Source organism: Trichosurus vulpecula, chromosome 1 (assembly GCF_011100635.1).
Source record: "Trichosurus vulpecula isolate mTriVul1 chromosome 1, mTriVul1.pri, whole genome shotgun sequence".
Classification (NCBI taxonomy): domain Eukaryota; kingdom Metazoa; phylum Chordata; class Mammalia; order Diprotodontia; family Phalangeridae; genus Trichosurus; species Trichosurus vulpecula.
The window spans coordinates 518,133,074-518,205,162 of record NC_050573.1 but is presented as its reverse complement, the minus strand read 5'-3'; the positions used below and the strand labels follow the sequence as shown (position 1 = coordinate 518,205,162).

At 37.4% G+C, this 72,089-nt stretch overlaps 1 protein-coding gene across 1 annotated transcript; it reads left to right on the top strand.

Moving 5' to 3' along the window:
- Positions 1–24,205: 24,205 nt before the first annotated feature.
- Positions 24,206–68,969, top strand: CARNMT1 (carnosine N-methyltransferase 1). The gene is made up of 8 exons (XM_036741027.1): positions 24,206–24,801; positions 31,584–31,779; positions 32,675–32,838; positions 49,820–49,960; positions 51,667–51,845; positions 58,996–59,109; positions 65,502–65,605; positions 66,348–68,969. Exons 1-8 carry the CDS (start codon positions 24,443–24,445, stop codon positions 66,447–66,449), a joined length of 1,359 nt encoding a protein of 452 aa, XP_036596922.1. The 5' UTR covers positions 24,206–24,442; the 3' UTR covers positions 66,450–68,969.
- Positions 68,970–72,089: the final 3,120 nt, after the last annotated feature.

The following is a 72,089-nucleotide window of genomic DNA, read 5'->3' as shown; positions in this document are numbered from 1 at the left end:
CTTGTAATTTTTATTCAGTTCTCTATATATTTGAGAAATGATACCTTTATCAGAGAAACTTATTATAAAATATTCCCCAGTTTCTTGCTTTCCTTCTAATCTTGGCCACATTGCTTTTGTTCATGCAAAATCTTTTTAATTCAATGCAATTGAAAGTATCCGTTTTACATGCTATGATGCTATCTCTGGTTTGGTCATAAATTCTTCTCTTATCCATAGATCTAACAGGTAAATTATTCCCTGCTCTCCTAATTTGCTTAAGATATCACCCTTTATGGTTAAATCATGTACCCATTTTGAACCTTATCTTGTTATATGGTGGGAGATGTTGATCTATACCTAGTTTCTACCAAACTGCTTTCCAGGTTTCCCAGCATTTTTTGTCAAAGAGGGAATTCTTGTCCCACAGCTTGGATCTTTGCATTTCTCAAACTCTAGATTACTATGGTCATTTACTACTGTGTATTGTGTACCTAATCTATTCCACTGATCCACTATTCTATTCCTTATCCAGTACCCGAATGTTTTAATGATTACCACTTTGTAATATAGTTTGAGATCTGGTACTGCTATGCCACTTTCCTTCACATTTTTTTATTAATTCTCTTAATATTTTTGAGTTTTTGTTGTTCTAAATGAATTTTATTGTGGTTTTTGGTAGTTTGGTAGTTTGATTGGGTATTGTACAGAATATGTACATTAATTTCAGTAGGATTGTTATTTTATTGACAGCCTATTTATGAGCAATTAATACTTTTTCAATTGTTTACATCTGACTTTATTTCTGTGAAAAGTGTTTTATTATTGTGTTCCTATAGTTCCTGGGTTTGTCATGGCAGGGAAACTCCCAATTGGTTTATATTGTCTACAGTTATTTTAAATGGAATTTCTCTTTCTATCTTTTGCTCTTGGACTTTGTTGGTGATATATAAAAATGCTGGTGATTTATGAGGGTTTATCATATATCCTGCAACTTTGCTAAAGTTGTTTAATTATTTCAACTAGCTTGTTTAGTTGATTCTTCTCTAAGTATACCATCATATTATCTGCAAAGAATGATAGTTTTCTTTCCTCATTACCTGCTCTAATTACATTGATTGTTTTTCTTCTTATTGCTACAGCTAACATTTGTAGTACAGTATTGAATAATAGTAGTGCTAATGGGCATCCATCCTTGACCCCAATCTTCTTGGGAAGGCTTTTAGCTTATCTCCATTACAGGTAATGCTTGATGGTGGTTTTAGATAGATACTATTTATCATTTTAAGGAAAGCTCCATTTATTCCTATGCCATCTAGAGTTTTTAACAGGAATGAGCATTATACTTTGTCAAATGCTTTTTCTGCATCTATTGAGATAATCACATGATTTTTGTTGGCTTTGTTATTGATTTGGTCAATTATGTTGATGGTCTTCCTAACATTGAACCAGTCCTGCATTCCTGGCATAAATTCCACTTGTTCATCATGTGTGTTCTTTCTGATATATGGCTGTAATCTCCTTAGAATTTGATTTAAACTTTTTGCCTCATATCATTAAGGAAATTGATCTTTAGTTTTCTTTCTCTGTTTTTGTTCTTCTTGGTTTGGCTATTAGCACTATATATATGTCATAAAAAGAATTTGGTAGGATTCCATCTTTGCCTCATTTTAGAAATAGTTTATATAGTATTGTAATTAATTATTTTCTTAATGTTGAATAGAATTCAATTTTAAATCCATATAGTCCTGTGTTTTTTTTTTCCTTAGGGAGTTATTTATGGCTTGTTCAATTTCTTTTTCCAAGATAAGGTTATTTAAGAGTTTTATTTACTCTTCTGTTAATCTGGTCACTTTATGTTTTGAAAATACTCATCCATTGCTATATTTATTGGCACAGCATTGGGCAAAATGGTTCCTAATAATTGGTGTAATTTCTTCTTTATTGCTGGTGAATCCACCCTTTTCATTTTTGATACTGGTAATTTGGTTTTCTTCTTTCTTTTCTAACCAAATTAACCAATATTTTATCTATTTTTTTCATAGAACTAACTACTAGTTTTATTTATTAGTTCAATGGTCTTACTACTTTCAGTTTTATTAATCTCTCCTTTGATTTTCAGGATTTTCAATTTGGTGTTTCATTGGGGATTTTTAATTTGTTCTTCTAGTTTTTTAGTAGCATTCCCAGATCATCGATCTGTTCTTTCTCTATTGTATTGATTTGAGCACTGAGATATATAAATTTTCCCTGCATCCCACAAGTTTTGGTATGTTGTCTCATTGTTGCAATTCTCTTTAGTGAAATTATTGATTGTTTCTTTGATTTGTTCTTTGGCCAACTCATTCTTTAAGACTAGATTATTTTGTTTTCAATTTTTTTCTTAAAGGTATTTTTTTCAGTTACATGTAAAGATAATTTTCAACATTCATTTTTGTAAGATTTTGAGTTTCAAATTTTTCTCCCTTCCCACCTTCCCTTCCCCTTCCCCAAAACAGCAAGCAATCTGATATAGGTTATACATATACAATCATGTTAAACATATTTCCACAATTCATTTTTTGAAAGAAGAATCAGAACAAAAGGGGAAAACCATGAGAAATAAAAAACAGTAAAAGGGAAAATAATATGCTTCCCTCTGCAGTCAGAATCAATAGTTCTTTCTCTGGATGTGGACAGCATTTCCCATCATGAGTCTTTTGGAATTATCTTGGATCATTGCATTGCTGAGAAGAGCTAAATCTATCATACTTTATCATCACACAGTATTGCTGTTAGTGTGTACAATGTTCTCCTGGTTCTGCTCACTTCACTCTGCATCAGTTCATGTAAGTCTTTCCAAGTTTTTCTGAAATTCTCACACTCATATTTCTCATAGAACAATAATATTCCATTACATTCATATACCACAACTTGTTCAGCCATTCCCCAACTCATGAGATCCCCTCAATTTCCAATTCTTTGCCACCACAAAAAGAACCGCTACAAATATTGTTGTACATGTAGGTCCTTTTCCAGTTTTTTGTGATCTCTTTGGGATACAGACATAGAAGTCATATTATTGGATCAAAGGGTATATACAATTTTGTAGCCCTTTGAGCATAGTTCCAAATTGTTCTTCAGAATGGTTGGATCAGGTCAGAACTCCACCAGCAATGCATTAGTATTCCAGTTTTTCCTACATCTCCAACATTTAGCATTTTCCTTTTTTGTCATATTAGCCAATCTGATAGATGTTATGTGGTACCTCAGAGCTGTTTTAATTTGCATTTCTCTTATCAGTAGTGATTTAGAGTGTTTTTTCATATGACTATAGATAGCTTCAATTTTTTTTCTAAAAACTGCCTATTCGTAACTTTTGACCATGTATCAATTGGGGTATGACTTGTATTCTTTTAAGTTTGACTCAGTTCTCTATATATTTGAGAAAGGAGGCCTTTACCAGAGACATTTGCTATAAAGAGTGTTTCCCAGCTTTCTGCTTTCCTTCTAATCTTGGTTGCATTGGTTTTGTTTGTGCAAAATCTTTTTAATTTAGTGAAATCAAAATTGTCCATTTTGCATTTCACAATGTTCTCTGTTTCTTGGTCATAAATTCTTCCCTTCTCTATAGATCTGACAGGTAAACTATTCCTTGCTTTCCTAATTTGGATATGGTTTTGTTCTTTATGTCTAAATCATGTACCCATTTTGACCTTAACTTGGCATAGGGTATGAGATGTTGATCTATGCCTAGTTTCTGCCATACTATTTTCCAATTTTCCCAGCAATTTTTACCAAATAGTGAGTTCTCATCCCAGAAGTTGGATTCTAATTAATTTTTAATTGATGTTTCCATGGCCCTTTATTGCATGTAATTTTTATTATATTGTGATCTGAAAAGTATGCATTTAATATTTCTGCCTTTCTGCAGAAGTATGGTTGTGAGATTTATAATAACTTAATCACATGGTCAATTTTTGTCTAAGTGTCATGTAATATTGAGTAAAAAGTATATTCTTTTCTATTTCTGCTCAATTTTTTCCAGATTTCTATTATATCTAACTGTAACAACAATGTTGCTAGCAGCTGCTGTGGGGGTGTAAGGCCAATAATGCCAGCACACAGAAGGCTTCCAGCACAGGTTCTTAGATGTGCTTTTCTAAGGAAAGCAACTTTAAGGGGTTAACAATCTTACTTTAATTAAACATACATATACCATTCACTTAGTTCATTGGGAAAAGGCAACACCCTGAACTTCAGAGAGAACACAAACAGAAATTACAAACATACATTATATAAGCAGAGCAAATAACACAAATCAGTCCATCCATAGCAATACAGTTACCAGAGATGGACCAACATCTGGGTTTTTCCAAAGCCAGGGGCTCTTAACAACGGCTGCCCAGAGTCTCGGCTAGTCAAATCACAAGACACTCTTCCAGTGAGTAAGAGCCCCAAAACAAAATGCTGTCCTCTGAATTTATATACCCTTCTTAGGGCCCAAAGGCTTCACAACTAATCAGCAAAAGGGTGTGGGCCTGGGGCTTAGCACCTAGCAAGACTTAATCAAAGGTACTTGATTACTTTAGCATTCTAAAAGAGAAAACAGTAAAAAAGTCCCACCTTCATTAATATTATACTAACTTTTCTAAAATTCTATACATCTCCTTAACTTCTTCCTTGGCTATTTTTTTGGTTAGACATATCTAGTCGTCAGAGGGAAAAGTTGAGGCTCTCCCATTAGTATAGTTTTATAATCTTTTTTCTCCTGCAACTCATTTAACTTTTCCTTTAAGAATTTGGGTGCTATACCATTTGATGCATATATGTTTATTACTGATATTACTTCATTGTCTATGGTACCCTTTAGCAAAATGAAGTTCCTTGATTATCTCTTTTTTTATTATCTCTTTTAATTAGATCCATTTTTGCTTTTGCTTTCTCTGACATTATGATTACTTTAGTGAAAGAATAATAAATTCTGTTCCAGCCCCTTACTTTTAACACTGTGACTGTCTCTCTTTCAAGTGGGTTTCCAGTAAACAAAATATTGGAGAATTGTGGTTTTTAACACACTCTGCTACCCACTTATATTTTATGGGTGATCTCATCCCATTCACATTCACAGTTATGATTTCTTTGTATTTCCTCCATCCAGTTTTCTCCTTGTCCATCCTTCTCTCTCTCTCCTTTCAACCTGTCCCTTCTCAAAGGCATTTTGCTTCTGCCCACCATTTCCCCCAAACTCTCAACCCTCATCTTTCTCTTATCTTCTTCCCTTCTTACTTCCCCATAAAATAAGAAAGATTTCTATATGAAACTGAGTGTGTATGTTATTTCCTCTCTTAGCCATTTCTAATGAGACTGAGTTTCAGTTGTTTTCCACTCTACCCAATCTTCCCTTCCACTTTATAAGCTTTCTTGTGCCTCAGTTATGTGAGAATTAATACCATTCTACCTCTCCCTTCCACTTTCCACCCAGTAAATCCCTCTTTATCACTCCTTAATTTTATTTTCTTAGGTAAAAACCCATCATAGTCAACTAACACCCACCCATACCCTCTGTCTATATATACTTGTTCTAATAGCCCTAATAATGATAAAAAAAATTTAAGAGTTGCAAGTATCAGCTTCCCATGTAGGAATGTAAACAGTTTAAACCTTAATGAAATCCTTATGATTTCTTTTTCCTGTTACCTTTTTATGCTTCTCTTGACTCTTGTATTTGAAAGTCGAACTTTCTATTTAGCTCTGGTCTTTTCATCAGGAATGCTTGAAAGTCCTCTATTTCATTAAATATCCATTTTCCTCCAGAAGGATTATACTCAGTTTTGTTGGGTAGGTTATTCTTGGTTGTAATCCTAATTCCTTCTCTAAGTAATCCCCCCTCCCAGGCCACTTGAGATCATCTTCTATTGGTTGCCCATTTAATATCCCTTTGGGTCTGAATGGAAGCACAAAGCAGTATTCCTCCAGGGACTACCCCTACCTCAAAAAAAAATTTCTGAAATCCTGAGTCAAGGTAACCTGGAGGTTCAACTGGAGATGACAAAGACATTTGCTTTTAAATTTAGTGAACATGGATCTAAAAATGCTAGGGACTCAGCTGATCCTAAAGAATGAGTTGGTTAATGAGCAAATCAAATCAAAGAACAAAGCCTGTGAAGACTATAAGTTTAGGGTAAGAAAACAAAAGAAATAGACTTAGCCTTTGAGAGATTTGAAAGGAAATAAAGAAAAAGTTGCATTTAGAGTCCTTCAGAAAATCAGTCTCCATAAGACAGATTTTTTTTTTAGTGGTGCAATTGCTATTGGTTCTAATTAATCAAAATTGTTTTAAGAAAAGCAGATACTTGAAATCTAGAAATTGTTATGCTACAAATCAAAGGATACTTCTAAAGCAAATCATTGTTAACTATCTGACAATGAAGTAAATTTTATTATAGATCATAAAGGATAACAAGAAAAAGTAATTGTGCAGGTTGGAGATTGGAATGCAGGAATGCCTCTGATGAAGTTAATGAGGACTGACGCTTCTTACCAACTCTGAGACTGCCTGTAGGCTAAATTTAAATGAAGGAATGCCAGAAGCTCTGGAATAGTATTTGATGACAGCATTCGATGATATTTGACCTTCCTCCTAAATCCATACAATGGTTTGTTTGAAAGGAGAGGGAAGAGGAGCTATGTAGCATAGTAATTTGGCTTTGGGGGCTTCTATTCCAATATGTCTTTTTCTACATGTCTTTATGTTCCTGTGTTCTATTGGCCCTGGGAATTCTTGGTTGGTAGGTCATACTGAAAGCTGCATGAAGTCTTAAGAATATTATAAGTTTTATATGAAGATAAACTTGATAATTCTGGGTCACAAAGTTGGTATCTTTAAAAATACCTTCAGAGTTCTTCTTTATTTTCACAGTTGCCAGTGACAGAAGTTAAACGGTCTCCCTTAGACTTGTACTGCTTCCTGAATTACTTATTTCTGTTAAAAGAACCACCATTATCCCAAGCATACATATTAAAAAATGTTGGTGAGGAGGGCGCAGGCAAGATGGCAGCTGGAAAGCAGGGACTAGCGTGAGCTCCCCACCAAGTCCCTCCAAAAACCTATAAAAAAGTGGCTCTGAACCAATTCTAGAACTGCAGAACCCACAAAATAGCAGAGGAAAGCAGGGCTCCAGCCTGGATGTTTGCTGGGTGAAGTCTTTCGCACACAGAGCTGGGAGCAGAGCAGAGCCCAATGTGGACCCTGCAGACCAACCAGACCGGGAGCCGGGTGGAGTGGGCCCTAGTGCCCTGAATCAGTGAGCTGTGGCAGTTGCCAGACTTCTCAACCCACAAACACTAAAGACAACAGAGAAGGTTAGTGGGAAAAGCTGCTGGGGACAGGGCGATAGAGTTCACGGTTCAGCCACTGGGGACAGCGGAGGTGAGGCAGCTACAGAACTATAGCTGCAGTTGCTTCTGGCCCCAGGCCCACCTGGTGGGAGGAATTAAGTGACGGATCAGAGCAGGAGTGCAGATCCTGTTGAAGATCTAAGTCCAGTCTGGGCTGGGAGTTCCTGGGGAAGAAGGAGTGCTGGTGTGGCAGAGCTGGCTGTGTAGAAATAGTTCTGAAAACAACAATGCAACCCATCAAGATTGGGACAAAGTACTCTTTACTCTACAAGGAGTCATACCCCGCTGAATAACTCAAGGGTCAAGTAAGTTGGCTGGGAACATGGCCAGGCAGCGAAAACACACCCAGATTTAGTCTCAAACTTTGGAATTTTTCTTTGGTGACAAAGAAGACCAAAACATACAGCCAGAAGAAGTCAACAAAGTCAAAGAGCCTACAACAAAAGCCTCCTAGAAAAACATGAACTGGTCTCAGGCCATGGAAGAGCTCAAAAAGGATTTGGAAAAGCAAGTTAGAGAAGTAGAGGAAAAATTGGGAAGAGAAATGAGAGTGATGTGAGAGACCCAAAAAAATACTGAAAAATATACTGAAGAAAACAACACCTTAAAAAAATAGACTAACTCAAATGGCAAAAGAGCTCCAAAAAGCCAATGAGGAGAAGAATGCCTTGAAAGGCAGAATTAACCAAATGGAAAAGGAGGTCCAAAAGACCACTGTAGAAAATACTACCTTAAAAATTAGATTGGAGCAAGTGGAAGCTAGTGACTTGATGAGAAATCAAGATATTATAAAACAGAACCAAAGGAATGAAAAAGTGGAAGACAATGTAGAATATCTCATTGGAAAAACCACTGACGTAGAAAATAGATCCAGAAGAGATAATTTAAAAATTATTGGACTACCTGAAAGCCATGATCAAAAAAAGAGCCTAGATATCATCTTTCAAGAAATTATCAAGGAGAACTGCCCTGATATTCTAGAGCCACAGGGCAAAACAGAAATTGAAAGAATCCATCGATCGCCTCCTCAAATAGATCCCAAAAAGAAATCTCCTAGGAATATTGTGGCCAAATTCCAGAGCTCCCAGATCAAGGAGAAAATACTGCAAGCAGCCAGAAAGAAACAATTTGAGTATTGTGGAAACATAATCAGAATAACCTAAGATCTAGCAGCTTCTACATTGAGAGATCGAAGGGTTTGGAATACGATATTCTGGAGGTCAATGGAGCTAGGATTAAAACCAAGAATCACCTACCCAGCAAAACTGAGTATCATGCTCCAAGGCAAAATAGGGATTTTCAATAAAATAGAGGACTTTCAAGCTTTCTCAGTGAAAAGACCAGAGCTGAATAGAAAATTTGACTTTCAAACACAAGAATCAAGAGAAGCATGAAAGGTAATCAAGAAACAGAAATCATAAGGGACTTACTAAAGTTGAACTGTTTTGTTTACATTCCTACATGGAAAGATGATGTGTATGATTCATGAGACCTCAGTATTATGGTAGCTGAAGGGAATATGCATATATATATATATATATATATATATATATATATAGATGTGTATGTATATACATGTATATGTGTGTGTGTATGTATGTATATATGTATGTGTATATATATATATATATAGAGAGAGAGAGGGCACAGGGTGAGTTGAAGATGAAGGGATGATATCTAAAAGAAATAAAATCAAATTAAGGGATGAGAGAGGAATATATTGTGAGAGGGAGAAAGGGAGAGATAGAATGGGGTAAATTATCTCACATAAAAGTGGCAAGAAAAAGCAGTTCTGTAGGAAGAGAAGAGAAGGCAGATGAGGGGGAATGAGTGAATCTTGCTCTCATCAGATTTGACCTGAGGAGGGAATACCATACACACTCAATTGGGCATCTTACCCCACAGGAAAGAAGGAGGAAGAAGATAAAAAAGGGGGGCTGATAGAAGGGAGGGCAGATGGGGGAGGAGGTAATAAAAAACAAACACTTTTGAAAAGGGACAGGGTCAAGGGAGAAAACTGGATAAAGGGTGATAGGTTAGGAAGGAGCAAAATATAGTTAGTCTTTCACAACATGAGTATTGTGGAAGGGTTATACATAATGATACGCATGTGGCCTATGTTGAATTGCTTGACCTCTTAGGGAGGGTGGGTGGGAAGGGAAGAGGGGAGAGAATTTGGAACTCAGAGTTTTAAAAACAGATGTTCAAAAACAAAAAAAAAAGTTTTTGCATGCAACTAGAAAATAAGATATACAGGCAATGGGGCATAGAAATTTATCTTGCAATACAAGAAAGGAAGGGAAAAGGGGATGGGAGGGGAGTAGGGTGACAGAAGGGAGGGCTACCTGGGGAACAGGGCAACCAGAATATATGCCATCTTGGAATGGGGGGGAGGGTAGAAATGGGGAGAAAATTTGTAATTCAAACTCTTGTGAAAATCAATGCTGAAAACTAAATATATTAAATAAATTAAATTAAAAAAATGTTGGTGAAATACCTGATTCCTTTGTCTTCTCAATATAACATATCTAATCAGTTCCTCATGTCCAATCAATGCTATCTCTGCCCATTTCCCTACCTATAACATCACACTAAATATGATAAAAAGACATTTAATGAGGATAAACATAAAAGTTTATCTAGAATTCAAAAATGACCCAGCATGGCTAGATAAATGTTCACATGATAAAAACTGGCAGTTTTAGTGGATTACAAGCTCAATATGAGATAATAATGTGATAAAACAGCCAAAAAAGTTATAACATTGGACTGCATTGAGAGATAAAGTATCTAAAAAAATCAAGGTATATACTCTTCTACTCTTTACTGGTTTGGCTACATCTGAGGTGTTTTGTTCCATTCTAAACATGATATTTTTAAATATCATTTAATTTAAATTTAATTTAGTTTAATATCATTTAAACATCAATTTCAGACTCTAAAAATCTGGAAAGTGTCTAGAGGAGGACAATCAAATCAAGGTAAGATGTCAAATCATGATATATGAAGATTAGTAGAAGGAAAAGAGGGTTTTTTGCCTGACGAATATTAAACTCAGCAGGAATATGATGGTTTTCTTCCGCTGTTTGAAGGACCTTCAAAGGGAAGGGGATTAGACTTCTCTTTGCTTGGCAAGGAAAAATGAGTAGAGATTACAAAGAGGAAAATTTAGGACTGATATGAGGAAAAGCTTCCTAACAATTAGAGTTGACCCAAAATAGAATGGGCTGCCCCCAGAGGTCATACATTCCCTAATAGGGAAGGTCTTCAAAGCAAAGGTTGAATGATTCTTAGTCAGAAATCTTGGGGATTCTCATGGATTTTTGTTCATGTATCACTTGGATAGTATAGACTTTGAGGTGGGTTCAAACTCTGAGATTCTATGATTCTGAGAATATCTCCTAACCATTCCTATTTTTGTCATGCCAGATTTGGTTTTTATTGTCTCTTGTCTAGACTACTGGAATAGCTTCCTAATATCTCTTCACCTCCATTTTTCTTCTGTTTTTTTTTCATACTCTTTATTCTAGTCTTTCTGCTTTCATAAAATATTTTATTTTCTAATCACATATAAAAATCATTTCTTAATATTGATTTTCTTAAATTTTCAGTTCTAAATTCTCTCCCTCCCTCCCTTGGCCATGCAAAACATATTTCTGCAAAAGACAGCACGGACCATTAAAACCAAAAAAACAAGAAAAAGGAAGTTAAAAAAGTATACTTCCATCTGTATTCAAACTACATCAGTTTTTTCTCTAAAGGCAGATAGAATTTTTCATCATCACTCTTTTCAGATTGTCTCAGATCAGTACTGCTGAGAACAGCTAATCTTTCATAGTCGATTATCATATACAATGTTGCTCGTATTGTGTATAACGTTCTCCTGTTTCTGTTCACTTCACTTTTCCTCAGTTCATGTAAGTCTTTCCAGGTTTTTCTGAAAGCGTCCTGTTTTTCTTTGCTGAGAGCACAATAGTATTCCATGACAATCATATACTACCAACTAATGGGCATTCCCTTACTGTCCAATTCTTTGCTACCACAAAAAGAACTACTATAAATATTTTTGTACAGATAGGTCCTTTTCCTGTTTTCTTTTCTAATCCTTTAAGGATTACAGACATAGTAGTGACATTGCTGTTTCAAAGGGTATGCACAGCTTTATAGCCCTTTGGGCATAGTTCCAAATTGTTCTGCAGAATGGTTGAACTCTTTTCACAACTTTACCAGCATTACATTAGTATCTCAATTTCATCACATCCCCTCCAACATCCTATTTGGTCATCTTAGCCAATCTGATAGGTGTGAGGGGGTACCTCAGATTTGTTTTAATTTGCTTCTTTCTAATCAATAGTTTTTTTAAGAGCATTTTTATATGACTATAGATATATTTGATTTCTTCTTCTGAAAATTGCCCATTTTCTTTGACCATTTTTCTTTGACCATTTTTCAATTGAGGAATGACTCATAGTCTTGAAATTTTGATTTGGTTCTCTGAGTATTTGAGAAATGAGGCCTTTACCAGAGAAACTTACTGTAAAATGTTCCTCAGTTTCCTGCTTTCCTCCTAATCTTGGCCACATTGCTTTGTTTGGCAAAACCTTTATAATTTAAAGCAATCAAAATTTTATGTTCTGTAATGCTCTCTATCTCTCATTTGGTCATAAATTCTTCCCTTATCCATAGATCTGACAGGTAAACTATTCCCTGCTTCCCTAATTTGCTTAGGGTATCACCCTTTATGGCTAAATCCTGTACCCATTTTGACCTTATCTTGGTATATGGTGGGAGATGTTGATCTGTGCCTAGTTTCTACCAAACTGCTTTCCATCTTTACCAGCAATTTTTACCAAAGAGTGAGTTTTTGTCCCTCCAACTCAGATCTTTACATTTCTCAAACACTAGGTTACTATGGTCATTTACTACTGTGTATTGTATACCTAATCTATTCCATTTATCCACCATTCTATTTCTTAGCCAATACCAGATTGTTTTGATGATTACCACTTTGTAACACAGTTTGAGATCTGGTACTGCTAGGCCACCTTCCTTGACATTTTTTTCATTGATTCTCTTAATATTTTTGAGTCTTTGTTCTTCCAGATGAATTTTGTTGTGGTTTTTTTCTGACTCTGTACAATATTTTTTTGGCTTGATTGGTATGGTGCTGAATAAGTAAATTTCAGTAGAATTGTCATTTTTATTATATTGGCTTAGCCTACTCATGAGCAATTAATATTTCACATTTTTTCATTAATTCTCTTAATATTTTTGAGTTTTTGTTCTTCCAGATGAATTTTGTCATGTTTTTTTTCTAACTCTGTACAATATTTTTTGGTAGCTTAATTGGTATGGCGCTGAATAAGTAAATTTCAGTAGAATTGTAATTTTTATCATATTGGCTTAGCCTACTCATGAACAATTAATAGTTTTCAATTGTTTAGATCTGACTTTATTTCTGTGAAAAGTGTTTTATAATTGTGTTCCTATAGTTCCTGGGTTTGTCATGGCTGGGAGACTCCCAAGTAGTTTATATTGTCTACAATTATTTTAAGTGAAATTTCTCTATCTTCTACTGTTGGACTTTGTTGGTAATATATAAAAATACTGGTGATTTATGTGCATTTATTTTATATCTTGCAACTTTGCTAAAATTGTTTAATTATTTTGACTAACTTGTTTAATTGATTCTTTTCTAAGTATACCATCATATCATCTGCAAAGAGTGATAATTTTCTTTCCTCATTGCCTATTCTAATTACATTGATTGTTTTTCTTCTCTTATTGCTAAAGCTAGCATTTGTGGTATAATATTGAATAATAGTGGTGATAATGGCATCCTTCTTCACCCTTGATTTTATTGGGAAGTTGTCTAGCTTATCCCCATTATAGATAATGCTCAATGATGATTTTAGATAGATATCACTTATCCTTTTGAGGAAAGCTCCATTTACACTGGTGCTTTTGACTTTTAAAAACAAGAATTAGTGCTGTATTTTGTCAAAGGCTTTTTCTACATCTATTCAGATAATCATATGACTTTTTGTTGTTGATGTAGCCAATTATGTTGATAGTCTTCCTAATATGGAACCAGCCCTGTATTCTTGCTATAAATCTCATTTGGTCATAGTTTATGATCTTCCTGATATATTGATGTAATCTCCCTCTTAGTGTCCGATTTAAGATTTTTGCATCAATATCACTAGGGAAATTGGTGTTTAGTTTTCTTTCTCTCTTTTTTGCTCCACCTAGTTTAGCTATCAGCACCATATTTGTGTCATAAAAGGAATTTGACAGGACATCATCTTTGCCTCTTTTTACGAATAGTTTATACAGTATTGGAATTAATTGTTCTTTTGATGTTGAATGGAATTCACTTTTGAATTCATCTAGTTCTGGGTTTGTTTGTTTGTTTGTTTTCCTTAGGGAGTTCATTTATGGCTTGCTCAATTTCTTTTTCTGAAATAAGGTGATTTAAGAATTCAATTTCCTCTTCTGTTAATCTGGGCAATTTATCATTTTGGAAACATATATTTATTGTTAGATTTATTGGTATAACATTGGGCTAAATAGCTCCTAATAATTGCTTTAATTTCTTCTTTATTGGTGGTGAATTTACTCTTTTCATTTTTGATCTTGATAATTTGTTTTTCTTTCTTTTTTTAAATCAAATTAATCAAGGCTTTATCCATTTCCCCCCATAAAACCAGGTCCTAGTTTTATTTATTAGTCATCTTACTTTCAGCTTTATTAAGCTCTCCTTTGATTTTCAGGATTTCCAATTTGGTATTTAATTGGTGATTTTTATTTTTGGAGGGGGGAAGGCAGGGCAATTGGGGTTAAGTGACTTGCCCAAGGTCACATGCTAGTAAGTATGTCAAGTATCTGAGGATGGATTTGAACTCAGGTCCTCCTGACTCCAGGGCTGGTGCTCTACTCACTGGACCACCTCGCTGCTCCCAATTGGTGATTTTTAATTTGTTCTTCTTCAAGTTTTTTTAGTTGCATGACCAATTCATTGATTTGCTCTTTCTCTATTTTATTGATGTAAGCATTAAGAGATATACATTTTCCCCCATCTACTGCTTTGGCTAGATCCCATAAATTTTGGTATGTTGTGTCATTGTTGTCATTCTCTTTAGTGAAATTATTGATTGTTTCTTCGATTTGTTCTTTGACACAGTTGTTCTTTAGAATTAGATTATTTAGTTTCCTATTAATTTTTTTTTAAATTAAGACTTTTTATTTTTAGTTTACAACACTCAGTTCTGAATGTTTTTGAGTTCCAGATTTTCTTCCCCTCCCTCCCTTCCTCTCTCCCCCCAAGATGGCATGCAGTCTGATATATCTTCTACATAAACCTTCGCATTAAACTTATTTACATAATAGTTAATTTGTAAAGAAGAATTATGACCAATGGAATGGATCATGAGAAAGAAGAAACAAAACCAAAAAATAAAGAGAAAAAAAGAGAGAACAAATAGTTTGCCTTGATCTGCATTCAGACTCCATAGTTGTTTCTCTGGATGTAGACAGCTGTTTCCATCATGTTTCCATCATGAGTCCTTTGGAGTTATCTTTGGACCTTGTATTGCTCAGAAGAGCCAAGTCTATCAAAGTTAGTCATCACAGAATCAAAATATCTGTGGTTGTGTACAATATTCTCCTTGTTCTCCTCTACTCACTCAGCATCATATCATGTATGTCTTTCCAGGTTATTATGAAGTCCGTATCTTCCCCATTTCTTATAGCACAATAGTATTCCATTACATTCATATACCACAACTTGTTTAGTCATTCCCCAATTGATGGGCATCCCCTTGATATTAATTTTTAATTCATGTTTCCATGGCTATTTATGAATGTAATTTTTATTACTTTTTAATCTGTTATTACTTCACTATGGTACCTTTTAGCAAAATGTAGTTTTCCTGCTTATCTCTTTTAATTAGATCTGGTTTTGCTTGGTCTGTTGACTGTTTTTATTTTTTTTAATTTCAGCTGAAGAATAATAGATTCTGCTCTAACCCCTTACCTTTATTCTCTGTGTTTCTCTGCTTCAAGTGTGTTTTCTATAACGTATCATAGGATTCTGATTTTTAATGCACTCTGCTCTTCATTTCTCTTTTATGGATGGGTTCATCCCATTCACATTCATAGTTATGACTGTGTATGGCACTCCATCCCATTTCTTCCCTCTCCCTTCTATCCTTTTTTCTCTCTCCTTTAACCTTGTCCTTCCTCAATAGTGTTTTGCTTCTGAGCACCACTTCCCCCAAACCACCATCTCTTCTATCAGCTCCCTTCCTTTTCTTATTCCTTTCCCCTCCTACTTCCCTGGAGGGTAAGATAAATTTCTATTCCCAGCTGAATGTGTAGTTATTCCCTCTTTGAGCTAATTATTATGAGAATAAGGTTTAAGTGCTCTCTGCCCCTCCCCCATATCCCCCTCCAATGTAAAAGTGCTTCCTTTAGCATCTCTTTTATGTGAAATAATTTATCCTATTGTACCTCTTCCTAACTCCAGTTCATCCCTCTTTCTCGCTCCATAATTTTATTTTCTTAGATATTATTCCATCATATTCAACTCACACCCATGCCTTCTGTCTATGTATAATCCTTCTAATTGCACTAATGATGATAAAGTCCTTAGGAGTTGCAGGTATCATCTTTCCATGTAGCAATGTAAACAATTTAATCTTATTGAAACCCTTATGATTTCTCTTTCCTGTTTACCTTTTTATGCATATCTTTAGTCATATTTGAAAGTCAAATTTTCTATTCAGCTCTTGTCTCTTCATCAGGAATGCTTAAAAGTCCTTTATTTCAATAAATATCCATTTTCCCCTGAAAGATTATACTCATTTTTTTCTGAATAGGTTATTCTTGGTTATAATCCTAGCTCCTTTGACTTCTAGAATATCACATTCCGACCCTTCTGATCCTTTAAGGTAGAAGCTGCTAAATTTTGTGTCATCTTGACTATGGCTCCATGATATTTGAATTGTTTCTTTCTGGCTGCTTGCAATATTTTCTCCTTGATTGGGGAGCTCTGTAATGTGGCTATAGTATTCCTGAGAGTTTTCACTTGGAGATCTCTTTCAGGAGGTGATTGATGAAATCTTTCAATTTCTATTTTACCTTCTGGTTCTAGGATATCAAGACAATATTCTGTGATAATTTCTTGAAAAATTGTGTCTAGGCTCTTTTTTTTTAAATCATTATTTTCAGGTAGTCCAATAATTCTTAAATTATCTCTTCTTGATACATTCTCTACATCAGTTGTTTTTCTAATTTGTTATTTCACATTTTCTTCCATTTTTTTATTTTTAAAAATTTGTTTTGTTGTTTCTTGATGTCTCATGGAGTCACTAGCTTCTACTAGTCCAATTCTAATTTTTAAGGAATTATATTCTTTAGTGAGCTTTTGTTCCTTTTTTTCCCCATTTGGCTAATTCTGCTTTTTAAAGAGTTCTTTTCATTAGTGGATTTTTGTGCCTTCTTTACCATTTGGCCAATTCTGTTTTTCAGGGTGTTATTTTCTTTAGTATTTTTGGTGCCTCTTTTATCAAGCTGTTGACTGTTTTTTCACAGTTTTTTTTTATCACTCTCATCACTCACATCCCAATTTTTCTTCTACCTCTCTTATTTGATTTTTAAAATCTTTTTTGAGCTCTTTGAGGAATTCTTTTTTGCACCTCTGACGAATTCAAAATTTTCTTTGACGCTTTGAATGTAACTGTTTTGACTTTATTGTCTTCTGAGTTTGTATCTTGATCTTCCCTGTCACAATAGTAACTTTCTATGGTCAGGTCCTTTTTTGGTTGTTTGTTCATTTTCCCAGCCTATTTCTTGACTTTGAACTTCATGTTAAAGTTGCGCTCTGCTCCCTTGATAGAGGACGTATTGTCTCAAGTTTCAGGTTTTCTTGCTACTGTTTTCAGAGCTAGTTCTAGGAGTGTCTAAGTTTTCCATTCTTCCAAGGTGGAATGATCTAAGTAGAGGGGCAGTCACTGCTCTCCTTGCTTGTTCTTTGAAATGATGTCTTTGGGAAATTAGATGGTGTGACTTAGAGTTAGGAGGACCTGAGTTTAAATCTCATCTCCAACAATTACTAGTTTTATGACCTTGGACAAATCAGTTAACCTCTCTGTCTCAGTTTCCACATTTGTAAAATGAGGATAATAATAGCACCTACCTTCCAGGTTATTGTGAAGATATAAAATGAGATATTGTAAAGTGTTTTGCAAACCCTATTATTATGGTAAAACCAACTCAGCTAACTCTGACTCCTTTGTTTCTTTGGAGAGAATTTGTGAGCTGACTCTGCATTGAGTTATGCCCTCTCTTTATCTTCTGGGTTCATTTATATCACGAGTGTCCATACTGAGGTGGTTTGGTTCCTCTGGTAATAATCATTCACTGTTGCACATTTTTAGTATCCCACAGTTAAATAAAAGAGAGCCTCAACAATGTGTGATTTTAACACCTCATACTTCCTTTCCACCACTTTATCATGTCACTATAGAATCAAAAGGACTAAGAGTCATTTTCTATTTTTCTTGTTTCATGGGTCCCTCAAGGCTAAAGAAGTCATCACTTTGTGGTCAGCTTCTTGATAATGAGTCTTATGGCATACAGATTTACAGCTGAAAAGGACCTTAAAGGTCATTTATTCCAACATCTTGGTTTGTAGATGAAGGAAACTGAGGCTCAGAGAAGTTAAATGACTTAACGAGAATCACACAGCTAGTGTCAGAATTTACACTCAGGTCTTTCTGCTTCCAAGTCCAGCAGTCTCTCTACTATGCCATCTAGCTGCCTCAAGTTAAGGCAACTTGTTCAAGGTCAAATAGCTAGTAAGTAGCAGAGCCAGGATTTGAACCTTGTTCCTCCAAATCCAAATCTAGTGGGGGTTTTTCCACCACACCTTATTACCGCAACAGTACTTAGTCAAGCTTGTCCTCAAATAGCAGATTCGGTCTCTATCCTGGGTCATACTCAAAACCTTCCCAGTTTTATAGAAACCAGTCAGAATATGTGCTCTGGTGGCATACCCTTCAAGAATACAGGGTCTCCTATGTGCTTTAATTATCAGAATAGGACTTTTGTGGAAGTTAGTAGATTAAGAAAATGTCCATATACCTAGATTTAGCGAGACTGGTCACAATCTCCCATAATATGTTTCTGGAGATGGTAAAGAGACATGTACTGAATAATAGCTTAGTGAGGTACATTCAGAACTGGTTGAATGACTGGAACAAAAAAAACTCCACATTGATATATGTTGATAAATACTAATTGAGTCATGTACCATAAAGCGTCTATTTATTCAAGATTTTTATCAATGACTTAGCTTACCATATTTTTAAACGACACAAAGTTTGAGACATAAAACTAGATAATAGGGAACCCCCAAAAATCAACAGATTGAAAAGATGGAACAAACAAGATGAAATGTTATTTGTTTATTTATTTACATCTGAGCCTCCCTGTCTAACCCAGGTTGGAAGTGAAGGGGTTACGTCTAGGTTTAATCCCACTACTGATTGTAACTAGAGCTTTGCCCTGCTCCATTTCTGACCTGGATCACTTCATTCCTCCTTAGACAGCATCCTCACCACACCTGGGGGTTTATTGTAGAAATACTGAACTCAAGTGAGGACACACAGTTGGCACAGCCCACTACTGTCCAGAACTCCAGAGCTCAGGAGATCCATCAGCCTTGGCCTTCCAGGTAGCTCCATTACAGGTGTGCACCACTACACATAGCAATAAAATGCAATTTAATAGGTTTATATTCTGTACCCAGACTAAAAAAAAATAAAAACCTGCACAAGGACAGCCTGGATAAAATAAGACTTGACAGCATTATAAGTAGAAAGAATCTGGAGTTTTGGGTGGACTACCCACCCCCCAGCTGCTAGTGCTTTCTCGTCTCAGATTCTCTTCCATCTTCTATCATATATATTTTGTATGTGCCTACCTCTCGCCTATTATAATGTGAGTTTCTTGAAGGCAGGAATTGGTTTTGCCTTTCTTTATAACCCCAGCCTGAATGTCTGTTGATTGACAATGTTTGCTGAGTAATAGAAGTATCATGTACAGAATGAGAGAAGGGATGGTCCCACAGGTAGTCTGATTTGGACAGACCACCTATGGAGTATTGTGTTCCACTGGAGGTGCCAAATTTTAGGAGAGACATTAACAAATGGATGTGAGATCAAAGGAAGTTAACAAGGATAATGAAAGGATTTCATGGCATGTCATTCAAAGATAAGTTAAAGAACTTGGGGATGCTTACTCTAAAGAAGAGATGACTTAAATCATGTTTATGTTCATTTGAAAAGATGTTAGGTAGAGAGATATTAAGCATATTCTACTTAGCATTGAAATGTAAAATGAATAGACGGGATTTACAAGAAGGAAAATTTTGGCTTAGTATGAGAAAGAACTGCCTAACAATTATCATCGTTCAAAAATGAACTAGGCTACGTGGAAAGGCAATGAGTTGCTAACCACTTAAAGCATAAAACTGGGTGACCACTTATAAAAGGAATTCATTCTTCAAATAGGGTTTAGACTATTTGACTTCTAATGTACTTTACAACTCTAGCGCCTTTGCACTAATTTAACTTATAGTAGAAATTCTTCAAAGTAAAACCACAGACTTTTAGAAGTGGAAAAGATTTTAGAAATTATTTAATCTAATACTTCCATTTTACAGTTGCGAAGACTAGCTTAGAGATGTGACTTGATTTCTCAAGAGTATTCAACTGGTTCAGTCAGATCTCCATATTCCTTATTTGGTATTTACTTGATAATGACTGACATTATTCACTGTTTTTTGAATCCCTCTTTTAGAATTACCATCAATCAACAAGAATAACCCCTGTGGATATAGATACAAAGAAATAAAACAATTCCTTTTCTCAAGGAGTTTACATTGTAATGGGGAAGACAATAAGTACATATTAAGCATAAACAGAATAAATATCTAGGGAATAAATGCAAGTAAACAGAAAATAGTTAAATGCGCTGTAGTTTGGGAGATAGGACACTAGTAGTTGGGAAGATTAAGAAAGATTTCATTTAGAAGGTTAGGCTAGAGCCAGGTCTTAAAAGGAGAGGTCTATAAAGGTCTATAAAGTAGAAGCTAAGAAAAAGTGCATGGGGGGAGAGGGTGTCAAGTATGGCAAAGATATACTGGAATGACATGTGTGAAGAACAGAGAGAAGGATGATTTAGTTGCATGGAAGTGTGCTGAAAGGTAAGTTGGGGCTAGGTTGTGAAAGGCTTTGTAAAATAAACAGAGACATTAATAGTTGACTACAGAGGCGGTAAGAATTCACTGGAGTCAATTTTTGTAGGAGAGTGATTTGTTCAGGTCTGTACTTAAGGAAAATAATTTTTGGCGCAGCGTGGAGACTGGACTGGGGCAGGGTGAGCAATTAAGAGCAGCCTCTGTTACAATCTAGCCAAAAAATGATCTGGGCCTGAACTAAGTAGTAGATATGTGATGAGATCATTCAGACTCAGGAGCCACATAAGAATATTAATTTCATATTACAACTATCTCCTCCCCCACCTCTTAGCATTACCCAATTTAGTAATCCTCTTCATTTACTAGACTTAGCTATACACAACTTTTAACTGTTTCCAAAAAATCATGTCTTAAGTATAGTTGTTAAAAACCACTTACTTTCTAAGTTATAAGCTAGGCAGTATCTCCTATTCCTCGTAGTTAGCTGAAATTGCGAACATTTTAAAGTGCTTCACATTAAGCAACTGAGAGCTTCTGATGGCACAAAACTTATACCCTGGGAGGTGTAGTTATATATTTAGAGTTTACACAATTACTAGATGCAAAGGTGAAAAAAATTAGTAGGTACTGAAGAGGGTTTGGGGTGAGGGGTGCTCGACACCCCAAAGTACCGAAACACCGGGTCCTGCTGAAAGAATTTGACTCAAGCTTTCTCAGCCAAGGGAAAAGATAAAGTTTATTAAGAGTTAGCCAGATAGGCCTGCCCCAAGAGATCCCACCCCTTGCCACGCCTGTAAGGAAAGCAGGCCAGATCAATCTGAGCTAGATTGGATCTGACCACCCTCATGGAGGCAAGATGGAGATTATATACACAAAGATTGTGGGAGGGATTGAGGGGTGGTCTGGGGTGACCAGAGGAGGGGTCTAGGGTAACAGAGCTAGGGTATAGATATTTTGATCAGGATTAAGGATGGGAAACAGGATTAAGGGTGGGAAGCAGCTGGACAATAGAGGGCTGGGCAAGGTAGGCCTTTGGGCACAATGGTTATAGCCTCAGGCCAAGGCCAGATCATGTGGGAAGATTCAAGGAGAGTTCAAGGGTTCAAGGGGTTTCCAGAGACTGTGCCCTCATCAGGTACCAAGAGTCTAAGAGGCTGATTGTTAACTGGAGGGGCCAGAGCAAGGGATATAAATGCAAGAGTGAAACAATCCTAACCCTCAAGGGACTTACGTTCTAACAGGAAGGACAATTATTCACATAAATATATAAAGAACAACTATAAAAAGAATGAATACACCTCACTCACTCAACCTCTCTACATTTTTTTTTAGTTTGTAAAAGGGAAATAATATTTGCGTTACAGGTTACCTTATAGGGATATATGTAAAACACTTTCTATGATGCAAAGAGCTGTGTGTGTGTGTGTGTGTGTGTGTATTATTTCCGTATGTTGTTATTTTTGGTTTGCCTTTGGTAAAATCCCTAGTAGGGTACTCCATTCTTATGCCGGCAAGTAAGGCTCAAAGTAACTAGGGCAAGATAAAATCCAGCCATCAATAAACTTTTTAGGCCTAGACCCAAGAGGGAAAAAAGGAAGAAAGCAAGAAAGAGGGTGAGAGCTGGTAGGGACCCCTAGAGCTCTAATACCAATGATTTTTTCACAGTATCACACTGAGAGAGATGAGTTTCAGGAGTTTCATAGAGTCAATAGATAACCTCTTGGCTAGGCTGCCTATCCAATGACTAAGTGCATTATAAAATGATCACAGGCTGTAAACTAGAAGGGGCCTTAAAAATCATCAGGTCCTTTCTTCTCCTTTTGCAGATGAGTAAACTGAGGGCAGTGACTTTGCCCAAGGTTACATGTCTACTGAAGAGCAAACACAGAATGTGAACCCAGATATTCCAGGGATCTTTCCACGACAGCAAATTATGTTCCAGGGTACTTGGTGCTTGTTCCCAAGGGACATAGACTCTGTAGATTATTTGGCCTTGATCATCCAGGAGACAGGAAACGTAGGCCCTAATTCCTGCGTAGGAAATCTTGGCAAGGTAAAAGTGCCTCTTATAGTTAGGGGTGGTGTACCTTCCACCTCTAGGCCACCTGTGGCCCTCTAGGTCCTCAAGTTTGGCCTTGAGGCAGAAGGTATACCACTCTTGAAGACTTTGGGTTCTTTGCAATTCCAAGATTCTGTGAAATAAAATTTTAAAACTCTTGTAGAAAATCTTGTAGAATGTGAAGCTAATTTTAAAAACCTTTTAATTCAATGTTTCAAAATTTTAAATTAGTATAAACTTTAGGTCTTCTGGGGACCTTTCCATGATAGCACATTATGTTCCAAGGTATTTGGTGTTTGTTCCAGAGAGACAGAGGCACTTTGTCCTCATTATCACTAACCTTATTGAAGCATCGACTTTATCTAAGACAGTTTCTTACAGGCTCTGTGTGGTGTGTGTGTGTGTGTGAGAAAAATAAATATCTGACATCTGTAAAGCACTTGAAGGTTTGCAAAGTGTTTTATATGCATTATCTCTTTTGATTCTCATTAAGCCCCTGTGAAGTATTATCCCAATTTTGCAGAGGAGGAAACTCAGTTACAGTGGTTAAGTGGTCACACAGGATCACACAACCAAGCAAGGCAGGATTCTAATTTAGGTCTACTTGATTCCAAATCCAGCTCTCATGGGGCTCCCTCTTATCTCTAGGATCAAAATTTTTTTTAAATCGTTTGTTTGGCTTTTAAAGCCCTTCACAACCTAGAACGCCCTCCTATGTTTCCAATGCTCTCACACTTTACTTTTTCCCTCCTGTCCACTTGTTCTTCCATTCCCTGACACTTGTCTCCTGACTGTTACTCTGAGCCTGGGCAATGGCCGTGGACCAAGCCTGGAAGTCTCTCCCTCCTCATCCTCCACCTCCTTGCCTTCCTCAAATCTTAGCCTTGAAGAAGTCCCCAGCTTCTGCAGGGAACCCTTTCCCAGTCCTCCGCAATCCCGGTGCCTTCCTTCATGATCTTTTATTTATCCTGCATAGGCCTTTGTACATAGCTTCATGCACATGCTCACCCTCTGGGAGCTTCTTGAGAGCAGGGACTGTCTTTTCTTTTCTTTCTTCCTTTTTTTTCCTTTTCTTTGTATCCCCATGGCTTAGCGTAGTGCTTGGCACATAGTAGGCGCTTAATCGATGCTTGAGAAGGCACAGGTTTCCACTCTGGCAGGCTCAGTGACCTTGGTAATGTCATCTCTTCCCCATCCCCCCCGGCAATCATCCCGGCCTCAGTTCGCCCATTTATAAAAGGAGGGGTTGGGCTAACTGATGGATCTCTGAATCCCTTTGCAATTTTACATCCCGCAGCCACCTCCACCACCTGCCGGGGACACCTTCCCAGGCCCTGAGTCCCCCACTCATTGTCTCTGCTCCCCTCTCCCTCCTCCTCCTCTTTTCCCTTCCCCTCCCCTCCCCCTCCCTTTCCCCTTCCCCTCCCTTTCCCCTCCCCCCGCAGGCCCCTCCCACCGCACGCTCCCCCCCAACCCCGTCCCTCCCAGCCCGCGTGCAGCTGTCGCCGTGACGTCGGCGCGGCGTTGCGGACGCCGAGTTCCATAGAAGGGGAAGGGGGTGGGAGTGGGGGCGGGGGACGGGGCGCTGGACACCAAAGAAACGGGCCGCTCGCGGGTCGAGCTCAAGCCCGACAGCCCGTCCCACCGTCCTACGCGCGCCTCCGCGGCCGCCTGAGGGGATCGCCTGAGCCTCGAGGGCCCGCGGGGGAGGGGCGGAGGGCGGGGGAGGAGCCAGAGAAGAGGGTGAGAGCGGGGAGGGAATGTCAGCCGCGTGCGCCGTCTCGCAGAAGGCTCAGCAGCAGCAGCAGCCGCCGCCGCCGCCGTCGCCGTCGCCTCAGTCTCCGCGAGAGGAGCGGACCAGGCCGGCGATGCACCGGCGGCGCCGCCCTCCGCCTCCCGCCGCTCAGCCGCCCGAAGGCGGGGGCGACGTTAGCAGCAGCAGCAGCGGCGGCGGCGTGGGAGGAAGAGGGGAGAGCGATGATGTGGAGGTGCTGTTCTCGGCCGGGCGCCGGGGACCGGCGGCCGGGGCAGCGGCGGTGGCGCACAGCGCCGAAGAGGAGGAGGAGCGGCTGGAGCGGGAGCACTTCTGGAAGATCATCAACGCCTTCCGCTACTACGGGTAAAGGGCTCGTACTCCCCAGTCCACCCATCCCCCTCCTCCCATTCCGGCGCACCCCCGGTCCGGCGGGCCTCCCCCAGGCACGCAACAATGCCCACCTCTGTGTGCCCTCCTGCAGGTGCCCGCTCCGCGCTCCCAGGCATCCCCCGGCCCACGGGCTCGCTCCCCTCCGGGGTGAAGTTGGCCCCAAACTTCCTCGGGTGAAGTGCCAGCCCGGGTGCAGCTCCGAGCACACGCCGCGCCTCGGCGCCTTATAGATGCTTGATAAATGTTTGTTGAATTGGATCGCACTCCCATCGGAAGTAACCGAGGTCTCCTTTAATAACGTGAACTTGTCTTTTGGTCAAGTCTAGAAGCAACAAGCATTTATTAAGCGCCTACTGATGCCCCGGGAAATGTGATGAGCGCTGGGAATACCTTAGAAAGGCGAAAACAGCCCCTGCCCGCAGGGAAGTCACGTTCTAGTGGGGAAGACTAATGCAAACAACTTTTTACCTACTAGATGTGTACTAGGAAAATTGGAGCTGATTACCGAGGGGGGAAGACACTAGAGGGGCTGGGGTGTTGCCTCCCTCTCCCACCTAAAGTAATCCTACCTCCTCAGATTTTCTCGTAAGACTTTGTTTGACTCTCTCCTTAAAACTGATCTGTCAGTTGGTCAGTCAACAAGCATTTATTAAATCACTACTATGTGCCGGCACTGAACTACTCTTCAGATGTAAAGAATGGCAGTCCTAATCACATTCTACTTCGCATAACACTTGTAAGTGTACATGTCAAGGACAGAGACTTTTTAAAATCTTCCTACACTTTGGCTTTATTAAATTCGGATTATTTTTAAAAGCCTGACTTAGAAAGATATTTTTCAGTTTTCTGGTAGGTCATAAAGACAACACATATGATAGGTACTTGCTCTATTAGCAACAACATTTGTATGTGTTATTCTAGGCTAGTACAGTTTTTTTGGTTGTTTAATATAGAGAGGCTTAGGGTTTCCTATTGGTGGAATTGAGTCTCAGGCACTGCTTTTGCATAACTACATTAGCCCTTACAAATTGATACTGATTTGAACTTTGAAATTTGCGTCCTTTATGAATGCAAACTGGTAACATTTGTTGGTGTGTTGAAGATGGGTGGAGAATAATTTGCATCAGTTCAGTTTCAGGTTTTCATAATTAGTAGAAATTGACAAAAGCCAAGGTCTTTAAAAATCTGCTACTGTTACTAAGTAGGGAAAACTGAAACCAAATTAGATAAGGAAGATGTGATATTCTGTCTTTCACATCAGTACTCCTATTCTGCCATCTGCACTTGGAATTGATCTATAATGGGTAAGTTTTAGGGTGGATGTCTGTATATTGTTAACATACCCCTATGTGCGCAAAGGACAAATTTGTCCCTGAAACCCCCATTTAAAGTAAATGAATTGACTTAGAATGAGGCAAAATGCAAACGACCATATGGATAGAAAAGTAAGTGGTTTTTCCAGCAAAAGATAAAGATTCTGTAGATATCAAACATAGGATCATAGGATTGTAGATTTAAAACTGGAAGGGGACTAATATACCTCCTTTTAAATACAGAAATGGTAGTGTTACGGTGAAGAGGATGGAGTTCTGGGTTTTGAGTGAGGAAGAGCCATCTTCCTGAATTCAAATCTGGCTTGAGACCAGGCCAGTGGGCAAGTCACTTAACCTGTATGCTTCAGTTTTCTCATATGTAAAATGAGCTGGAGAAGGAAATGGCTAGCCCCTCCAGTATCTTTGCCAAGAAAACCCCAATTGGGGTCATGTAGAGTCAGACACTACTGAACAAACAGCAGAAAAGGTCAATGATATAACAAGTGTCAGAGGTTTCCATGTTACAATGAAATAAATTGTTATTGCCATGGATGCATGATTTGACTTAGCATTATAAAAAGTCCCAAATACTATTTTTTTAAATGATGTAGTCCTTTAACTTGGGATTGACCCCCTTAAATATTGTGCCTCCTCTTACTTTGTTTTCATATGACATAACTGGTATTTATATGGCTCCATAAAGTTTAGTACTACAGGGATTATCATCCCCACCTTACAAATAAGGAAACTGAGGCTGCAAGAGATTAGGTAATTTCTCCATGAACACCATCTAATAAGTGTCTGTCAGTATTTTAACCCAAATCTATCACTCTCTCGACTGTGTAGTGCTGCATCTGAAAATAAAGCAGCACTCCTTCGTTTGCAGCATAGTGCAAAATACCAAGTTAGGTACTGTTATTGGAATTGAAAAATATTTTTAGGTATCACAAATGTCAGCAACTAAATGAAACCCAGATATCAGCAGGTATAAACTGTGTATGACATTGTTCAGACATAAGGCTCCTAGTATTTTTAGGGGAAGGATTGGAGGCCAATAGATTTGCCTCAGCTTCCCCAAACAGGACAGCTCTTGTTCTTTTAAGAGGATTTATTTAAATCACTTCAGTCAGAAATATTAGATATAATTTATTCTAACCCCCTTGCCTTTGACCTAATTCTCAATATTCACCTCCCATATCCTCCTCTCCTCCCTTCATAGAAGAGCTAGTAGAGAAAATTGTAGCAATGTCTTAGAAGTGCTTCACACAGTTCCTTGCACATAGTATACACTTAAATGTTTGAGTTGAAAGTTGTTGGTAGGGACACTGTTAATTATTTTGCTTTTCCCTTAGGGCTGAGCCCATTATAGCCTTTGGATAAATTTGTTGAATTTTTAATTACATCATTCCTTTATTTTCCTGTTAGTGGTAAGTATTGGATAACTATTTGTTGATTTGCTAAAGTAAGTTAATTTGTTATAATGTTGTGATTTTTAGGAACTTTCCTATAAAAAGCTGAAAGTATAGCCAAAGAAACTGAAAACTCCTTCAGAGTTCTCTGTTGCTACCACCTGTGCAAGAAATGCCTTGGCAAAATAGTTATTGGTTTAATTAGGAAACTATCTTGAGATTTGCTCCCTTCCCTTCCTCTGCCTGTGCCAGAAAGGAGTTAGTGTGGAGCTTCAGTTTCTCCAGGTTTTATGACCCATCTTAGCTATCCATATCCCTCTTCTCTATGTCTCTTCTGTCCTCTTATGCAAATGAAAATGGTAGCATTGTGGCAGAAAATTGAACTTGACTTAAGAATTGAAGTAAAGGTAATAAGTACCGGGAAGTGGGGGGAGCTGTAGCTGGGCGTAAAATAGGCAAGAAGAACATGTACTCCTAGTTTATTTGCAGCTGGGGAGAGGGAAGAATGAAAGCATTAAGGACCAAAAAAAAAAAAAAACCAAACCATCTGGTGCGTTTTCTTTTTAAAAAATGTGGAGAGGATGTTTAAAAACTCCATAGAAGAGCCATGGACTTGTGTTAGTTTACAGCAGATAGTTTATTTCAGTGATTTGAGACATTCTTACAGTTAGTGCTTATAATGAATTACAATTATGCTTATCAAGTGACTGACTAAACTAAATAGCCCTGTGACTTGGAGATAAAGTGTTGCTTTCTGGTTATTCCTTCAGATCAGTCCTCTAACATAATTTCTATGCAATGTATTTTGACTAAATTGCTCTGTATCCCTTTTGAAAACTTCTCCCTCCATCCTTCCTCCTTTCCCCACCAAAAAAGTTCAAGGATGGGAGGGAAGAAATTTCACTTAATTTTTGTTAAGGTTTCATTTGCATCATTACCACTTCCACCCTTATCTAACCAAGGGAAGAAACATTACCCTATTCTTAAAGACAAAGTAGCAAATAGATCTCCCTTCCCCAAGTGCTTCTTTATATACTTGGTTTTTTTTTCCTTTTTGTGGTTTATTTGTCTTTAACAAGTATGGCACTTTTTCTTGATTTTCTTACAGTGTGTAGTAATTTTAGATTTTAATTTCCTAGGGCAAGAAGTGTTTGATTATTTTCTTTTACCCAAACACTGAAGTTCTGTGTTCTGCAAACAAATCAGGCTAAATAAATATTTTGTTACTGAAGTTGAAAAGTTTTGAGTATAGCTATAGCAGTTGTTTTCAAAATGATAGAATCACCTTTTTAAAAAAAGCATCACCTTTTTAAAAACAATGTCTTTTTACCTGCCAAACAGTATCACATAGGGGAAGGGATGTCAAAGGTCAAGTCTAGCCCATACCTGAATAATCATTTCATCCGCTCCTTAGTAATCTTCCACATTCGTGAGTAGTGGTAGCTGCCCCACTGGGGACCCCAACTGGCCAGTTGCATTTGGGCAAAACAGCTCTTTACTTCCTTCCTTCCCTTCCTTCCTCTCTCCCTCCCTTTTCTCCTTCTTTCCTCTCTCTCTCCACATAGGGAATCATATGTTTATCTGCAGGTGCTCTGCCCAAAGGAATACAAATTTTGATTGCTGAAACCTCACGATATCTTGGAGTTTGGGGGCTAGGTTTTTTTTTTAAGGACCACATCTTAAACCCAGATCACTCTGGCTTTCATTGATTAGCCAGCATTGTTCCAGCCTAAGCTCACTTGGTCATTGTTTGGGCCCTTCTGGCTCAGAGTGAGTGTAAATAGCAATTATTTCTGCTTTGGCCAGAAACCCTGAGATTGATTTTCTTTTTTGGACTAGATAAAAGAGGCCTTTCTTTGCCTTATTTCATACCTAGCCATAATCACTGAATGGACATTTTTTTTTCCAGGAAACTGTGACCTGGGAAAGACAATAGCTTTAAAAGACCAAGGTCTACCCACTGCATGTAGGGCCATCTCCAGTCATCCTGATCTGTATCTTGCCACTGGATCCAGATGGCTCAGGAGGAAAGAGTGAGGCTGGTGACTTTGCACAGCCCTCCCTCACTTGAAGTCCTACTCACTTGCAAGTCTCGACATCACCTTCCAGATGTCATGGTTCTCTTCGTGAACAAAGGACAAACAGGAAACAATCTTCCACATATAGCTATTCAGTGGATTCTTAGATACCTTCAGGGACAGGAAACTCATTGTAAAGAATATTGTCTAGGCAGATAGAATTCTTTGTCTTAAGAGCCTTTAAGGAAATTGCCCTGCTTCTGGTTACTTCTGGATAGAATTTGAGAACTGGATTTAGAATTGGAGATTCCACAGACTGCCATTTTACATAAGAGGAAACTCTGGCGCAGAGAAATTGACTTGTCTAAGATCACTTAGCTAGTTGGTGATAGACCTGGAATATTGAACCCAGGTGCCTGGCTCCCAAGACCCTGGCTTTCAATTTCTCCACTCCATAATGCTGCCTGTCAATAGAAACACTAGTTAGAGGATCCTGTGGTTTAGAGCTGGAAGAGACCTCAGAGGTCATTTAATTCCAGCCCTCACAATTTTACAAATGAGGGAACTGAATCCTTAAAAGGTTGTGACTTCCCCAGGTAGTAAGCACAGGTAGTAAGTTGCAGAATGAGTGCTCAAACCCTGATCCTCTGAATTTAAATCAAGCACTCCATTGTTGAGTAGTGGGAAGGAAACTTTATCTCAGTCCTTGTTAATAAAGATTATGCATCATTAACTTTTTTCCTTGATAAATTTTCTAATTGTTTAAAACTCTTTAGATTATTAGTCATGGAAAAACATAAATATAAAGTCAATCTAAATAACCAAAAATATTACATCTATATGTAGAAAAGGACATTATTGCTTGAGTATGTTGGGGGAGTGGAGCATGTTAAGGGGGTAGGATAAATGGTCTGACAGGATAGAGAGGGAATTGAAATTTTTTTGCAATTGCTTGGACTCCAGATGGTTTTTAACTGCCTTCCTGGTCAGATTTTGATAAGAGCTTCAGCTACAGTTCTTTATAACTGAGATAGTTAAAAGGGCTCATTTGTGATCAGAAAACCTGGGAGTTCCAACTATCACTTACTCAGCTGTGTGACCTTAGGCCAGTTACATAACTTCTGTGAGCCTCATTTGTGTCATTTGTAAAATGAGAATATCTGCCCAACCTTCACTTTAATTTCTTTTTTTTTTCTGGTTTTGTGGGTTGATTATAAAAGTCAGTTATAGGAAATGGTTATCAGGAATACATATTTCTTCAATCAAAAATAATATTATAAGACTTAAGTTCAACTGCTAGGGCATTTCAGCTATGGTATTTCATGTGACCATCTATGATATAACATTAAAAATTGTACCTAACACAGAATATTTAGGTATGGTGTGGAAAGAGCCTTGAATTTGGAGATCTGGAGGCTTGAGGTCAGAACTCATGTGGCCAAAGAAGTTCAGTTATTTCCCCATTTTCAAAATAGGGAATAATCCTTGTACTATCTAACTCAAAGCTTTTGAGCAAATGAGATAATAAATGTGAATATTTTGTAAACTATAAAGTGCAATGCAAATATAAGAGCTTATCATTAATGAAATATTGTGGGGAAAGTAGCCCTCTGCAGAATTAGCTGGTAGGAAAGCTCAAGATATTTAAGTACTTTGGCTAAATATTGTAGTTAGATTCAGATGATTAAATATTTCATCTATATTGTTTCAATTCTCCATGATTTTTATTTTTGAATCTTCCCCTTCTACTCTTCCAGTGTTTTGAAAATGATTAGTTTTCTAAAAGATTCCTGAGTACTTTTTGTTTGACTTCTGTGAACAGGAACATTCAGAGCTTAGAAAATGTTTAATGAACTAAAAGTTACAATTGAAAGTAATCATCTTCAACATGGTCTTTAAAATATTTGAAAATTGAAATGGCTTCAGTTGAAAAGTATTGTGGCATAAGAACACAATTGAACAACTATGTGAAAGAAGATGATCCTTGTGCCATTAACTGTTTTTGTCCTTTCTAGAACGAGCATGCATGAACGAGTGAATCGAACAGAAAGGCAATTCAGATCACTTCCAGCTAACCAGCAGAGCCTGCTTCCTCAGTTTCTTCTTCACTTGGACAAAATTCGGAAATGCATCGATCATAATCAAGATATACTACAAACCATTGTGAATGACTGCATACATATGTTTGAAAATAAAGAGTATGGAGAAGATGTATGTAAAACCATGCTATATTATTTTAGATGCAGAAATTCCTCTGCTTCTTAAATTTCTGAGTGTTTGATGACCTATGAATGCTCCCCACTCCCTTTCTTGGTTTCATGATAATCATACACCTTATTATGCTAATTGGTAATGTAAACATACCTTTAGATAACGAAATTAGAATTAGTAATATATATATTAATCACTTCCCTGAAAATCAACCAGCTTTTCCTAATATGCTTAGTCATATAGTTGACAGTAACACTAATAGAAGGGTAACTAGCTTTAAACCCTGATTTTATTACTAATTTTATCATGTACATTTTAGGTGGCCTCTTCACTTGATTGCTATTACCCTGCCATAATAGAATTAATCATTTCTCGCTTTAGACAGTGTAGTGTTTTTTTTGTTATTAACACTATAAAATTAATATTTAAGATCCTCAAGTATTTTTACCAATATAGTCTATCCATTGACATACTACCCTTTTAAAATAATATTTACCCTTATGAAGCTTAAGGAACTGACAGTGTTAGAAAATGTACAAGTGGGCCACTCCAGTGTGAGCTTTTCCATCAAATGACCTGGAGGATCTTTCCTCTTGTTAGTTCTGTGGCAGCTCAGGTTTGGTCCTTTGCTGAGTAAAGATGACTGCCCAATTCTATGGTAGTTTTTTGATAAACAACCTTAATCTGTTGAGGGCTGAGTTAGACCACTAAACTCATTTCACTTAGGATCTCAAGCTGCACTTAAATGTTGGTCATAGAGGTGAGAGGCAAGAACTTTATCCATTATGCCACCTGTAATAGCTCTCCCAGTCGTTTTCAGCATGTCTGTTGAAAGTTATTCAAGATTACTTTTCTTAAACTGTTTTTACCCACTGATTGTTTGTATTTTAAACAGGGGACAGGGAAGATTATGCCAGCATCCACATTTGACATGGATAAGTTAAAATCTACATTGAAACAATTTGTGAGAGATTGGAGTGAAACTGGGAAAGCTGAGAGAGATGCCTGCTACCAGCCAATCATTAAAGAAATTGTAAAAAATTTTCCTAAGGAGAGATGGTAAATAATGCTTTTGTTTTTAGCCAATTTTGTTGAGATTAATGTAGTGACATGTTTATAGTTGTGGAGTTTGTCAGTAATACTTAAGCACTGAGAGGCACATTCTGAGCACCTTCTGCAGTATTTTTTTTTTTTACCAAAAATTATGCTGCTTCATCTTGAAATGAATTAACTGAATCTTTGTACTGTCGAGGCAATGGTTTTTCAAAACACCCTACTTTATAGTGGAAAATTTAAAAGACTACTTTTTAAATATTTTAAATAAACAACTGAAGGGAAAGTATGACAAAAACTATATTGCTGTTTGTTTGGAATTTATATTGGAATGGTAGTTACTAATATAGTATTAATCTAAGATTGCTATTTAGTGAGTAGTATTTCAGCTGGTCTCTCTTGAGTCAGGATTTAATACTTTTAGTGGTGACATTTGCTATCAAAAGCTTTGAGTATTTAAATTCAAGTTGGAAAGGGAGTATTTCCAACTTTAATGAAAGCAATATTTGTGGTATACACAGTTGGTACTCATTGCCCTAATGGCTTCTGTTCCTGAAGTTGGTGTTTAAGTTGGTTATTTAGAACCTAGAATGCATTTTCTCATCCTAACAATATTAGAAGTAGTATGGTCTAGAGGATAACAAGCGAGCCTTGGAAGCAAGAGGAGTCTCTGCCCTAGATATGCAGTTTCTGAGCAAGTGCTGCAGTGTGAACTGGTGGAAGAAATACCTTGCCAGAAGTGTACCAGTCACAGGTCTGAACAGAAATTACATGTTATAAGTAAATGATAGGTTCTTATATCAGTCTGTGAAAGCTTATTTTACCCAGAAGCAAAAGGTATTGTTATTGTAAGATCCTTTCCATTTTATTAATCCTTTGTGGTTGGCCTTAGAATCTAATATATGGGAAAATACATTCAGAACTTGAGGAAAAGCAGCATGATGCAATGGAAGCCACAAAATTGAAGTGAGACTGTATTCCGGTCCTGAGCCTCTGCTGCTTACTACTGTGTGAACTTGAGCAAGTCATTATGTGCCTTGTTTTCCTCATGTTTGAAATGAAGGGGTTGAACTATCTGACCTCACAGGCCCCTTCCAATTAAATCTTAGGAGCAAGGAATGTGAATGCTCCCTTTTTGATCTGTATCTGGCTCAAAAGGGTACGTGAGGATTGAGTAACACAGCTCCCTCTGAGGAACCACTTCTTCAGAACTGCATGGGCCATCAGTTTGTATAGATGGCATAGGGCTAACAAAGTCATCTTAGTAGAATTTCATTTTATAGTTACCTTTATTCTGTGTATTGAACTATATATGTTTCACTAGCATTTTCCAACCACAGAAATAGGATCTGGACCTGTTTTGATATACAGAAGTCTAGAATGAAGAAATCTCCCTCTAACAAGGGTGATTAACACCTTCCCTGCAATTTATAGACTTAGAGAGGCACCTAAAGCACAGAGAGATTAAGTGGCTTGCCCAGGAACTGAGCTGTCCATATGTATTGGAGGCAGGCCTTAGATTCTAATTGTCAGGCTTTTGTGACTTTGCTAGTAGATCTCTACCCACTGTTCCTTCTCTGGCTGACCTTAAATTAGGATAAAATAATTCTAACTTGTACTTTTTAAGGGGTATCGAGACACCTGGCTTGACAGTGAAATACATGTGATAGATGTAGGATTTCTTTTGGGAGTGCCTATCTACACTCTTGGGATGTAACAACTGAACTTATATCATGTGTGGGCTCAAACCAGTTCTTGGGAACCCAGACCTCTGGTTTAAAATCAATACCCATACCTCCCAGTCCTATCCCATTCTTTTAAAAAACCATTACTTAGTCCTGGCATTTTCTCAGGCTATAGCTATGTATTTTATTGCTAAAATCCTAGAAAGAATCCATACTCATTTCCTCAGTTCCTTGCAGTCTGACCTCTGAACTCACTACTTGACCTATACTCCTCTCTTTAAAGGTTATCAGCAGTTTACTAACTGCTCAATCTGATGATCTCTTCTCATCCTTCTTGAATTCTATAGCTTTTTATATTGTTTATTACCCTCTTTTATTGGATATGCTCTTCCTTGTATTGTGTGATATTGCTTTCTCCTGTCTCTACCTTCTGATCAAAATCTCTACCACCTTCTGATGCCTTAATTTTTCTTACTGAACCATCATTTGTTTCTTGTCCTCTTAGCATGAGTATTCCCTTGGACTCTGTCCTGGGTCCTTTCTAAATACATTGTCTTAGATTTTTTTTAGCAATTCATGGGTTCGAGTATCTTTATGCAGATGACTCCCAAATCTATTGAGATCAAAATTAATATTATCCTTTAGTTTCTACTGTACACAATTAGCTACACAATTAGCAATCATATAACTGTGAATATGAATGGGATGAACTCACTCATAAAATGAAAGAGGATAGCTGAATGGATTAGAAATCAGAATCCAACAACATGTGGTTACTGTTTTTAATTTGATTTTATGCTGTATGGATTTTTATAACTGAGTCTGCATCTGACTAGAGCCTGTTCTTGAGCTGAGCTCAGGAATTCATCTTTCCCTCCGAATTAGTTTAAAGTTATCTTTGAGCCCCACAAATTAAAACGTATTGCCATCCCTAAAAGACATATTTTCTCTCCTTGCTTGTCCTTGTGCACTTAAGGGATTTTTTTATCTCTTCCAAGGAGACAGCAAGTCTGGTAGTTTTAGTCCCCTAGCAGATTCAAAGATGCCCATGGGTCCCATAAAACAATTAACATTCCTTAATTGTCATACAGGGAGTGGTTACTAGTCCAGTTTCCTTGATATAACCACTCTTGTTATCCCCATTCCCATGATGATGTCTATCCTGTAACCAATCACATTGTCTTCTCCACCTACCCAATTCTATGCTTCTCAAAACTATGTGAAGGCTGATGAGCCCTACTTAGGGGTCTTTGGTTATTGAGAGGCCATAGACCCAATTTATTAATTACTGCTCAGACCATTATGTCTCAGTTTGTCTTAATTTTCAAATTTAACACTATATAATCTAGTGCTAATTTCTCTCTAAAAGTAGTAATACTTCATCAAATGCTTGCTGATATATCCTATAAATAGGCATTTCAAACTCAGTGTGTTATTTTCTTCTTGTAACACTATTCTTGTAACTCCAAAGTTACTATTTCTGTTGAGGGTACTATTATCTACCCAGTCTTCCTTGACTTTTCCTACTCCTTTAGCCTGTGTTTCCAGTAAGTTGTCAAGTCTTGTCAGTTCTACATGTGAAACATTTCTCCCATCTTTCTTCTTTTCTTCACTCATGCTACCATCACCCTTGTTTGAGACCGTTATCACCTCTTGCCAGGACTACTTTTACCTTAATTGAGCTCGTTGTTTACAGTCCCTTCCCTCTCTAATCCATCCTTCACACATCTAACCACCTTAATAATGTTCCTAAGGCATAGAGATGATCATTCTCAAAAACTATCAGTAACTAGAGGTAAATGCAGTAAAAACTCAGCCTGGCATTTAAGGCTCTTCATAATATGACTCCCACTTACCTTTCAAGCCTTATGTCATGCTAATCCCCTCTCTGAACTTTGTTCAGGCCAAATTTGGCTACCAGCATTCTCTTCTCTTCTCTGCCTTTTGGGATCCTTGTTTTCCCTTAAGGCTTACCACAGTTAAGCCATGAACGTCAAAACCTCCATTTAAGAAGGGAACATAGCTCAGAACATCTCATTTCTCTACTTTAAGACTTTTGTGACTTTTCCAATAATTTCCTCCTCTTCCCCTTTTCTCCTTTCCTTCTCTCTCTCTCTCTCTCTCTCTAGTGCTTATGGAAGATGGGAGGTGTTTTTGGTTGTTTAGTCATTTTTCATAAGTGTTATTGTTTAGTCATTTAGTTGTGTCTGACTCTTCATGACCCCATTTGGGATTTTCTTGGCAAAGATACTGGGTTTACCATTTCCTTCTCCAGTTCATTTTACAGATGAGGAATTGAGGCAAACAGAGTTAAAGTGACTTGCCCAGGGTCACACAGCTAGTAAGTATCTGAGGCCACATTTGAACTCATGACAATAATAAAGGACTGGAACAGAAACTATTATGCTTCAGCTGAAATAAAAAGGCAGCCCTCTATTTTTAACTCTATGTATCTTTCTGTTTCAAGTGTGTTTCTTGTAAAACCACATGTTGTTGGATTCTGATTTCTAATCCATTCAGCTATCCTCTTTCATTTTATGAGTGAGTTCATCCCATTCATATTCACAGTTATATGATTGCTAATTGTGTATTTCCCTCCATCCTTAGATTTTTCCTTCTCTTTCTTTCCTATGTGTCTTAAGAGTCTGTTTTGCCTCTGATTAAACCCTCCCCCTTATTATTCCCCTTGCCCTTTCCCTTAACTCTTTTCCATCTCGTTTCCCTGTAGGATGAAATGTATTTCTGTACATTTGTATTATTCCCTCTTTTGACCAATTCATACAGTAGTGAGGTTCAAGTGTTGATGCTCCGCATACAGTGAAGATTGTATGCGCCTCCTCCTTGCATACCCCATTTATGTAAAATAACTTTCCCATTTTTGTCTCCCTTCCTGCCTTTCCCAGTGCTTCCCTCTTCCCTACCCTTTCCATTCTTCTTTTGCAGTCAGCTAAACATAATGGAATCATTCCCAGGCCATCTGTCCAGTTAGACTACCTCTAAGACTTTTGATGCTGCAGGGCTACACATATCATCTCCCCATATAAGAATGTAGACATTTTAACTTTGTTTAGTCTCTTGTGGTTGCACATCCATATTTGCTTTTTGTGTTTGTCTTGTATTACTATATAGTGTGACAAAGTTCCAACTTAGCTCTTGTCTTTTCATCTGAAATTCTTTAGAAGTCCTCTATTTCATGAAAGGTCCATTTTTTCCTCCTGTAAGTTTATATTTAGTTTTACTTGATAAGTTATTATTGCTTATAAGCCTAGATCTTTTGCCATCTGGAAAATTGTAATCTAAACTCTCAGCTCCTTTGTAGTGGTAGCTGCTAAATTGTTTGTGATGCTGACTGTGGCTCCTCATTACTTAAATTCTTTATTTCTGTCTGTAATATTTTTTCTTTGACCTCTGACCTGGATTTTGGCTATATTATTCCTGGAAGTTTTCATTTGGGGATTTCTTTCAAGAAGGGACCAGTGAATTCTTTCTATTTCTACTTTGCTCTCTGTCCTAAAACATCTGGAGAGTTTTTATGATTTCTAGGAAATTTGCTGCTAGGCTCTTTTTTGGTAATTATTTTCAAGTAGTACTAAAGTATTAAATTATCCCTACTAAGCGTGTCTTCTAGGTTGGTTTTTGCTATGATACAACTCACATTTTTTTCTGAGGTTTTTTTTCCCCAGCCTTTTCACTTTGTGTTAATATTTCTTGATGTCTTGATTCATTAGCTTCTTTTTTGGTCAGTTTAATTTTTACACAGTTATTTTCTTGGGTAAGGTTTTTTACTTCTTGTTCCAAGCTATTAATTCCCTTTCTAAATCTTTCTTCCAAAGCTCTCATTCCATCTTCCCATTTTTTTTTCTCTATCTCATTTAGTTTTTAAAATAAGTTTTTAACTTTTTTTTTTAAATATGCTTTAACTTTTTCAGGAATTCTAGTTGGATGTGTCCAGGTTGTTGTCTTTGAGGCTCTGCATGTAGGTATTATTATGGAGTCATTATCTTCTTCTAGATTTGTGTCTTGCTCTCTCTCTGTCACCAGTATAACTTTTTATGGTTTGATTCTTTTTTTTTCTTTTCAAGCTCATTCTTCTGGGCTGCATCTTGACTTTGGATTTTACATCACAGCTGGACTCTGTGTACTTCTGTGAGAAATGTCTGACCTGAGCATCTGTGTTCTTAGATCCTTCTGCTACTTTCACAGTTTAGGCTGAAGTCTTCCCAGGTGATGTGACATGGGGTAAAGGCTGCTCACTGCCTCTCCTGGTCTGAACTCTGCATTCCTCACTCACGTTTGGGTCTGTCCCTGGTTAGGAGTTTCAGTAGACCAATACTAGACTCAGCCACTATTATTAGCACACTCAGAGACTATAAGTTCAGAACAGATGAACTACAGGCTCCCTTTTGGTCTGGGACTCCTGGTTGGTTATTCTACTACAGACTTGCACCCTAAATTGGTGACTAGAAGTGAGACCCTGCCGTTTTCCTGAAACCAGAGCCACACACTTACTGTTTGCTTCTAAACTTGTTTCTTGCTCAGCTTGGGCCCGCTAGTGACTGCTCTTCTTTGCTAACCCTAGGTATGGACTTAGATAGTGTTTGGTAGAACTGCTGATTGGCACCCATTCTTGCATTCTGTGCTGGTTCAAGGATCTCCTGGGATCTCTTCTTATTTTGATGCACAATGTTGCCTTTCAGTCCCTAGGCTCTGTAATGCTGCCTAGACTCTGTCCCCAGTGACCACAGATCTCTCTGTCTCCCCAAGCTATTCTGGGCTGCAAAAATGACTCACCATAACTTGTTCTTGGATTTTCTGAACAAATTCTATCTAATAAATTTGTTAAAGAGTTTTGGTGAGTCTGATAGGCTGTACTTCTTCCTGCTACTTTGGTCTCTTGATTCCCTCTTATTTCTTGATCTCTTTGTAGCGCTTGGCACTGTTGATCTCCTCTTGTGCATACACTGTCCTGTCTGGGTTTCAGTGACTCTTCTTTCTCGTAGTCCATGTCTGACACTTCTCAAGTTCTTAAGCCAAATCTTCATCCATATCATTCCTACTAAGTGTGAATGTCCCCACAGTTTCACTTGGTGTTCTCTTCAGCTCACATGGGTTTAGTTTTCCTCTATATGTTGATAATTCCAAGATCTTTATATCTAACCCCAGACTCTTTCCTTAAATCGAATCCCACGTTACCAATTGCCTATTAAACATTTCCAACTTGCTGTCCCTTAGGCATCTCAGATTCACTCTGTCCAAAACTGAACTCATTATTTTCTCCCCCAAACCCTCTTCTGTTCCCAACTTCCCTATGTTACTATCGAGGGAAGGTATCATCATGCTTCCAGTCACCTCAACTTCATTATCATCCTCTACTACTCTTGACAGAGCTTTTCATTTCTGCTTCCACAGCATTTTCCCCATATTCTGCCTATGTATTCACACAACCATCACCCTAGTTCAGGGACTCATCACCTCTTACCTGGATTATTACAGTAACTTTTCCCTGCCTCAAGTATCCCTGCACTCCAATCCATCCACAGCATTTCTGCCAGTGATTTTCCTGAAGCACAGATCTGACCAGCTCACATATCCTCCCTCAACAAACTCCAGTGACTCCTCCTTACCTTTAGAATCAAATATAAACTCCTTTGTCTCTTAAAGCTCTTCCCAACCTTGCCACTTCATGACTCTTTTAGTCTTCTTACACATTACTCCCTTTCATGCATTTCTATATCGGCCTGCTTGGCTGTTCCTCACACACAGCATTCAGTTTCTTGTTTCCTTGTCTTCCATTCTTCCAGTGCCTCTCCCTTCTCATCTTAGCCTCATAGAACTGCTGGCTTCTTTTAAGCCTCTTTTCAAGCATCATTTAATTCAGGAAGTTTTTCCAACCTGTGCCTTATGCTGCTGGTGCCTTCTCTACCAAAATTCTCTTCCATCTATTCTGTATGACTTTTATGAATTTATTTCTGTACATGTTGTTAACAGTAGAATGTCAGCTTCTTGAGGGAAAGAACTGTATTTGCTTTTTCTTTGTATTCCTCATGCTTAGCACAGGCCTAGCACATAGGAGGCACTTAATAAAGCTTGTGGATTGATTATAGATGAAGGAGTGATTACTAATAACTAGCAAAAGGCTTTCTATAGGAGGTGGCACTTAAGTTGAAGCTGAAGATTTTAAGGGGAAAAGGGACTGGACCCATGGTGCAGGTACCTCCTATGCACCTTATACATTTAGAGAATTACCTAGAGCACTCTGGGTTTGTCAGTGATGTCAGACTCTTACAGAAACTGGGGCTACTAAATTCTGCATAAGGATCCCTGAGGACTAACATTAACAATATCCATGTTTTATTGTATTTTTTTTGTTAAATATTTCCCAAAACCAAGTTGAATGACTTAGTGCCTAGTAACAGAGATTAAAAAGTGAATGTATTCCAGGCTGGGGGAAGAGGGGCAGCAGAAACCACTTTTATAAAGGCACAAAATTGGAAGATGGAATGACAAATTCAGGAATTAGAAATCTAGAAGTGGTTGAGCTAATGAAACAACTTCAGAGCAGAAGTGGACCTTAGACACTATCTAGTCCGAGTGTCAAACCCAAGTAGAACGGGATTTTTGTGGGTTACTTATTGACTTAGAAAACCACAAATTAACATTATGTTGTATTGTGTTTTTATTTACTTTGGCAAACAGTTCCCAGTTACACATTGTAATCTGGTTCAAGCCATACTAAATTTTGAAGGTGATGAGTTTGACACCTCTTATCTTCCCCAATTCCTTCATTTTACCGATGAGGAAATTGAACCTCTAAGAGATTAAATGAGTTGCTTCAAGCTACATCACTAACAAATGGTTGAAGCAGGATTAAATCCAAGTTTTCTAAGTCTAATAAGATCATTCTTTTCACTAGCCCTCACTTCCTTGAAAGAAAGTCAACCAATTGGTATTTATTTAGCAACTGTTAAGCTGGCCAACAATAGGAAAGTCACAATAGGGTTACAAGAAAGATATAAATCCTGTCATTAGTAACTATAGCTTGGATCTATCAAATTCATTCTGCTGTCCTAAGTAAGTTACGAGATTTCAATATCATCAATAACCATAAGTGCTTCCTATTTATAGGGCTCTGTGATAGGAGCTGTGGAAGATCTCTAGAAGCTTCAGGGAGCTTCCATCTTAAGTAATGATTGACCATAGAATAACTTTTACCTGCTTAGGCCCGTTTGTCTGTAAAGTGAAGGGATTGGACAAGATAAACAATTCCTACTTGAAAGAAGTTTACGTTCCCCTGAGAGGAGGAAAAGAGACAACAGATAAATATATAAACATATAAAGGTAGGCACTAGCTGGAAATCACTCAGGACCTTTCTAGATTTAATATGCTATAGAATATTTCATAATTATGGCAGAATAGATATTCTTTGAGATGAGAGATAGCCTGGAGCCAGGAAGACTTGGGTTCTAGTCCTGCATACTAGTTTTGTGACCATAGTCAAGTCACTTAACCTTTTAGTGCCCTAACCAAGTCTCTGATGATAATAATAATAGCTAACTTTTATATAGATATAGGTATATGGATCAAAAGCAAGGGTTCTTAACTTGGGATCCATAGATCCCCAAAAGGTTTGTGAGTAAATTTCAGGGAATCCATGTGTGTGTGTGTGTGTGTGTGTGTGTGTGTGTGTGTGTGTGTGTATGTATAAAAAAATTGGTTTGCTTTGCAGTCCTATGTATTTTATATTCTATACTTAAAATATTAGTTTGGCTTTTTTTTAGTATGCTAAAATTTAGCAGAGTCACAAAATTGCTCTGTTTGTATCCCCTGTTGAACTTCTTGTTTTCATTTGTATATTCTCTTTGCTATTTTCTGTTATTTAAGGAATTGAAATAAAAAATTTTCCTTTTTATTATGAATGTAACCATCATCAACAAACATGATTTTACAAATAGTATTTCAGTATACAAAGGGGATCAAAAAAAGAAGTTTGTATATGAAACTTAACTTCTTATGTAGTTTAGGTTTTTTTAAGTATGATAAAATTTAACACAGTAAGGAAATGTCTTTGTTTTGTATCCCCTTCAAAGCTTATTTTTCATGGTTTTCTTGCATCGTTCTTATTTCTCTTCCCAATTTTTCCTCTACTTCTCTAACTTGCTTTTCCAAATCCTTTTTGAGTTCTTCTATGGCCTGGGGCCAGTTCATGTTTTTCTTGGAGGCTTTTGTTGTAGGCTCTATGACTTTGTTGTCTTCTTTAGGCTGTATGTTTTGGTCTTCTTTGTCACCAAAGAAAGAATGCAAAGTCTGAGACTGAATCTGGGCGCGTTTTCGCTGCCTGGCCATATTCCCAACCAACTGACTTGACCCTTGAGTTTTTCAGTGGGGTATGACTGCTTGTAGACTAACGAGTTCTATGTTCTACGTTTGGGGGGGAGGTGCCAGCTCTGTCAGAGCCGCACTCCTCCTTCCCCAAGGACCCCCAGTCCAGGCTGGGCTTAGATCTTCAGCAGGCTGTTGCACGCCTGCTGTGATCCGCCACTTAATTCCTCCCACCAGGTGGGCCTGGAGCCGGAAGTAACAACAGCTGTAGCTGCCCCACCTCCGCTGCCCCCGGAACCGCGAACTCCTTCTACTCCCGCAGCTTTTCCCACTAACCTTCTCCGCAGTCTTTGGTGTTTGTGGGTTGAGAAGTCTCGTAACTGCCGCAGCTCACATATTCAGGGTGCTAGGGCCCCCTCCGCCCGGCTTCCGGTCTGGATCGTCCACGCTGCTCAGGCTGGGCTCTGCTCCACTCCGTTCCCAGCTCCCAGCTCCCAGCTCCGTGTGGAATAGAGCTCACCCAGAGACCATCCGGGCTGTCCTGGGCTGGAGCCCTGCTTCCCTCTGCTGTTCTGTGGGTTCTGCCGTTCTAGAATTGGTTCAGAGCCATTTTTATAGGTTTTTGGAGGGACTCGGGTACGGAGCTCACTCTAGTTCGTGCTTACCAGCCGCCATCTTCCTTCAAAGCTTATTTTCACCTGTATATTATTAATGGTTCGTTGATGCTCTTCTTTATTTATTTACTTATTTTTGGCAATTCTTTCTTTACTTACTGAGGAAGCTAGGTGGTGTAGTAGATAGATTTGCCAGCCCTGGAATTCTGGAATATATCTTACTGAGTTCAAATGCAGCCTCAGTCACTTACTAGCTGTGTGACCCTGGGCAAGTCACTTAACCCTATTTGCCTCAGTTCCCTCATCTGCAAAATGAGCTGGAGAAGAAAATGGCAAACCACACCAGTATCTTTGCCAACAAAACCCCCAATGGGATCACAGAGTTGGACAGGACTGAACAACATTACCCATTAACTTACCTTGTCTCCCTTTTGACAAGTAAATACATGGACCTTGTCTAAAAATTCACCTCTAACAAGAAGTGGGTGGCATGCTCCAAAGACATGATTATTCACTGCATTTTGATGAGGTCTTTAATGTTTAAAAACTGTTTTCCCCTGCACTGTTATGGTCATCAGATACATTGTTTTCCCAGTCACACTCATTTCAGTTTGTCAGTTTATATGAGTCTTTCTTAGATTTCGTTGAATTTAACATACTTGTCCATTGTTATGGTGTAATAATACTTAAGGCCAGTTAGGTGGCCAAGTGGGTAGTGTCAGGTCTAGAGTCCTGGAGAACCTGAATTAAAATCTGGCCTCAGACACTTAGTAGCTGTGTGACCCTGGGCAAGTCACTTAACCCCATTTGCCTCAGTTTCCTCATCTGTAAAGTGAGCTGGAGAAGGAAATGGCAGACCACTGCAGTATCTTTGCCAAGAACACCCCAAATGTGGTCATGAAGAGTTAGATACAACTAATCGACTAAACAACAATAATACTTTTAAAAAGATAACAAACTTAGAGTTTTCTTTGTTAATATAACTGTGGACATATTCTTATTCAGGTAATAGTCATTCAGTTTGTCTCAAAGGATGGTAATGTTTTTCTCATAGCTGTTTCCATCTATTACTTGCCAACCCTTTAAAACAAACATGAACAAAAATTTTGCCTTTGGATGCTACATGGTTGACTATTGTCATTTTTATTTCACTATTCTGTTTACATGTTTAAGTAAGTTTTATTGATGCCCTTTGTTTTTAGATCATAATGTTTTCTGAACATATACTACCTCTTCCCTATAACAAACAGTAAAATACAACCAGTCTGCAAAGTGACCCATTTGATAGTTTATGGCTGAAGCTACTTCTCTTCTCTGAGTCTGTGGCCCTTAGTGTGTGGATCCATTTGTCTGTTCTACATATAATTATGCAAGTGTGTATTTTTGAATAAGGGATCGAAAGCAAAACCCTTCTGACTTGTTCTTCTTTGACATCTTTGGATTTTTTAATAAGTTGCAATGCTATATAAGTTCATTCTCTTTATTGCACATTTGGATCATGGAAAACATTTTTAAAATGTAATTAACTTAAGGATAGACTCAAAGCTTCAACTGATATGAGGAAAAGGTAGTGGCTTTCTCTCCCTGTAGTAATGTAATGTTCATTTTCCCTATGATTGCTTGGACATATAGTAGATATTTTAATACTACCCAGCTAACTGAATGAGTGTAAATCTTGCATAGAGTTAATCTTTTTTTATTGCAGAAGTTCTATTCTTATTTCCACAGAAATGAAAAGTGAATAGTTAAGGTAATCATCTGTGACCCTTGAGGAATTTAGATATAAAATTTAGTTGTTCAAGAAAAGGAAAGACCCTTGACCCCTTAAAATATTTGAGATCCAACTGAATAAAGTAAGATCTAGTCCTGTGAGGGCAGCTAGGTGGTATAGTGAATAGAACACCAGCCCTGGAGTCAGAAGGACCTGAGTTCAAATTGGTCCTCAGACACTTGACCCGTACTAGTTGTGTGACCTTGGGCAAGTCATTTAACCCCAATTGCCTGGCCCTGGCCCCTCCAAAAAATTAAAAAAAAAAAAAGATCTAGGCCTTTGATTTTATAGGAATAAGCTTTCTCACTGAAAAAATTCTCTAAAGCCTGTTGGTGCTTTTCTTTTGATTTTAGATGAGGGGATGTTTGTATTTAGTAAACTGCAAAAATGACTAAGTTTCAATAACCAGAATTCAAAACATGCTGTTAATGATTTCCTGAATACATAATCTGTGCCAGTAAAATGGACTACTACTTTTGTAGGATGTGTGTATACCCACCGTAAGAAAACAGATTTACAACATTCCAAAATAATACAGCAGATTCTGTTATCTACCTCTTCATCAGAAGGCCTTTGGAGTCACAGTTTTAAGGGCAAATAGTTCATTTCAGTTTTCTTTTGTTTTTTTAAAACATGGATCCAAATGTAATCTGAGTGTTTCCCTAGGAGAAGCATGGAATTCTTAGAGCAGTCACCCTATTTCTTCTAACTTCTGATCTTTCAAGTTAGAAACAGAACTGAAGGTTCTAATCTACTCCTAACCAATAACTTTTTCTCCAGATCTGTCCAGTGCTGTAATTACTCAAAAGCAAGCTTTATCATTATTATTAAAAATGAATTACAATAAGGTTGAGAAGTAGAGAAATAATAGCTTCTCTTCAGGGTAGAAATAATGAGGCAAAGGAAGGTGCTACTGGTAAGTCTGTTAGAAGTGTAAATTACAGTATCAAATATATTGCTGAAAGGTTGCATGCAAATTAGAATATTTTTAATATCAAAGGGCATGCTCTTGTTTAAAGTATCCCTGTAAAAATTTTTATAATATAATCACCTCATTTTAATACCTTAAAAATTATATCTTAGAAGTTTTTTTAAATGCAGACATATTTCAGTTACTTTTTTCATAGTTGTCAAAAAAAATTTTATACATTTTAAAGCTGATGTTTAGCTAAGTGTTCAATACATACCAAATTGTAAATATTTTAGAATTTTATTTGAAGTATAGGCAAAACAGCTGGACATCCAAAATAGGAAAATTAGGCTATATCAGACTGTTCAAAAGAAAAAACAAATTCCAATTACATTGAGCTATAAAAAAAAAACTTGACATAAAATGAGTTATACCCCTCCCCCAAACAGGACTCTTTTCCAACTTATGTTTTAAAAATTGCTTTGGCTGTGTGATCCTGGGTAAATCACTTAACTCTGCCTCGCTCGTCGTCCCCCCCCCCCCCCCCAAAAAAAAAAAAAAAAGAAAAAATTGCTTTGGGCAACTTCCACTGATTTCATTCTGAAAAAGATAATCAAGGTGATAAATTATGTCCTTTTCCACTTTTTTGCCCAGTGTTTTGCACAGTGTCTGGCACATAGTAGGTGTTAATAAATGCTTATTGACTTTCTCTTTAATGCTCCTGTCCTTTTGTACACTATTTTATTGACTGAAGGCACTGGAGATATTTAGCATAGGGAAGAAAAGACTGTGGGGAGGGAAGGGAGGATGTTTATGATAATTGTCTTCAAGGCTGTCATGTGAAAGAAATATGAAGGTTTTCAAGAGAAAACTATCAAGCTGAAATCTATCTTTTTATAACTTAGGCCCTTTTGGTCCTAGTTCTGTCATTTGGAGACATAAGTAGAATTTTAATCTGTATTCTATATGACATTTTTCAGATATTTAAAGACAGCCATCTTTGTGTCTTCGGGCTAAACTGCAGTTTATGGTATGATTTCAAGTTTTAGAAACATAATGTTAGTGCTGGAAAGGACAGGACCTTGGTATCAATCATCTAGCCCAATCCCCACATTTTATAGGTGAAGAAGCTGGCTTATATAGGTAAAGTGACTTGACTGGTTATGCAAAATTAGTGGCACACCCAGATTGGAACCTAAGTCTGCTTGATTTCTCACAAGGCTCAAGATGCCATTAACTTTCTTAATCAAATGGGCAGGTAGGTGAAGTAAGTAGAGCACCAGCCCTGGAGTCAGGAGGACCTGAGTTCAAATCCAGCCTCAGACACTTGACACACTTACTAGCCGTGTGACCTTGGGCAAGTCACTTAACCCCAATTGCCCTGCCTTCCTGCTCCAAAAAAAAACCAAAAAACCAATCAGATCAGTATTTAGTTCATGTAAAACAAAATCCAGGTCTCTTTTTCATATGAACTGTTACTAAAATCAGCCTTTCATTTCCTCTCTATCCCGCATATAATTTAATGACCAAGAAACTCATTCCCACTGGTGATACTTAAGCCCTTCCACTTTGGGGCTCCTGACTACACCAAAAGAACTGGACACCAATGGTTCAGAGTGAGTTGACTTGCTGAGGTTAGGAGGGAATTGAATGTGCCTAACCCTTTCACCCACTATTACCCTAGGAGTAGGAAAGGGGCCTAGCAGAGATGAGAAGTTAATACCTCAAGGCTCTTCTGTCAAGTAGTAGATAGAAAGATAGGGTGCCTGCTTCTATACCCTATCCCTTAATGAAAAAATACCTACCACATAGTTAAATAATCCCCTTTCCATTTCAGGATTGTTACATTCCCCTGCTTTCACTCTACTGACATCCTATTTTGTTTTGTATCAGGGTTCTCATCTAGATGAAGCTTCTAGAATAGCTTCTCCCTGGTTCTTTGCCATTTGAAAGGTTCCTTCTTGTGTCTTCTTTCTCAGCCTTCCCTATCCCATTTTCTCATTCAGCTTTATTTCTGGAGGGAAGTTACACAGAAGTGCTTTGAGCAGTCTTTGAGGAGTAACATTGAGTTCATAGTTTAAAGGAAGTATGGACTCTGATCCTTCCAGTGCAATTTAAAGAGGGCTGGATTTGAAATCAGCAGGACTTGAATTTGGGTTTGAATCCTGGTTCTAATACCCGCTACCCTTGTGACCTTGAGCAAGTCACTAAACCTTTTGGGTCTCAGTTACAAAAGGACAGGCTTGGACTAGATGTCTTTTAAGTTCTCCTCCATCTCTGTGTTTTTCATCCTTAAAGTCTTCTGGACATTTCGTCTCTGGGTCTATGTTAGTATCCCTGAGAAGGACAATAGGATGGGTAGAGGTGGGAAATAGAAAGCAAGGCAAATTAAAGTTTTTACTCTTCTCACTTTCTCCTCTCTTTTCAGTTGCTGGCCTTCAGTGGGAGAAGTGAGAACAAAGTGCTAAGGGATGAAGGAAGTTCTGTGACTTCCTCAAACATGACCCTTAACTTCCCTAGCTTGGGTTTTCTAATTTGTAAGATTATGGACATGTTAAACTAAATTATTTCTAAGACTTTTTACAGCTCCAAGATGCTGTATTATTCATGTGTATGGTGAATATTCTAAATGCAGTTCATTTTTAAATACTTTTTTAAAAAAATCTTGTTCAGTAATGTGGTATATTACTAGGCTTTAACACTAAAAGCTTAAAGTAATAATTAGAGATGGCAGAGGTTGGTGAGAAACTGCGTAAGCTTTGTTCAAATTCAAGTTGTCTCTTTTTTTTCACCCTTCCCCAAAAAAACCCCAGGCTGGAAGAGAAACCTAAATTTTACCTAACTTTATAAAAGTTTATTAAACTCAGATTATTTGCTAATGATTTTGTCATTTTAAAATTTTTAATATATAGAACATGAAGGTGGTTTTTAACTTAACGTCTGGTGTAACCTTTTACTAGTTATGACTAAAATATTTGATATTATTTAACTTTTATGATTTACTATATTGGATATTAAACTGTTATGTCTAGTGCAAGCTTAGAAGTTGTAAACTGGTGTTCTGATGCCTTTTGGGATTTGGGAAAGTTAGGAAGAACTTGAATTATAGAAGTGGCTGCTTGGGGGGACGACTGTGGATTAAGCATTTGTATCATCCTTGGCATCAGTGCTGTAGTTCGTTATCTACTATTTTATAGTAATAGTCTTGTTCATTCCTTTTTCTTACTTACTATTGCTTCCTGGAAGAGTCTTCCATTAAAGCCCTGGTGCAGTTGTGGGGGTTACCCTGGGTTCTTGAAGTTGATGACAGTAAGCTCTTACAGATCCTACCTAAGTTGGAAAAGCTTTGAGTACATATCCAGTGATGTACTGTATGCCTGCTCTGAGGACTAATTTAACTAAGTTTGGAAAGGCTTATTACCAGGTTGGCCATATATTAATTTTTTGGTCCTATCTACCCTCACAGATGATCTATTGGTATAGTAATTTACATAGTGAGCTTTTTTAAGTATTTAGGAGAAATATGTTGCAGAAAATCATTTTCTTAGGGGTGCATAACTTTGAACAAGTCTACTTATTCTTTTAATTAACAGTTTTTTAACGGGAATGTTTGTTTTGTTTTTTTTACCTCCTGTTTTATAACATTAAGGGTTTGGACATAATTGCCATGTTTTTATTTAATTTCAGGGATCCTTCCAAAGTAAATATTCTGGTACCTGGTGCTGGACTAGGAAGATTGGCTTGGGAAATAGCTATGCTAGGTTATGCTTGCCAAGGAAATGAATGGAGTTTTTTTATGCTCTTTTCTTCCAACTTTGTACTCAACAGGTATTTATATTTACTTTCTACTTGAGATGTAAAATTCCCAGAGAAGAATTACATTTTGCTTGCTTATATAAACTTTCATGTGTATTTTAGGTGTTCTTTATTTTATTCTATACTTTGCGTATAGAAATAACTTTTTTACCCACACACTTAAGTACTTAAATATTGGGGTAGAATAAAAAAAATTGTAAAGAAATGAATAGGATCATAGATCTGGAAGAGACCATAGATCGTTGTGTCTAAAACCATGCATTTTGAAACAGGAAATAATGAGATTTGGGGAATTTAAATGACTTACCCATGTGAACGTGGGTAGTAGCAGAGCTGGGATTTAAACCCTGGTCCTCTGACTACAAGTCCTATAAGCAGCCTTTATTCAGAATAATTGAGACTGCCTCTTTTGTTGCTTCAGACACTACCATGTTCTCATTGTTTCTGTGAAGTTCCAGGGGTCCCTTGATTGTTCCTTTGTACCATTGAGAAGCCCGTGAGGAAAAAGTCAAGGTAATTAGGGCAGTTCCCTAATCATAGAATTTCTGAGTCAGAAGGGACCTTGGATGCCATCTAGTTCAGGCAGTACCTGAAAAGGGTTCCCCTCCACAACATACCTGATCAGTTGTCGTCATTTAGCCATCGCTTCAAACTTACGTGAGAAGGAATACATTCTACCTCTCCCAGTTGACTAGATGTATATAATCCACATCACTTAATTGGACAAACCCACCAGCCAGGAGAGGAATTAGAAATGGTGCTTTCTTTTCTGGGGCACTAGTAAGTGTTGAATTTCCTTCAAGACTCAGCTAAAGAGGATATTAACCAAGAATCTTAGAGTTCTGAAGGCAATCCCTAGTCTTATCATTGCACCCCAGAAATTTGTCTTACGGATCATTGCTACTTTTTAAAGTAACAAGCTATGCTAATTCAGTCTAAAGGACAAAATAAAACAAAAGGTATAGTAGAACTGTGAGAGTGTGTGGTATAGTAGACAGGGATGGACTTGGATTCAGGAAGATGTTTACCAGTGATATGACCATGGACAAGTCACTTAATGTCTCTTGGCCTTAGATCCATATGTTTAAAATGAGATGTTTGGACTTGATGGCATTTCTACCTCTTAATCTATAGCCCTATGATCTTTCTATTTTCTTCGGTGGTTATATTTCAAAATTTGTGTATTTAAGTAGTAGTATAGTTTTCAGTAGATTTTTAAATTTTAATTTGTATTACATTTTAGAATAACAAACAGTTTAGTGGAAAGAGAGCTGGATTTGAGGACGAACTTAAATCTTAGTGCTGCTACTTGGCACCTGTGTGACCTTCGGCAATTAGTTAAGCTACGGTTGTTTCATTTATTAAATTAGGAGGGGTATGACTTAAATGAAGGCAGCTAGGTGGCTCATAGCTAGAGCTCTGGGCCTGGAGTCAGGAAGACCTGAGTTCAGATCCGGCCTCAGATGCTCACTAGCTCTATGACCCTGGGCAAGTCACTTGTTTGCTTTAATATACTGAAAAAGGATTGCAGTATCTTTGCCAAGAAAGCCCCAATATGGGCTCATGACAAGTCAGGCATGGCTGAAAAACAATGACTTAAGTCCTTTCCAGTTCTAATTTGTTATAATTAAAATGTATCTAATAAAAATTTATATTTTAGCATTAAAGAAATAATTCCTTGAGTAAAATATTTAGTTTTGGTTTTCATGTTTTTGCAGATGCTCCGAAATTAACACACATAAACTTTACCCTTGGATTCATCAGTTTAGCAATAACAGAAGATCAGCTGATCAGATTCGACCAGTCTTTTTTCCTGATGTTGATCCCCATAGTCTTCCTCCTGGTTCTAACTTTTCTATGACAGCAGGAGATTTTCAGGAGATCTACTCAGAATGCAGTAAGTTCAAATCAAATAATTATAATAAATTATTTCCCTAATCTAAGTAAGATGAATCAGTGTAAAGTTTAGAGCATTCCATTTTCTGTCAAAATTTAGCTCAGTAAGTGTTTTCACATCACCGTTTACAAGCAGTTTCACTAGACATTGTTGGATATGAAAAAAATAGAATAAAAAACCTTCTCTGCTTTCAAGGAGCCCTATATCCAAGGTGTGGAGGTAAGAATGAACAAAGCATTTGAGGGACCATAGAGCAGACTGTCTAGAAGAGTTGTGTTAAATAAGTTTGGGAAAAGGTAAGTTGGGGACATATTGTGAGGGACCTTAACTTTCCTACTAAAGGAATTTCACTTTAAACTACTTACAGTGAGGAAGGATTAACAGTTTTGGGGTAAGGATTAAATTTAATTGAAGAAGTATTTATGAAATACCTACCATGTGCAAGGCAAAATACTGAGTGCTGGGTAGACCAAGACAAAAATAGAACAGTTCATGCCCTCATGGAGCCTACATTCTCCTGTGAGGATATACAGTGTACACAGATAAGTAATAGAGTAATTTGTGGAGAGGAGAAGAGCTTTAACAACTAGTCTTGGAAGAGAATAGAAATGGCCTTGTGTAGAAAGTGACAACTGAGCTAGTCCTGAAAGGAACTAGAGATTCCAAAAAGAAGTCACATAGGAGAACTTTCTGGAAAGGGAGGCATCGTGGGCAACATCATGGAAGGAAGAGAGCGAATGTCACGTATAGTAGGAAACAAATAAGCCAGTTTGGCTAGAATGTATGATGCATCAGGAGAGGAATATGGAATTAGTAACGAGGAAAATTTTAAAGGGCTTGAAATGCCACATAGAGGGGCTTGTATTTTATTTTAGAGACAATAGAGAGCCAGCAACCCTTCTTTAATAGGAAAGTGGTTTGTACTTTAGGAATACTGCTTTGTCAGCTGTGTGGAGGAAGGCCAGTTACAAGGCTGCAGTAGTCCAGACAAAAGGTATTAAGTTTCTGAACTAGATGTGGCCTTGCAAATAGCGAAGCAAAGAGTGTTAGGTGAGCAAGATGCTGTGATAGTAGAATCTATAAGACTTGGCTACTGATTAGACACAGGGTCAAAGAGATAACATCCCCTCCTTATACAGGAAGTCTTTCTCAGTCTCTCTTAATTCTAGTACCTTCTCACTGTTGATTATTTTCTGTTTATCCTGTGTATAGCTTGTTTGTACATAGGTCTTTGTATATTGTCTCCCCCATTAGATTGTGAGCTTCTTGAGGGCACAGACTGACACATAGGTGCTTAATATATGTTTATTGACAGACTGACTTGGAGTTCACAAACTTTAGAGACTGGAGGTATGGTAGTACCTTCAACAGAGATAAGAGTTGGGAAACAAAGGTGGGTTTTGAAGTAGAGGTGGGGAGGGTTAATTAGTTCTATGTTGGACTTGCTGAGTTTGAGGTACCTGTGGGAAATCCAGATGGAAATGTCTATCAAATAGTTGGTAATACAGGACTGGAATTCCAGAGCAAGGACTGGATATATAGATTTGGGAGTCATCTGCATAGAGATAATGAAATCCAAAATAGTTGATGAAATCACCAAAGAAGAACAGAGTTCTGAGGTACATGCATGCCTAGAGAATGCAACATAAATGTTGCGGCAAAGCACAGTGAATAAAGAAGTGGCCAGACGAGAAGAGAACCAAAAGAGAGCAATGTCGTGAAAACACAGAGGGGATAATACCCAGGAAAAAGTACCCCATGTAAAAAACTGTTTTAGAGGTCAAGAAATATAAGACAGGCAAAAAGGCCTTCAACAGTTAGATTTTTTATAATCTTGGAAGAAATCATTTTGGTCATGTGGAATCACTGGCCTGCAGATTGCAAGGAGTTGGGACTTAAGTAAGAGCTAAAGTGGGAGCAGTGATTGTAAAGAGCTTGTTCTGGTTTGGCTGTAAAAGAAGATAGGGCCATGACAGAGAAAAAAAGGCCATCGACAAACATTTATACTGCCCACTGTGGGCCAGGCCCTGTGCTAAGTTCTGGGGATACAAAAGAGGGAAAAGACAGTACCTGCTCTCCAGGAATTCATAGTCTAATGAGGAAGACACATGCAAACAACCACACGGAAACAAGATGTATACAGAGCATGTAGAAATGAGTAAAGTGTAAGAAGACTGGAAAAGTATGGGGGACCAGGTTATGAAGGGCTTTGAATAACAAATAGGGGATATTTATATTTGATCCTGGGGATAATGAGCCACAAGAGTGACATGATCAGATTTAAGCTTTAGAAGGATCAGTTTGACGGCTGCGTGGAGGATAGGCTGGATGGGGGGAAGACTTGAGACCGGGAGACAAACTCACAGGTTATTTTCAGTAGTCTAGGTGTGAGGTGATGAATGGCTTTACCGGGTAGTGGCAAGGTCAGAGAAAAGAGTGGGGCATAAAGGAGATGTTGCCAAGGTAAAATTAACAGGACTTTACAGCAAATTGTATAGGGAGGCTGAAGGAGAGTGAGGAGGCAATTAGACACCTAGGTCGTTAGCCTCAGTGACCGGTAAGATGGTGACGCCCCCAGCAGTAATGGGAAGTTTGGCAGAGGGGATGCTTGGGGAGTGGATGGAAAATAATGAGTTTAGTTTTGAATGTGGAGCTTAAGGTGCCTATGGGACATCCCGGAGCTCTATGAGTATACAGAATCAGATGCATAGAGAGGAGAACTGGACCTGTGGGAACGAGTGAGATCGCCAAAGAAGCTGTAGGACCAGAGTCCCCCTGAGGGATACCCATGTTAGGCAGGTCTGACAGCAATGACTATCTAGCAAAGGAGATAGAGAAGGAGCAGTTAAGTAGGAGGAGATCCAGGGTGATACAGTGTCACAGAGATGTAAAAAGAAGAACATATCAGGAAGAGGATGATCAGCAAACAGTATCAGAGCTGCAGAGAAGTCAAGAATGATGAGGAATGAGGCAACAGCAATAGATTTGGCAAGTAAGAGATCATTGGTAAATTTAGAGAGAGCAGCTTCGCTTAAATGATGAGATCAGAGGCCCAACTAGAGAGTGTTCATGGAAAGAAAGTGGAAGGCTATGACAGTAGTTTGAGGAGGTAGCTGAGGTAAGGATTAAGTGGATGTGGAAAGGAAGGGGGCGGGGGGCAGGTGTTAAGCTTTTGACTTAATATCTTCAGCTCTAAAGTTCTATGGTTCTGTGCAGAGTTTGACAGTGAACTAGATGGTAGCCAAGGAGACTAGCAGGATCATGTAAATAATTTTAAAAATAGAGTATACCTGCAAATATTTTAAAGCAAAAGAAGAGTCAGTATAGTAGATTATTCATGATGTAAAGCAGGAAATACATTGTAAAGAGTACAAGAAAGCAACAAAGAGATTGAGGATACGGATGGAAAGGCAAGTCTAAGAAAGGAGGATTGATTTTTCATGGTTTGGAGATGCTAGTATTTATACTGATGTTGGAACTAAGAAATGGAAAAGGAAAAGAAGATAAGATAGTTTCTGGTAGAGGTAACTTTGTAAGAGGTAGGAGGGAGCCAGGAATGGAGATGGTGATAGTGGGTCAAAGGTAGAAGAGTAGTAAAGAAACTATTGGTAAATGAAGCTTTAGTGCAGCAGCATCTTGGTGGAATTGATCTGGGCATTACATGTGAAAAAGGAGAAAGATTAAGTCAGGGAAATTTAAGAGCAGAATCCAGAAAAGCTAGTCAGGATTTGGGTGGTTATGAGCAAAAACTGTTTTAGATTTGGAAGAAATGGTAGACTGGAAACCTTACTTCAGTATCCAAGGAAGTTTAGCTCTAGCTCTAAATTGGGATGGAAATACAGGTGAACTCAGAAGAAGAAATGAAAAAAATATATAAAAACTAGAACCATGTTTAAACTTGTGCCAAGCCAAATGAGAAAATGTGAGGCTGTGTAATTTAATTTAATTTAATTTGTACTTTCACCTGGTAGCAAGTTAGTGGTATATTTTAAACTGTTGTGTTGAGGAAGATGCAGTGGTGTATGTAGCAGAAAGGACAGAGGAAGGGATATAAGAAAGGGGTTGAGTACCATAACAGTTTAAAGTATTTGACAAGCTGCCCAAGGCAGGGAGCCTACTGTTTATAGACTGTTCTGGACCATATTTCATAATAAAGGTCAATATCAGTGACACAGGGCACCAGTGTCAAACTCAAATAGAATGGGGGTCAGTAAACTCTACATAGGGATTACTAAAGTGTACATTGGGATTCGAAAACTATATATCAGCGTTATCAATGTTCTGTTGAATTTGTATTTATTTTGTTAAATATTTACTAATTACACTTTTGGTGGGGAGGGGGCAGGGTTAGCATGTTTCACCCTTCTGATGTAAGGGATACAAAGATGAATAAAATAAAGCCACTGTACATACAGAGTTTAGAAAAATTCATAGAGCGAAGGAGTTGGAAGGGAGATCAGAGGCCAACTAGTTCAATTTAATCAGCACAAATTTATTCAGCACCTACTTATCTGTCAGGCACTGTACTATACTAGACATTATGGCGGCAAATATAGTGAATGAAACAATCTCTAACCATCGTCCTAGAAAACAATCCCTGTGGAGATGCTGCCTAGATACCCCTTCTGAAGTACTGTAGCCAATATCTATTGAAGACCCAGAAAATCACTTTCTCATAACTAAAGTCCTTGGCACTATCAAATGGTTCAAGGTAGAAATTTTACAGTGGTTGAAGTGATTTGTCAGCTTGTAAGGGGCACAGCCAGGGCTGAAACCTCGGCTTTCTGATTCCTACTCCGGTGTTAGTTACATTATACCCAGTACTTGGGTAATATTTAAGACTGTCCAAATAAAAATGCAGCATTCTATTGGATATATTATTTTTAGGGGAGAAACATTTTCCACCCAACTGGCCCTAAAATTTGAGTGTGTGACATAGCTGAACTGTATACCATTTTTTAATATTATGCTCATACTATCAAATTCTACCTTTCTCATTGATCTGAATTGATAGGCTCCTTATATACTATGCCATAGTCTCCTAAGAATAGAAATCCGTTTTCCCCATGATAATTTTTGCCCACTTTCATCCTAATTATCAAAACACAAGTATGTTTTCAAAATTATTTGTCAGCTGTCAATAAATACATTATTACTTTGCAGTCCCTCTGAAATCTGCTCTAAATGAATCAGTTGTTAATCTTAGTATCAATCAGAATTTTAAATGTAAAATATCACTTTTTCATCTTAACTGAATTTAAATAAGAGGGAAGAATGAATGGGTTAGAAAACAAGTTTTTCAAAAGTGGTATTTTAAGACTTCACTTGCTGTACTTTCTAAAAATAACTTGCACATCGATTATCTTATCCCAGCTGTAGTGTCTCTTATAGACTAATATCATTTATATTAATCATTTTGACACCTTGATAGCAACAATGGTCAGATTTTTAGCTTCAGTTGCCAACTGCTGTCAGTTCTACCTTTATGATGTCTCACATGTCCCTGTCTTTCCTTTGACAATGCTACCATCCTGGTGCAGACCTTGGTCACCTCACACATGGACTGTTGCGATAGCCTTCTGGTCGGTCTCCCTGGCTTAGGTCTCTCCCCACTCCAGTGCATCCTCCATTTAGCTGTCAAATTGATCTTCCTAAAGTTAGGATCTGACCATGTCACATATGACCTCCAAAATCAAATACAAAATCACCTAACTTTAAAAGCCATTTTTATGAGCTAGCCCAGTCTTCTTACACTTTACTCTCCTCCATGGACTCTGTTCCACTGACACTGGCTTCCTTGCTGTTCTATCTCCTGACATTATCACTGGCTGTCTGCCATACCTGGAACTCTCTCCCTCCTCGGCTCTGCCTCCTGGATTCTCTGGCTTCCTTCAAGTCGCAGCTAAAGTTTCACTTTCCAAAAGAATCATTTCCTGATTCCCCTACATGCTAGTTCCTGCCATCTTTTGATTATCTCCCATTTATCTTGTATATATCTTGTTTGTACATGATTGTTCACATGTTGTCTTCCCTCTAAGACTTTGAGCTCTTTGAGACCAGGGACTGGTTTTCTTTCTTTGTATCCCCCTCTCTTAGCACAGTGCCTAGCATATAGTAGACCTCTAATAAACAATTGTTTACTTTAAATTCCCTCTATTATATGAAGCATTAATAATTCTAGAAGAGATAAATCTGTAGTTTTATAAAAACAAGGCAAATTCTGTAATTCACTATAGTCACTTGTGTTATATTTTGGAAACAGTCTCAGACTGGCTCCCCTTGAAAGAATTGCTTAGGTTCTTCTCTACTGCAGCGCCAGATCCCTTGATAAGTCACGTCCCTGCTGGCAGTTTTTACCTGTCTTTCCTCCTTCCCCCTTCCAATGGAAGGAGCCTCCCATCAGGGCCCCGTCTTATTTAAAGGACTGTGTGTCCCCAAAAGCTGCTACAAACCTCAGTAAGCCATGGTCTGGGTGGTTATTGTTCTTGCTCTTCTCTAAACGATCTTAAGAGTTGAGAGACACGAAGGGGATGCCGAATGCTTTGGTACATAGTTACGGCCCTGCCTCCAGTTGTCGTCCCTATTCCTCTGTGGCTAATTAAAAAGCTGCTTTCTTACTGGAGTAAGTAAAGCTGCTAAAGCAGTCCAGAGATTCCAGAAGTGCATAGAGTGTAGATAAATGCTTTATAGTGCTGCCCTCTACTGAGCATCCCACAGAGCAAGAATGAATCTCACATACAATCAGTAAGCCCTTCTTAAATCCTAAAACTATGATATTAGCTTATATATGTCAAATGACTTGTGATTAATAAAATAAGTGGCAATCATTGCGTTATGCATTAATCTGATTAGATTGAACCTACAAATAATTTGATAAAGATAGATGCATATCCTTATGAAGCTTCATCACTGCCGGGTCAATTCAGTGTTTGCTATGGATTTTGTATTTGTCTCGCCTTTCTCTTGAACATTATCCTACCCATTCCTTCCCAAGCTCATCAGTTCATGGAACTTTCCATTTTCATATTTTATAATCTACTTCAAGATGATTGTATTGCCTTTTACTGATTTGTAGTCATGACCTTTCCTTCTCTTCCCAGGTCACATCATACCCCAGGAGTTTGATTTTTCTTTTTTTGTTTTGGAATAGATACCTGGGATTGTATTGCTACTTGTTTCTTCATAGACACAGCCCATAATGTCATTGATTACATTGATACAATATGGAAAATACTGAAACCAGGAGGAATTTGGATAAACCTAGGTAAGTTGTACCATGTTTATAGCCTTTTATGGATTGTTACATATCACGTTGTATTGGATAAAGTGCTAGGTTTGCATTTTAGAGGATCTGGGTTTGAGTTCCAGCTCTGCTACTTAACTAGCTGTGTAACTGGGGCAAAGGTCGTTGAAATGTTGTAAGCTTTAGTTTCTTCATCTTTAAAATGAGAGTAATAATCCTTGTACAGTGCTCTCTACCTTACAGGGTTATTTTTAGGAGAATACCTCATAAGCCATAAAGCAGGATTTTTGAGCTGCTATTAATCTCATATGCGGTTTTCCTGATTTTTTTATGAAACTTAATACCCTAAACTTTGTTTCTAATCATATTACTCTTTTTTTTTTCTTATCCAACAAACCTCCGATTTTTATCAGCCTTTTCTAAACATATCTACAAAACCTGTATCAAAAACATTAGTATCCTGAAAATTTGTATGGTAAGATTAATTCATAGCCAAGATAATCCATTACTAAGATCTTTTGCATGATTTGAAACCATCTTAGCTTTGTGAAATTATATGTGGAACTCACTCCTTAAAGTACCTGGTTCTTTTGGTGAAAAGAGCATGGGACTAGGAAGCAGAACTGAGTTCTAGTCCCTGCTCTACCACTTATAGCTTTGGGACAGCAGACCGGTCACTTAATCCTCTCTCAGTCTCAATTTCCTCATCTTTGAAATGGGAATAAGATAACTTAATCTGCCTGATTCCCTGGGATATCATCAGGATCCAATGAGTTCCTTACATAAAACGTAATTTTTGTGCAACACCAAATCAAAAAGAATGATTGAGAATGGGGATGGCAGTTCATAATACAATTTGTAGAATAATAAATTGTCAGCTATTTCCTGGTCTATGAGAAGGGAATTTCTGTATCTAATCTTGATTTTCTCAACCCTTAGGGTGGTATTATAATAGCCATTGGGATTAGTACTGTAGCTGCCTAATGTGGCTCTCTTTTCCTCTGTGTTTGTTGTGTATTTGTCCTTCATTTCTGAAGAGGACCATGACCTCAGGGAGATGATGACTTGACTTGCAACTGACTTTGATTTGAGTGAGGAGGGAGGTCCTCTGTGTTTGACAACCACCTGTGTGCAGATGACTCACAGATTTGTATTTCCTAACTGCTTTTCAGAGACCCCCACCCACCTATTTACATATGGATATTAAGGTCTTCTACCTGCACTTTGAACTCAGCCTGTCTCAAATCATGCTTATTAGTATTATCCTTTAACTGTTTCTGTGGAATCACCATTCACCCAGTTTTCCTGTCTATCTTTGACTCTTCCTTTCAGAATATTGTTTTGTCCAGATTTGATCTCTTCTCAGAAATCTTCAGTGTTACCCAGTTGCCTCATGAGTGAAGTTTATACTTTTCAAAGCCTCTCCATATTCTTATTCCCTGGTGCATTCCCTGCTTTAGCCAGATGGGACTGTGTTATTCCCTAAACACACACTGTAATGTTTCTGTGCCTTTCCTCAATTTGTTCTCTGCCTGGAATCCTCTTCACCTGTTGAATTCTTACCCATCCTTTAAGGACCAGTTCTTAGTCATCTTCCCAAGCATTCCCTCATCTTCTCCTCCCCACACATTTTTAGCACTTTGCTTTGTAAAGTGCACCCTCATGTAATATTTTGTATAATAGTTAGCCGTGTCAGAATCTTATCCTACTGAACTATGAAGATTATGAAGTTAGGGACCAAGTTTTATCTAAACTTTGTGTTTCCCCCTAAAACCTAGTGCTATGCTCTGTCTGTAGTAGATGCTTAGCGCATATTTCTATTATATATATATACACTTAATAATTGCTTGTTGAGTGAATGAGTATTGCATACTACTATGTCTAAGGATAAAAGTTCTGTGCTAATCATGCAACTGGCATTTCAGATATGTCTTTCTGTATTTCTTTAAGAATCTGCTGAAAGGCCCATTTGGCTTGATAAAAGCCTAAAAACTGCCTAACAAGTTAGAATGGACCAAAAGTGGATTAGGTCATCACAGGTTTTCCATTACTAGAGGCTACATTATCATTTATTAGGCTTATTATGGAAGGTATTCCTGTTCTGGTAGGGTTAGAGCAGACAGCCTCTGAGATCTCTTCCAACTTTAACATACTATAATTCTCTGACATTTTATAAAAACACTTCGGAATCTTTGAAAACTCTCTACCACTGTGACATAGGCATAGGGACTGGACCAGTGATTTCATTAGTATAGGGAACTTTCAGGTAAGGAAGCTCCATTTACCAATATAGGTCACCTTCTCTGAAATTTATACTCTTAAGGGGTTATTGAGAGCCCTAAAAGGTCATGCAGTTAGTATGTCAGAGGCAGGGCTTAAATACAAGTTGTCCTGGCTTCAAGACCAGCTCTTTCTGTATTATACCACACTACCTCTCATGTACAACTATGGCATTATTGATAATTATATTTATGTTCTCTTTGGAATCACAAGTGTGTTCATTTAATGCTTCTTTACAATTTTCTTTTGCCGTATTTTACAGTAGCATCTGCTGTAATTTATTTTTGAATAAGACATTTCAAGCATTTCTTGGATTTTTCTCTTTCTAGCCATTTTTCCAGGGCCACGGGATAGAAAGTGTATGAGGTCAGATTTGAACTCAGGTCTTTCAAAGGGAAAAAACCTTAGTTTGTTCAGCTCTAATTAAGGTTATTAACTGTTAAGCTGTATGTAGGGCAGTTAGGTGATGCAGTGGATAGCAGAGCACTGGTTTTGGAGTGAGGAAGACTTGAGTTCAAATTTGGCCTTATACACTTTCTATCTTGTGACCCTGGGCAAGTCATTTAACCCTGCTTACCTCAGTTTCCTCATTGGCAAAATAACTGGAGAAGGAAATAGCAAACCACGCCAGTACCTTTGCCAAGAAAACCCCAGATGGGGTCATGAAGAGTCAGACATAACTGAAGAAAAACGACTGAACAACAAAAAAGTTATATGGAAATGGATCAGAAAAACAGTTTTCTTTTCTCTTAATGATCATATATCTCTTTCTATGGTTCTTCCCCTCCAGGAATGCTAAGGACATATGTTGAGGGCTAGTTTTGTGTCTTAGTCCTTTAACATATGCATATTATATGAAAAGCACTGTTCTAGGTGACAGATATAAAAAAAAAAGATAGTCCTTACCTTCAAGTAGTTTCTGTTATACTGAAGGGAGACAACATGGGATCTTAGACTTAGAGCTGAAAAGGGCCCTTATCCAATCCAACCCTGAGGCCTAGAAAAGTTAAGCGATTTACCCAAAGTTATACAGTTAGCACAGCTGGGATTTGAGCTCCAGGTCTCTAATTCTAGATCCATCGCTGTGTTCACCACATCTTGCTACTTCTTTTTACTCAGTTGAGTATAAGACAGGCATAAGGAGTGAAAAGAACAAAGGCAGGGTCTAAGAACTTTTGAGGTGTAAGAGAGCATGAGTACCTAGGGAATAGAGGGAAGACTTTACAGAGGAGTGGGCACTTGAGCTGAGCCTTAAAAGATAATGAGGATTCTGAAAGGCAGAGATGAAGATGAATGTGACTTGCAAATGCACAAGGATTGGAGATGGCCTGTCAGTTTTAGGAATCAGCTAGTAGTCTGGTTTGGCTGGAACCTAGAGTATGTTAAAGGGGAATAATGTGAAATAAGATTAGATAAAGGGGTTGGTTTGAGCTAGATGGAGGAGGCATTGGGGAGCTGCTAAAAGTTTTTGAGCAAGAGCGATATGGTAAGCCCTGTGCCTTAGGAAGATTGTTTCAGTGGCTGTGTGAAGAGCAGATTTGAAAGAGGAAGAGATTTGTGGCAAGAAACCTTTGTCAAGGAGGGGTACTAATTTTTGTAATACTAAAAAAGTCACCATGAATAACTTGAGTTTCTTGAGTCGCTAATCAGTTGGTAAACAACTTATGTAATCTTTATTAATACAGCCGGACATTTTGTAGTTAATTTTGTTGTGAATGCTATTTTAAAATACTCAGCTTGAAGTAGCTCTTCTTCCCTTAGCAAGAATTTTTATTTAAAAGTGTGATTAATCACAGAGGGAAATTTAGTTTTACTATTTTATTTAAAGGGGAAAACAAAATTGTGGGATGTAAAGATGTTCACTTTATATTCAGGCTTCAGACATGGAATGATATTGTTTTTAATTGGTGTCTAGGCATTTATTTTTATTAAAGCATATAAATAAGATATGTTGTCTACCCAAGCTTCTCTCTTAAAGTTTGGTGTAGTTCTTTAGGTGACATCGTCCATTTGAATGTCTAAATTCTGAAATATTTGTTAACAAGGTGGTCTGATTATTTTGTTTAAAAAGTAGTCTGGAGTAGTACAGGAGAAAATGGAGTCTAGTGACCTTCAAGAAAGAATTTTCCCTTGAGTGAAAGGAATGGAAACCAAATTGCCAGTCAAGGGAAATAGATAATAAAAAATGCACACAGAAAATGTAGATTAGTCATTCAGGATGTTTGTCAATGAATGCTACTTCAGTATTTCAAGATCCATCATTTCACCCACATGGTTACTCCCTCTACTGACTCAAATTGTAACTCCACTGATTTTTTTGTGTATGATCTTTGAAAGTTTCTGTGGCCAAAAAAATTCATCCCCTTGCAACTACCCTGGCCATAAGCCATTCTAAAGATAATAGCTAGGCTGTTCCTCTGGTGACATTTATGGTTCATCACCAGATACATATTCTACACCTTTCCTCTTTAGTGTAGTGCCTTTGAGAAAGCAAGCAGCGTCTGTATACCATGATGAGGCAGAGGTGTAGGAATTCAGCAGTGAAAAAAGAGAAAAATAGAATTGTAGGTAAAGGTAGGGCTAAAAGGTTAAAGTTGTATTTTGTTTTGTTTTCTATTAGGAGAGAATTGCATACATGAAGGCAAGAAAAAGAAGTCTAGTGAGTAGAGAGAAAGAAAATAAAAAAAAATTTTTAAAAAGGGATAATTATAGAAGGATTATCTTTTCAGATATGAAAATAAATGGACTCTAAAGAGTGAATAGAGATTTTTAAAGAGGACAAGGAAATACCTGGCCAGCCCTCCTTGCTCCCTTATAGCTGTCCTTGTCAGTGTTATCCCTCCTGTGTCTATTCTTCCAGTGGGATGCTCTTTCTACTGGTAACAAACTACTTTTCATAATAGATTATTGTGTCCCTCCCCCTGGATATTTCTCTGTATATTTTGTGGATTACATTATGTACATACCATTCCTTCCAGAAGAATGTAAGCTGCTTGAGGGCAGAAACCGCCCTTTTTTTGTATCTCCAATGGCCTACCACAGTGTCTGGCACTTAGTAGGTACGTAGTAAACATTAAGTTGAATCATTGGATTTAAAAAAGACTTGTGAGAAGAGTGAAAGAATGGGTACTATTAAGCATTTTAAGTGAGGAAGAAGGTATATGAGAGAGTTCAACTGGCACAGATATCAGTGAAATAGGAAGTGAGATCATCTGTGGAGTAAAGAAATGGGGGTTGAGTTAGAAGTGAGATGATCTTAGAACTGTTCTATTATGAAGTGAGATGAGAAATTAAAGTATTGAGGAAGAGCACAAATATCCAATTGAAGTTGAATAGTATGGATTAGCAGGGCAGGACTGAGAGGTTCTGTCTTCCCCCAGAAGTATCCATGGGAGCATCAGTGTAGAAGTCTTGATGAGAGAGACTCTGGGTTGAGAATTGGCACTGAAGAAAGTCAGGAGGGTATGAAAGTTGGTAATGATGATGAGAGCAGCTTTGAAGTAATCAATTGTGAAGTCTGCTGTAATTAGAAAAGGAGTTAATGGAGTAGGTGAGATTATGAGGAATCAAATAAGATAGCATTTTGTTTAAAGCAGTTTATTAAGTTTGGCTTAGTAACAGTAATAGACTGGTTACTTTACCTTCTGATAAATTGAACAGTAACTTAACAGTGGAATAAAAAGACTCCAGAATGTTTAGGATGGGAGGGAGGGAGAGAATGGGAGTGGTAGTTTAAAAACATGGTTTGCACAATTAGAAATATTTTGAAATGATGTAGGCCTAATATTCAAAATAGTGTACTTTTAAGCTTCTATGAACCAACTAGATGGCCTTCATTGATCAAACCTACTTTTAATTCATGCTGTTTTTCCAGTCCTTTTTGTTTTCAATTAATTTCACTATTCCTGTGTCCCAAAAAGTAGACAGTATATTCCCTATCCATGAAGCTTTTTATTCTGTTCAGCCCTTACTCGTCTTTAGATTTTAACCTAAAAAAACTTTTAATGTCTTGTCCTTATTAGCCGAACTATCATATGCCAATTCAAGGTGCTGTTTCAGCTTCTATTTTTATGTGCTGGTGCTGCGCATGTTTACCAATAAGGTCACTGATTCACTTTATTTTAAAAACGTAGGTCCTTTACTTTATCACTTTGAAAATCTGGCAAATGAACTTTCCATTGAATTGAGCTATGAGGACATAAAAAATGTTGTTCTCCAGTATGGATTCCATATAGAGGTAAGGATGGAATACAGATTAAGAACTGTTAATACTTATAAAATATAGTTTTGTAAAGTAATTAAGGGCAAATGGTGTGGGTTGGGGAGTAGCAGGAAAATCTTTTTTCTAAATAATATTTTTCCCCAATTACATGTAAAAACAATTTTTAACATTTTTTTAAAATTTTGAGTTCCACATTCTATCCTTTCCATGTCCCCTCCCTGAGATGGTAAGCAATCTGATGTGGATTATACATGTGCAATCATGTAAGACATTTTCCATATTAGTCATTCTGTGGAGGACAACTTAAACTCCCCCCTCCCCAAAAAGAAAGTGAAAAATAGTATGCTTTAATTTTCATTCAGACTCCATAAGTTCTTTCTCCAGAGGGGGATAGCATTAAATTGAATTGCAGGGTATTTTTCAAGGATGTTAGCAAATTATGTGTAAATTGTGTTGCTAATTACAAATGGATATTGCCTTTTCATTAAAAGCAAGACTTCACTTTGAACTTGAATGCCGTTTTTTTCATTATTTTGTGTATTTGAAACTGCATTTTTCCTTTCTTTTTACAAAATTATAACTCTGAGATTTTAAGCTAATTTAAATTTGTCTTTTCCCCAGTTAGTCTTAAATTGTAAGGCTTTAAAATTCTCTGTTAAATTTGGAGCCATACAGAATTTGAAAGCATGGAATCTGTGCAAGATAAATGAGATATTTAGCTTCAAAAACTTGACAAATATGTCATTTTCTACTGCAGGTAGAACAAGAATCTGTATTGTCCACATACACTGTGAACGATCTCTCTATGATGAAATACTACTATGAATGTGTGCTGTTTGTGGTTCGTAAACCACAGTAATTGTCTCCTCTGAGTTCTTCAGGAAAAAATCATTAACGGAGCAAATGTTGAAACAACGCAAAATCAACTATCGGTGGTGACAGGACACAACCTCAAATCAGTGGTGCCTTCTTTATTCCTAACAGGATTTAGATATAGTGTCTATTTTCTTAATATATGTCTGTTGCTATCCAGACATGCCATGCATATTTGTACTATACGAATGAGTGAAAGTGAAGGGAAGATCTTCAAATGTACGTTTTCCTCGAAGTGCAGAACTGTTTGTCTCAAGTAGAAAAACTATCCTTCTGTGTCTTTATGAGGCTGCCCTATTGTAAGGCTGCTGCACTGATGACTCAGTAGTATTGAAATCCTAATACACTCTTGGCCTTGTTATAAACATGTACACATTCAGCTCAAGAAATGTCTAAACCATCTTCATCTCAAAATGAAAATTTTTCTCAGTTTGGATGTGAGGCAGAATATCTAATGAGCTTCTTTTATCATTGAAATTAGTTGAGCATTTCATTTCTACAGTTCAACTTGATTTAGAGTAGTATTTAAATTATTTTCCATGAAATATTGAATTGGGTCATCAACAGATAATGCATTTAAGTATCAGTGAATTTTATTGAATCTTTTGGTCACACTAAACAAATTTTTAAAAAATACTAGTCATTGGATTGTTTTAAAACATTTGACAAGACCTCAGAGACTGAAATGAGGCATAAAGCCCTGTCTTTAAAATGTAATAAATTTGAAAAATTTATTATTACTTAAGACTTCAAGCTATAGCCACATATGGAATTCATCAGTGTAAATGTTTATGTAATGTTTTTTCCTTTAGCTAGTTTATCTGAATTACTAATAACCAGGCATTCTGTTTAGAATAACTACACACTAAAATAAAAATAATTACACAGTAAAATCTGTACCATGGTAACATAGATGTGGTGTCATGTGGGAAATTGTGAATGTGAAAACCAGGGTAACATTTCTGCCTATAGTATATACCTTAAATATTGTTAGCTACAGCTACTAATGTAATTTTGGATTAAGCAGGTCAATTCTAATGATTGTTGGCGGCTTTAAATTTCTACCTCTAGTAGTTCCTTTTTTGGAGGACATTTGCTTTGTGGAAATTGTAATTTGCAGGACTATCGCTTCCACACTTTAAAAGTTACAGAGGGAAGGAATTTCTCTTGTTGAAGAATTTCACAGATTACAGTGTATTGTATCAAAAAACTTGTGGTGAAATGTATTAGATAAATCTATTGATTTTAATAATGTGCTGATAAAAATGACACTTTTATTGGTAAGAAAAATTCTGGGAAATCTTTAGTTAGGTATTTGTTTTCAATGAAGTTAGGAAGTCATAACTCCATTAAGGTGTCTTATGACCCCATTCACTACTTTCCTCTACTTGCATATTTTTAATAGGGTTTCTGTGACCTTGACTACAGTGGAAGTAAGAAAAATCCCCTGAATTGCCTTATTCATTGGAACATGAGACTCATGAGGATTTTAACTTATTGAATCATTTTTCCTCTTTTTGATCCCTGAGTGCTTGCAGTATTGATGCAGAATACCATAAATCATTGCCTCCACAAACTAATTTGAACTTATTTTCAAGAAACAAAAAAGCATACCTTCTTTTTAGAAAAGAAAAAGGTAGTTTGAAAGGAACTTTACATGACAATGAAACCATGTGAAAAGTTGGAGCATGCCCATGCCAAATGGGGATAATTTTAAAATACTTCACTTATATAAGCAATTTACCGGTATTTATTTCATTTTTATACACTTGGGTCAAAACAGTTGATCTTTTGACATAGAATTAAAGCAAGAGTATATCAGCATGTGTGAGTCAGCTTTATTACTGAACTACATTTTTTCTGTTTTCTGCATCTATCATATAATAATGTAACATACTTTCGAATTATATGTAGTATTTTAATTGGTTAAATTCACAACCGGTTATTTGATTTTATTTTTCCTTTTCCCTTCACAGTCTCTCTTTTTTTTTCCATTCTATAATGTACATTTTCATTTGTCTTGCATCTGAAATATTCTAAACTTGAAGAGGTGGCTTAGATCAATAAAAGGCTCCAATGGAGGGTATGATTTAGCATTTCTTATATTTAATTACCCCTTATCACTAAATTGCATGTTCTTCATTGTTACTTTCTGAAGTTTTCTATATGCACAAGCATTTTCTTTCATGTTTAAATAAAAGGGAAATAAGCATGTAACTTTGCTTAATTTTTCTTGCCATAATCTAAAACTACACAGGTTGATCAAGTGTGCAAGATGGAAAGCGTAAAATACAAAGAAAAGATGTGTAAATCACAGTATAAAACTTCAAATGAAGTTGTTTGGCAACTATAAAATGTACTGTATTGATATGTAATCTTTATTCTAAAGCAGCTAAAATTGCTGAGTTGGAAGCTTCATGTCTGCATGAACTTTCCTATATTTTTAATTGTGTATGATGGACTTAATTTTTCTTGAACATTAAAATCTGCAATTGCTATGAAATTATATGAGCTTGATCATTTGCTTCCAGGCAGTGGGGTCCGTATAAAGAATATGGGATTTGGAGTCTAAGGACCTGGGTTCAGATCCTACCTTTGCTTCTTACCTGTGTGACCTTGGGCAAGTCATTTAACCTCCCTGCACCTCAGTTCCCTCATATATAAAATGAGGATGTTGAATTAAATTACTCCTAACGTTTCTTATGGTTCTAATTATTAGAACCAGTAAGGTTCGTAATCACTATACAGCTGATGATTTCAGTGCAGGAACTAGAGGCAACGTGATAAAGAAGAAAGTGAATTGGTCTTGGAGTGGAGAGACTTGGAGTCTAGCTTTGACTCTTGTCACAAACTCACTGGGTTACTTTGGTAAATCATTCACTCTCTCTGAACCTCGGTTCTTTCATATGAAGATATTAGAGCAAATGATCAAAGTTCCCTTTCTAGCCCCAAAATTTCATGATTGTTTGATACATACTTAATGGCTCTTAAGAGAGCCTCTAAGAATATATTCTTTTATGTGTAACCTTCCAGAACCTTGAAACTGTTGCATATTAAATATAACAAAAGAGTAAATTGAGACCATTCTCTGAGCAAGATAACATTTATTAAAGGAATGCTGCCTGCCAATAAATGGGGTCAGTGGCTTGCCTCCATTTGTGCCAGAGATCCTGAGCAGATGAACAGCTCTTTTAGAGGTTTTGGAGAGTACAGAACAAAGGATAGAACAGAGTAGACAACATCATAGGACTGGGGACAACATGATTGGTTACAAAGCTGAGGCACAGGGAACAAAATAATTGGTCGGAATTACAGTAATGGGGGTTAGCAACAACCCACCCCCACCCCCGCCACCTTATGAGACTGAGAAATGCTCATTATTTGAATGTAGGTGTGACATAGTGGCCCAGACTTTTGGACCAGACATCCTTGAAGGATAGCTTGATGGTGTAAAGATATCAGGCCTGACTTACTTGTGTTCACACACATCCCCCAATGTTAGTTAAATTCCTGGAGGCAAGAACAGATTGGTGCTTAACAGGAGAGCTGGATTTCTAAACTTAACTCATTACAGGCCAGCTGGATTCAGAGACAAAGCCATGATTTAAGGAGTTGTAGGACAAAGCAATGACAGGACAAAATCAATTACTTTAAACAGAATTGATCTTAATCTTCTCAATTTCTCTGTTTGACTAATGAAAGATAAATATCTCTCAGATCACTTACCTATAAAAAAATCCTTTAAGGTCTTTACACATAATCATTATCAACAATAGGGTATACTAGCCAAGTTTATCCAGTGGAAGTTCCAAACAAGCTTTAACACAGTACCTAATGCAAAAGTTGGAAAAGAATAACAAAAGTGATTATTCATAGCATGAACCATAATAAAAAAAAATACATAAATCCATGGACTAAGTGTAGAAGGGAGATTAACCACAAGATAACTACGAAGCCTCATCAAACATAGATATTTATGAAATAAAAAGCCAAAGTAATACAATAATGATAGGTAACATTAACATCAAGTGTCCTAGCATCCCAGTAACCCACTCCCAATGTTTATTTAATCAAAATATTTCATCTTAAAACTCAGATGTCCCATGTAGCCATAGTCCTGGTAGCATCTCCTGTTGGGCCTTCTGGAATACGTCATACTCAGGGTAGCTCTGAAGGGGCTCCTCTTTGATAGAATTGTTTCTCTGGTTCCGTATCACTTGTAGAGTTTTGATGCTCCTGTTTGCCTTCTACAAAACATGTCTCAATACCATATAGTACACATTCTTAAATTTACCTCTCCAATAATTAGTTAAAATCAGCTCAAACCTTGTGGTTCTGATCTTACTGACAATAGGACTATGAGAATATCAAATTAGGAACCTATAGTTGAAACTTCAGAGAATTCAACTCTTAAATACCCTTTGCTGTTTCTGTCTTTTTCTAGACCCTGTACTTGACACATTGCTAACAATAGGCTAAAGAAGCTTTTTAAAAATCTGTGCAAATCTGACATGAAAATGAGTCCTTCTGGTTAAAGATTTAATATTTATTAAAGTAGACATATAAGCTAGGGTTAAGAGTACTTCTCAAATTAGCATTGGTCGACCATTACTATCAACTTTCTGTGATGTAAGTTAGCATGTTGTTACATTAATATATCTATGAAATTTACCAACTGAAAAATTTAAATCTAAATAAAATACCACAGAAGGCAAAACTCTTAAAACCTTTCAAATTTCTGAAAACTTAAAATTACATAAATGTCTCCTCATTTTTTTATTGCAAGAATTCCCTTTTAGAACTCCAGTTAATTCTCCTTTAGGAGGAATAGAAACAGATAAGTTCTCATATGAAATATAGTTAGCAATACTCTTCATAAGTAGGTGGTCTCCATTACACAAATGAATTTACTTAAAAGTTACAAACTGCACTCCTGTGGTAGCAAATAAGTCCTGGGATGGGATGAACAAACTTAAGTAATTAACTCCAAATTGTATATGGTGCATATTCAGTGAGTTGTATTCTAGTAAAATATGTCTGCACTTGGGACATGCTCCACAAACATATTAATCCCACATTAAATAATAAACTGAAGTTAATTGACTTTTCCTTTGAGGTGATGTGAGCTAACCCATAATTTACTCACCTCTCTTCAAAAATAACTGATTACACTGAAATTCTTTTCCTTAAAACTAAAGATGTTTCTGATTTAACCTCACTGAGTAGTAGATTTATACCTTGGTCCCACAAATCGCTGCAGCATTGCCTAATGATACTCATATCATCCTGAAAAATTTAAGGACCGTATACACAAATATATAACTATAAACAGGCAGATTCCAAGCCCAAATACTCATTTACTCAGTTGTTTGTAGATTGAAAATGGCAAGATCTCATAGCTTGAATCTTATAGCAATGCAGAGGTGCTAAAATATCACATCAACAAGATGCATTTAAAAAACGACAGCACAGATCGACTTGCCCTGATTCAAGAGGTTGGGACCACTATAGCAGTATCAATACTGGTCCTCCAGGCCTAAGCCCAAGGGCACAGAATGAGACACCACATGTATAATAAGATAAAGCACCCCTAGTTCCATTTGATTTCAGGTAAGAATAGCATAAG

Coding starts and splice junctions, on each gene's coding strand:
- CARNMT1 (XM_036741027.1), top strand. CDS start 24,443: ATGTCAGCCGCGTGCGCCGTCTCGCAGAAGGCTCAGCAGCAGCAGCAG. Junction 32,839..49,819: donor AATTTTCCTAAGGAGAGATG/GTAAATAATGCT, acceptor ATTTAATTTCAG/GGATCCTTCCAAAGTAAATA. Junction 51,846..58,995: donor GGAGATCTACTCAGAATGCA/GTAAGTTCAAAT, acceptor GTTTTGGAATAG/ATACCTGGGATTGTATTGCT.